The sequence below is a fragment of the Danio rerio genome, chromosome 8 (assembly GCF_052040795.2).
Source record: "Danio rerio strain M-AB ecotype USA chromosome 8, GRCz13ab, whole genome shotgun sequence".
NCBI lineage: Eukaryota > Metazoa > Chordata > Actinopteri > Cypriniformes > Danionidae > Danio > Danio rerio.
Window position 1 is genome coordinate 50,432,155 of NC_141028.1, and position 69,448 is coordinate 50,501,602.

Sequence of the window (69,448 nt, forward strand, 5' to 3'; positions counted from 1 at the left end):
CCAGCATGCTACCCAGGGGTCCACCTCTCTCCTTGGACTTGCAGTATAGGGCCCAGGGTGCTCCTTGGCCCTCCACCTAGGGGCCTCTAACCCCTGCAAGCTACCCAGGGGTCCACCTCTCTCCCTGGACTTGCAGTAGAGGCCCAAGGGTGCCCCCTTGCCCTCCACCTAGGGGCCTCTGACCCCAGCAAGGCTACCCAGGGGTCCACCTCTCTCCCTGGACTTGCAGTATAGGCACCAGGGTGCCTTCTGCCCCTCAACCTAATGGCCTGAGACCCCAGCAAGCTACCCAGAGGTCCACATCTCTCCCTGGACTTGCAGTAGAGGCCCCAGGGTGCCCACAGGCCCTCCACCTAGGGGCCTCTGACCCCTACAAGCTACCCAGGGGTCCAACTCTCTCACTGGACATGCAGTATAGGTCCCAGGGTGCCCACTGGCCCTCCACCTAGGGGCCTCTGACCCCTGCAAGTTACCCAGGGGTCCACAACTCTCCCTGGAATTGCAGTAGAGGCCCCAGGGTGCCCCCTGGCCCTCCACATAGGGGCCTCTGACCCCTGTAAGCCACCCAGGGGTCCACCTCTCACATTGGACTTGCAGTATGGGCCCCGGGGTGCCCCCTGGCCCTCTACCTAGGGGCCTCTGACCCCAGCAAGCTACTCAGGAGTCCACCTCTCTCCCTGGACTTGCAGTAGAGGCCCCAGGGTGCCCCCTGGCCCTCCAACTTGGGGCCTAAGACGCCAGCAAGCTACCCAGGGGTCGACCTCTCTCCCTGGACTTGTAGTAGATGCCCCAGGGTGCCCCCTGGCCTTCTACCTAGGGGCCTCTGACCCCAGTAAGCCACCCAGGGGTCCACCTCTCTCCCTGGACTTGCAGTAGAGGCCCCAGGGTGCCCCCTGGCCATCTACCTTAAGGCCTCTGACCCCAGCAAGCTACCCAGGGGTCTACCTCTCAATTTGGACTTGCAGTATAGGCCCCAGGGTGACCCCTGGCCCTACACCTAGGGGCCTCTGACCCCAGCAAGCTACCCAGTGGTCCACCTCTCTCCCTGGACTTGCAGTATAGGCCCTAGGGTGCCCCCTGGAGCTCCAGCTAGGGGCCTAAGACCCTAGCAAGCTACCCAGGTGTCCACCTCTTTCCCTGGACTTGCAGTAGAGGCCCAAGGGTGCCCTCTTGCCCTCCACCTAGGGGCCTCTGACCCCAGCAATGCTACCCTGGGGTCCACCTTGCTCCCTGGACTTGCATTATAGGCTCCAGGGTGCCTTCTGCCCCTCCACCTAAGGGCCTAAGGCCCCAGCAAGCTACCCAGGGGTTCAAATCTCTCCCTGGACTTGCAGGAGAGGCCCCAAGGTGCCCACAGGCCCTCCACCTAGGGGCGTCTGACCCCTACATGCTACCCAGGGGTCCACCTCTCTCCCTGGACTTGCAGCACAAGCCCCAGGGTGAGCCCTGGCCCTCCATATAGGGGCCCCTGACCCCAGCAAGGTACCCAGGGGTCCACCTCTCTCCCTGTACTTGCAGTATAGGCCCTTAGGGTGCCCCCTGGCCCTCTACCTAGGGGCCTCTGACCCCATCAAGCTAAAAAGGGGTCTACCTCTCTCTCTGGACTTGCAGTTTAGGCCCCAGGGTGCCCCCTGGAGCTCCATCTAAGGGTCTAAGTCCCCAGCAAGCTACCCAGGGGTCCACTTCTCTCCCTGGACTTGCATTTAGGCCCTAGGGTGCCCCCTTGCCCTCCACCTAGGAACCTCTGACACCAGCAAGTTACCCAGGGGTCCACCTCTCTCCCTGGACTTGCAGGATAGGCCCCAGGGTGCTCCTGGCCCTACACCTAGGGGCCTCTGACCCCTGCAAGCTACCCAGGGGTCCACCTCTCTCCCTGGACTTGCAGTAGAGGCCCCAGGGTGCCCCCTTGCCCTCCACCTAGGGACCTCTGACCCCAGCATGCTACCCAGGGGTCCACCTCTCTCCCTGGACTTGCAGCACAAGCCCCAGGGTGAGCCCTGGCCCTCCACATAGGGGCCCCTGACCCCAGCAAGCTACCCAGGGGTCCACCTGTCTCCCTGGACTTGCAGTAGAGAGCCCATGGTGCCCCCTGTCCCTCCACCTAGGGGCCTCTCACCCCAGCAAGTTACCCAGGGGTCCACCTCTCTCCCTGGACTTGCAGGATAGGCCCCAGGGTGCCCCCTGGCCCTACACCTAGGGGCCTCTTACCCCAGCATGTTACCCAGTAGTCCACCTCTCACCCTGGACTTGCAGTATAGGCCCTAGGGTGCTCCCTGGAGCTCCACCTTTGGGCCTAAGACCCCTACAAGCTACGCAGGTGTCCACCTCTCTCCCTGGACTTGCAATGGAGGCCCCAGGGTGCTCCCTTGCCCTCCACCTAGGAGCCTCTGACCCCAGCAAGCTACCCAGGGGTCCACCTCTCACCCTGGACTTGCAGTATAGGCCCTAGGGTGCCCCCTGGAGCTCCACCTAGGGGCCTAAGACCCCAGCAAGCTACCCTGTGGTCCACCTCTCACCCTGGACTTGCAGTATAGGCCTTAGGGTGCCCCCTGGAGCTTCACTTAGGGGCCTCTGACCCCAGCAAGCTACCCAGGGGTCCACCTCTCTCCCTGGACTTGCAGTAGAGGCCCCAGGGTGCCTCCTTGCCCTCCACCTAGGGGCCTCTAACCCCTGCAAGCTACCCAGGGGTCCACCTGTCTCCCTGGACTTGCAGTAGAGAGCCCAGGGTGCCCCTGTCCCTCCACCTAGGGGCCTCTGTCCCAAGCAAGCCACCCAGGGGTCAACCTCTCTCCCTGGACTTGCAGTAGAAGCCCCAGGGTGCCCCCTGGCCTTCTACCTAAGGGCATCTGATCCCAGCAAGCTACCCAGGGTTCTACCTCTCACCCTGGACTTGCAGTATAGGCCCTAGGTTGCCCCCTGGAGCTCCACCTAGGGGCCTCTGACCCCAGCAAGCTACCCAGGGGTCTACCTCTCTCCCTGGACTTGCAATATAGGCCCCAGGGTGCCCCCTTGCCCTCCACCTAGTTGCCTCTGACCCCAGCAAGCTACCCAGGGGTCTACCTCTCTCCCTGGACTTGCAGTAGAGGCCCCAGGGTGCCCCCTGGCCTTTTACCTAGGGGCCTCTGACCCCAGCAAGCAACCCAGTGGTCTACCTCTTTCCCTGGACATAAAGTATAGGCCTTAGGGTGCCCCCTGGCCCTCCACCTAGTGGCCTCTGACCCCAGCATGCTACCCAGGGGTCCTCCTGTCTCCCTGGACTTGCAGTAGAGAGCCCAGGGTGCCCCCTGTTCCTCCATCTTGGGGCCTCTGACCCCAGCAAGTTACCCAGGGGTCCACCTCTCTCCCTGGACTTGCAGTATAGGCCCCAGGGTTCCCCTTGACCCTCCACCTAGGGGCCTCTGACCCCAGCATGCTACCCAGTGGTCCACCTCTCTCCTTGGACTTGCAGTAGAGGCCCCAGGGTGCCCCCTGGCCCTCCACCTAGGGGCCTCTAACCTCAGCAAGTTACTCAGGGGTCCACCTCTCTCCCTGGACTTGCAGTATAGGCCCTAGGGTGCCCCCTGGCCCTCTACCTAGGGGCCTCTGACCCCATCAAGCTACCAAGGGGTCCACCTCTCTCCCTGGACTTGCAGTATAGGTCCCAGGGTGCCCCATGGCCCTCCACTTTAGGGCCTCTGACCCCTGCAAGCTACCCAGAGGTCCACCTCTTTCCCTGGACTTGCAGTATAGGCCCCAGGGTGCCCCCTGGCCTTCTACCTAGGGGCCTCTGACCCCAGCAAGCTACCCAGGGGTCTACCTCTCTCCCTGGACTTGCAGTATAGGCCCCAGGATGCCCCATGGCCCTCCACCTGAGGACTTCTGAACCCTGCAAGCCACCCAGGCGTCCACCTCTCTCAATGGACTTGCAGTAGAGGCCCCAGGGTGCCCCCTGCCCTTCTACCTAGGGGCATCTGACCCAAACAAGCTACCCAGGGGTCTACCTCTTTCCCTGGACATAAAGTATAGGCCCCAGTGTGCCCCATGGCCCTCCACCTAAGGGCCTCTGACCCCAGCAAGCTACACAGGGGTCTACCTCTTTCCCTGGACATAAAGTATAGGCCTTAGGGTGCCCCCTGGCCCTCCACCTAGTGGCCTCTGACCCCAGCATGCTACCCAGGGGTCCACCTCTCTCCCTGGACTTGCAGTATAGGCCCCGGGGTGCCCCCTGGCCCTCCACCTAGGTGCCTCTGACCCCAGCAAGCTACCCAGGGGTCCACCTCTCTCCATGGACTTGCAGTAGAGGCCCCAGGGTGCCCCCTTGCCCTCCACCTAGGGGCCTCTGACCCCAGCAAGCCAACCAGGGGTCAACCTCTCTCCCTGGACTTGCAGTAGAGGCCCCAGGGTGCCCCCTGGCCTTCTACCTAGGGGCCTCTGACCTTAGCAGGCTACCCATGGGTCCACCTCTCTACCTGGACTTGCAGGATAGGCCCCAGGGTGCCCCCTTGCCCTACACCTAGGGGCCTCTGACCCCAGCAAGCCACCCAGGGGTCCACCTCTCTCCCTGGACTTGCAGTAGAGGCCACAGGGTGCCCCCTGGCCTTCTACCTAGGGGCCTCTGACCCCAGCAAGCTACCCAGTGGTCTACCTCTCTCCCTGGACTTGAAGTGTAGGCCCCAGCGTGCCCCATGGCCCTCCACCTAAGGGCTTCTGACCCCAGCAAGCTACCCAGGTTTCCACCTCTCTCCCTGGACTTGCAGTAGAGGCCTCAGGGTGCCCCATTGCCCTCCACCTAGGGGCCTCTAACCCCTGCAAGCTACCAAGGGGTCCACCTCTCTCCCTGGACTTGCAGTATAGGCCCCAGGGTGCCCCCTGGCCCTCCACCTAGGGGCCTCTGACCCCAGCAAGCCAACCAGGGGTCAACCTCTCTCCCTGGACTTGCAGTAGAGGCCCCTGGGTGCCCCCTGTCTCTCCACCTAGGGGCCTAAGACCCCAGCAAGTTACCCAGGGGTCCACCTGTCTTCCTGGACTTGCAGTAGAGAGCCCAGGGTGCCCCCTGTCCCTCCACCTAGGGGCCTCTGACCCCAGCAAGTTACCCAGGGGTCAACCTCTCCCTGGACTTGCAGTATAGGCCCTAGGGTGCCCCCTGGAGCTCCATCTAAGGGCCTAAGACCCCAGCAAGCTACCCAGGGGTCCACCCCTCTCCCTGGACATGCAGTAGAGGCCCCAGGGTGCCCCCTTTCCTCCACCTAGGGGCCTCTGACCCCAGCAATCCACCCAGGGGTCCACCTCTCTCCCTGGACTTGCAGTAGAGGCCCCAGGGTGCCCCCTGGCCTTCTACCTAGGGGCCTCTGACCCCAGCAGGCTACCCATGGGTCCACCTCTCTCCCTGGACTTGCAGGATAGGCCCCAGGGTGCCCCCTTGCCCTACACCTAGGGTCCTCTGACCCCAGCAAGCCACCCAGGGGTCCACCTCTCTCTCTGGACTTGCAGTAGAGGCCACAGGGTGCCCCCTGGCCTTCTACCTAGGGGCCTCTGACCCCAGCAAGCTACCCAGGGGTCTTCCTCTCTCCCTGGACTTGCATTGTAGGCCCCAGCATGCCCTATGGCCCTCCACCTAAGGGCCTCTGACCCCTGCAAGCTACCCAGGGGTCCACCTCTCTCCCTGGACTTGCAGGATAGGCCCCAAGGTGCCCCCTTGCCCTCCACCTAGGGGCCTCTGACCCCAGCAAGCTACCCAGGGGTCTACCTCTTTTCCTGGACATAAAGTATAGGCCTTAGGGTGCCCCCTGTCCCTCCACCTAGTGACCTCTGACCCCAGCATGCTACCCATGGGTCCACCTCTCTCCCTGGACTTTCAGCACAAGCCCCAGGGTGAGCCCCGGCCCTCCACATAGGGGCCCCTGACCCCAGCAAGCTACTCAGGGGTCCACCTGTCTCCCTGGACTTGCAGTAGAGAGCCCAGGGTGCCCCCTGTCCCTCTAACTAGGGGCCTCTGACCCCAGCAAGCTACCCAGGGGTCTACCTCTTTCCCTGGACTTGCAGTATAGGCCCTAGGGTGCCCCCTGGAGCTCCACCTAGGGGCCTAAGACTCCTGCAAGCTACCCAAGTGTCCACCTCTCTCCCTGGACTTGCAATGGAGGCCCCAGGGTGCTCCCTTGCCCTCCACCTAGGGGCCTCTGACCCCAGCAAGCTACTCAGGGGTCCACCTGTCTCCCTGGACTTGCAGTAGAGAGCCCAGGGTGCCCCCTGTCCCTCCACCTAAGGGCCTCTGACCCCTGCAAGCTACCCAGGGGTCCACCTCTCTCCCTGGACTTGCAGGATAGGCCCCAGGGTGCCCCCTTGCTCTCCACCTAGGGGCCTCTGACCCCAGCAAGCTACCCAGGGGTCCACCTCTCTCCCTGGACTTGCAATGGAGGCCCCAGGGTGCTCCCTTGCCCTCCACCTAGGGGCCTCTGACCCCAGCAAGCTACTCAGGGGTCCACCTCTCACCCTGGACTTGCAGTATAGGCCCTATTGTGCCCCCTGGAGCTCCACCTAGGGGCCTAAGACCCCAGCATGCTACCCTGTGGTCCACCTCTCACCCTGGACTTGCAGTATAGGCCCTAGGGTGCCACCTGGAGCTTCACCTAGGGGCCTAAGACCCCTGCAAGCTACCCAGGGGTCCACCTCTCTCCCTGGACTTGCAATGGAGGCCCCAGGGTGCTCCCTTGCCCTCCACGTAGGGGCCTCTGACCCCAGCAAGCTACCCAGGGGTCCACCTCTCTCCCTGGACTTGCAGTATAGGCCCCAGGGTGCCCCTTGGCCTTCCACCTAGGGGCCTCTGACCCCAGCAAGCTACCCAGGGGTCCACCTCTCTCCCTGGACTTGCAGTATAGGCCCCAGGGTGCCCCTTGGCCCTCCACCTAGGGGCCTCTGACCCCAGCAAGCTACCCAGGGGTCTACCTGTCTCCCTGGACTTGCAGTAGAGAGCCCAGGGTGCCCCCTGTCCCTCCACCTAGGGGCCTCTGACCCCAGCAAGCTACCCAGTTGTCTACCTCTTTCCCTGGACTTGCAGTAGAGGCCCCAGGGTGCCCCCTTGCCCTCCACCTAGGGGCCTCTGACCCCAGCAAGCCACCCAGGGGTCCACCTCTCTCCCTGGACTTGCAGTAGAGGCCCCAGGGTGCCCCCTGGCCTTCTACCTAGAGGCCTCTGACCTCAGCAAGCTACCCAGGGGTCTACCTCTTTCCCTGGACATGAGGTATTCCTTAGGGTGCCCGCTGGCCCTCCACCTAGAGGCCTCTGACCCCAGCATGCTACCCAGGGGTCTACCTCTCTCCCTGGACTTGCAGCACAAGCCCCAGGGTGAGCCCTGGCCCTCCACATAAGGGCCCCTGACCCCAGCAAGCTACCCAGGGGTCCACCTGTCTCCCTGGACTTGCAGTAGAGTTCCCAGGGTGCCCCCTGTCCCTCCACCTAGGGGCCTCTGACCCCAGCAAGCTACCCAGGGGTCTACCTCTTTCCCTGGACTTGCAGTATAGGCCCTAGGGTGCCCCCTGGAGCTCCACCTAGGGGCCTAAGACTCCTGCAAGCTACCCAGGTGTCCACCTCTCTCCCTGGACTTGCAATGGAGGCCCCAGGGTGCCCCCTGGTCCTCCACCTAGGGGCCTCTGACCCCAGCAAGCTACCCAGGGGTCTACCTCTTTCCCTGGACATAAGGTATAGGCCTTAGGGTGCCCGCTGGCCCTCCACCTAGAGGCCTCTGACCCCAGCATGCTACCCAGGGGTCCACCTCTCTCCCTGGACTTGCAGCACAAGCCCCAGGGTGAGCCCTGGCCCTCCACATAGGGGCCCCTGACCCCAGCAAGCTACCCAGGGGTCCACCTGTCTCCCTGGACTTGCAGTAGAGAGCCCAGGGTGCCCCCTGTCCCTCCACCTAGGGGCCTCTGACCCCAGAAAGTTACCCAGGGTCAACCTCTCCCTGGACTTGCAGTAGAGGCCCCAGGGTGCCCCCTTGCCCTACACCTAGGGTCCTCTTACCCCAGCAAGCCACCCAGGGGTCCACCTCTCTCCCTGGACTTGCAGTAGAGGCCCCAGCGTGCCCCATGGCCCTCCACCTAAGGGCCTCTGACCCCTGCAAGCTACCCAGGGGTCCACCTCTCTCCCTGGACTTGCAGGATAGGCCCCAGAGTGCCCCCTTGCTCTCCACCTAGGGGCCTCTGACCCCAGCAAGCTACTCAGGGGTTCACCTCTCACCCTGGACTTGCAGTATAGGCCCTATTGTGCCCCGTGGAGCTCCACCTAGGGGCCTAAGACCCCAGCATGCTACCCTGTGGTCCACCTCTCACCCTGGACTTGCAGTATAGGCCCTAGGGTGCCACCTGGAGCTTCACCTAGGGGCCTAAGACCCCTGCAAGCTACCCAGGGGTCCACCTCTCTCCCTGGACTTGCAATGGAGGCCCCAGGGTGCTCCCTTGCCCTCCACCTAGGGGCCTCTGACCCCAGCAAGCTACCCAGGGGTCCACCTCTCTCCCTGGACTTGCAGTATAGGCCCCAGGGTGCCCCTTGGCCTTCCACCTAGGGGCCTCTGACCCCAGCAAGCTACCCAGGGGTCCACCTCTCTCCCTGGACTTGCAGTATAGGCCCCAGGGTGCCCCTTGGCCCTCCACCTAGGGGCCTCTGACCCCAGCAAGCTACCCAGGGGTCTACCTGTCTCCCTGGACTTGCAGTAGAGAGCCCAGGGTGCCCCCTGTCCCTCCACCTAGGGGCCTCTGACCCCAGCAAGCTACCCAGTTGTCTACCTCTTTCCCTGGACTTGCAGTAGAGGCCCCAGGGTGCCCCCTTGTCCTCCAGCTAGGGGCCTCTGACCCCAGCAAGCCACCCAGGGGTCCACCTCTCTCCATGGACTTGCAGTAGAGGCCCCAGGGTGCCCCCTGGCCTTCTACCTAGAGGCCTCTGACCTCAGCAAGCTACCCAGGGGTCTACCTCTTTCCCTGGACATAAGGTATAGGCCTTAGAGTGCCCGCTGGCCCTCCACCTAGAGGCCTCTGACCCCAGCATGCTACCCAGGGGTCTACCTCTCTCCCTGGACTTGCAGCACAAGCCCCAGGGTGAGCCCTGGCCCTCCACATAGGGGCCCCTGACCCCAGCAAGCTACCCAGGGGTCCACCTGTCTCCCTGGACTTGCAGTAGAGTGCCCAGGGTGCCCCCTGTCCCTCCACCTAGGGGCCTCTGACCCCAGCAAGCTACCCAGGGGTCTACCTCTTTCCCTGGACTTGCAGTATAGGCCCTAGGGTGCCCCCTGGAGCTCCACCTAGGGGCCTAAGACTCCTGCAAGCTACCCAGGTGTCCACCTCTCTCCCTGGACTTGCAATGGAGGCCCCAGGGTGCCCCCTGGTCCTCCACCTAGGGGCCTCTGACCCCAGCAAGCTACCCAGGGGTCTACCTCTTTCCCTGGACATAAGGTATAGGCCTTAGGGTGCCCGCTGGCCCTCCACATAGGGGCCCCTGACCCCAGCAAGCTACCCAGGGGTCCACCTGTCTCCCTGGACTTGCAGTAGAGAGCCCATGGTGCCCCCTGTCCCTCCAACTAGGGGCCTCTGACCCCAGCAAGTTACCCAGGGGTCCACCTCTCTCCCTGGACTTGCAGGATAGGCCCCAGGGAGCCCCCTGGCCCTACACCTAGGGGCCTCTGACCCCAGCAAGCTACCCAGGGGTCCACCTCTCACCCTGGACTTGCAGTATAGGCCCTAGGGTGCCCCCTAGAGCTCCACCTAGGGGCCTAAGACTCCTGCAAGCTACCCAGGTGTCCACCTCTCTCCCTGGACTTGCAATGGAGGCCCCAGGGTGCTCCCTTGCCCTCCACCTAGGGGCCTCTGACCCCAGGAAGGTACTCAGGGGTCCACCTCTCACCCTGGACTTGCAGTATAGGCCCCAGGGTGCCCCCTGGAGCTCCACCTAGGGGCCTAAGACCCTAGCAAGCTACCCTGTGGTCCAACTCTCACCCTGGACTTGCAGTATAGGCCCTAGGGTGCCCCCTGGAGCTCCACCTAGGGGCCTAAGACCCCAGCAAGCTACCCAGGGGTCCACCTGTCTCCCTGGACTTGAAGTAGAGAGCCCAGGGTGTAACCTGTCCCTAAACCTAGGGGCCTCTGACCCCAGCAAGCCACCCAGGGGTCAACCTCTCTCCCTGGACTTGCAGTAGAGGCCTCAGGGTGCCCCCTGGCCTTCTACCCAAGGGCCTCTGATCCCAGCAAGCTACCCAGGGTTCTATCTCTCACCCTGGACTTGCAGTATAGGCCCCAGATTACCCCGGGCCCTCCCCCTAGGGGCCTCTGACCCCAGCATGCTACCCAGGGGTCCACCTCTCTCCTTGGACTTGCAGTAGAGGCCCCAGGGTGCCCCCTTGCCCTCCACCTAGGGGCCTCTGACCCCAGCAAGCCACCCAGGGGTCCACCTCTCTCCCTGGACTTGCTGTAGAGGCCCCAGGGTGCCCCCTGGCCTTCTACCTAGGGGCCTCTGACCCCAGCAAGCTACCCAAGGGGTCTACCTCTTTCCCTGGATATAAAGTATTCCTTAGGGTGCCCCCTGGCCCTCCACCTAGTGGCCTCTGACCCCAGCATGCTACCCAGGGGTCCACCCGTCTCCCTGGACTTGCAGTAGAGATCCCAGGGTGCCCCTTGTCCCTCCACCTAGGGGCCTCTGACCCCAGCAAGTTACCCAGGGGTCCACCTCTCTCCCTGGACTTGCAGGATAGGCCCCAGGGTGCCCTCTGGAGCTCCACCTAGGGGCCTAAGACCCCTGCAAGCTACCCAGGTGTCCACATCTCTCCCTGGACTTGCAGTATAGGTCCCAAGGTGCCCCCTTGCCCTCCACCCAGGGGCCTCTGAACCCAGCAAGCTACCGAGGGGTCCATCTCTCTCCCTGGACTTGCAGTATAGGCTCCAGGGTGTCTTTTGCCCCTCCACCTAGGGGCCTCTGACCCCTGCAAGCTACCCAGGGGTCCACCTCTCTCCCTGGACTTGCAGTATAGGTCCCAGGGTGCCCCTTTGCCCTCCACCCAGGGGCCTCTGACCCCAGCAAGCTACCCTGGGGTCCACCGCTCTTCCCGGACTTGCAGTATAGGCCCAAAGGTGCCCCCTGGCCCTCCAACTAGGGGCCTCTGACCCCTGCAAGCTACCCAGGGGTCCACCTTTCTACCTGGACTTGCAGTATAGGCTCCAGGGTGGCTTCTGCCCCTCCACCTAGGGGCCTAAGACCCCAGCAAGCTACCCAGGGGTCCACATCTCTCACTGGACTTGCAGTAGAGGCCCTAGGGTGCCCACAAGCCCTCCACCTAGGGGCCTATGACCCCTGCAAGCTACCCAGGGGGCCACCTCTCTCCTTAGACTTGCAGTAGAGGCCCTAGGGTGCCCACAAGCCCTCCACCTAGGGGCCTCTGACCCCTGCAAGTTACCCAGGGCTCCACAACTGTCCCTGGACTTGCAGTAGAGGCCCCAGGGCGCCCCCTGGCCCTCCACCTAGGGGCCTCTGACCCCAACAACATACTCAGGTGTCCACCTTTCTCCCTGGACTTGCAGTATTGGCCCTAGGGTGTACCCTGGCCCTCCACCTAGGGGCCTCTGACCCCAGCAGGCTACCCACGGGTCCACCTCTCTCCCTGGACTTGCAGGATAGGCCCCAGGGTGCCCCTGGCCCTACACCTAGGGGCCTCTGACCCCAGCAAGCTACCCAGGGGTCCACCCCTCTCCCTGGACTTGCAGTATAGGCCCCAGGGTGCCCCCTGGCCCTCTAACTAGGGGCCTCTGACCCCTGCAAGCTACCCACGGGTCCACCTCTCTCCCTGGACTTGCAGTAGAGGCCCCAGGGTGCCCCCTTGCCCTCCACCTAGAGGCCTCTGACCCCAGCAAGCCACCCAGGGGTCCACCTCTCTCCCTGGACTTGCAGTAGAGACCCCACGGTGCCCCCTGGCCCTCTACCTAGGGGCCTCTGACCCCAGCAAGCTATCCAGGGGTCTACCTCTCTCCCTGGACTTGCTGTATAGGCCCCAGGGTGCCCCATGGCCCTCCACCTAAGGGCCTCTGACCCCTGCAAGCTACCCAGGGGTCCACCTCTCTCCCTGGACTTGCAGTAGAGGCCCCAGGGTGCCCCCTGGCCCTCCACTCAGGGGCCTCTGACCCCTGCAAGTTACCCAGGGCTCCACAACTCTCCCTGGACTTGCAGTAGAGGCCCCAGGGTGCCCCCTGGCCTTCTACCTAGGGGCCTCTTACCCCAGCAAGCTACCCAGGGTTCCACCTGTCTCCCTGGACTTGCAGTATTAGCCCTAGGGTGCCCCCTGGCGCTCCTCCTAGGGGCCTCTGACCCCAGCATGCTACCCAGGGTTCCACCTGTCTCCCTGGACTTGCAGTATAGGCCTTAGGGTGCCCCCTGGAGCTTCACCTAGGGGCCTCTGACCCCAGCATGCTACCCAGGGTTCCACCTGTCTCCCTGGACTTGCAGTATAGGCCTTAGGGTGCCCCCTGGAGCTTCACCTAGGGGCCTCTGACCCCAGCAAGCTACCCAGGGGTCCACCTCTCTCCCTGGACTTGCAGTAGAGGCCCCAGGGTGCCCCCTTGCCCTCCACCTAGGGGCCTCTGACCCCAGAAAGTTACTCTGGGCTCCACCTCTCTCCCTGGACTTGCAGTATTAGCCCTAGGGTGCCCCCTGGCGCTCCTCCTAGGGGCCTAAGACCCCAGCAAGCTTCCCAGGGGTCCACCTCTCTCCCTGGACGTGCAGTAGAGGCCCCAGGGTGCCCCCAGGCCTTCTACCTAGGGGCCTCTGACCCCAACAAGCTACCCAGGGGTCCACTTCTCACCCTGGACTTGCAGTATAGGCCTTAGGGTGCCCCCTGGAGCTTCACCTAGGGGCCTCTGACCCCAACAAGCTACCCAGGGGTCCACTTCTCACCCTGGACTTGCAGTATAGGCCTTAGGGTGCCCCCTGGAGCTTCACCTAGGGGCCTCTGACCCCAGCAAGCTACCCAGGGGTCCACCTCTCTCCCTGGACTTGCAGCATAGGCCCCAGGGTGAGCCCTAGCCCTCCACCTAGGGGCCTCTGACCCTAGCAAGCTACCCAGGGGTCACCCTCCCTCCCTGGACTTGCAGTATAGGCACCAGGGTGCCCCCTGCCCCTCCACCTAGGGGCCTAAGACCCCAGCAAGCTACCCAGGGGTCCACATCTCTACCTGGGCTTGTAGTAGAGGCCCCAGGGTGCCCACAGGCCCTCCACCTAGGGGCCTGTGACACCAGCAAGTTACCCAGGGGTACACCTCTAGCCCTGGACCTGCAGTATAGGCCCTAGTGTGCCCACAGGCCCTCCACCTAGGGGCCTCTGACCCCTGCAAGCTACCCAAAGGTCCACCTCTCTCCCTGGACTTGCAATAGAGGCCCCAGGGTGCCCCCTGGCCCTCCACCTAGGGGCCTCTGACCCCAGGATGCTACCGAGGGGTCCAAATATCACCCTGGACTTGCAGTATAGACCCCAGGGTGCCCCTTGGCCCTCCACCTAGGGGCCTCTGAAGCCCAGCAAGGCTACCCAGGGGTCCACCTCTCTCCCTGGACTTGCAGTATAGGCACCAGGGTGCCTTCTGCCCCTCAACCTAAGGGCCTAAGACCCCAGCAAGCTACCCAGGGGTCCACATCTCTCCCTGGACTTGCAGTAGAGGCCCCAGGGTGCCCATAGGCCCTCCACCTAGGGGCCTCTGACCCCTACAAGCTACCCAGGGGTCCACCTCTCTCACTGGACATGCAGTATAGGTCCCAGGGTGCCCCCTGGCCCTCCACCTAGGGGCCTCTGATAACTGCAAGCTACCCAGGGGTCCAACTTTCTCCCTGGACATGCAGAAAAAGGCCCCAGGGTGCCCCCTGCACCTCCACCTAGGGGCCTAAGACCCCAGCAAGCTACCCAGGGGTATACCTCTCTCACTGGACATGCAGTAGAGGACCCAGGGTGCCCACTGGCCCTCCACCTAGGGGCCTCTGACCCCTGCAAGTTACCCAGGGGTCCACAACTCTCCCTGGATTTGCAGTAGAGGCCCTAGGGTGCATCCTGGCCCTCCACATAGGGGCCTCTGACCCCTGTAAGCCACCCAGGGGTCCACCTCTCTAATTGGACTTGCAGTATAGGCCCCGGGGTGCCCCCTGGCCCTCCACTTAGGGGCCTCTGACCCCAGCAAGTTACTCAGGAGTCCGCCTCTCTCCCTGGATTTGCAGTAGAGGCCCCAGGGTGCCCCCTGGCCCTCCAACTTGGGGCCTAAGACGCCAGAAAGCTACCCAGGGGTCGACCTCTCTCCCTGGACTTGTAGTAGATGCCCCAGGGTGCCCCCTGGCCTTCTACCTAGGGGCCTCTGACCCCAGCAAGCCACCCAGGGGTCCACCTCTCTCCCTGGACTTGCAGTAGAGGCCCCAGGGTGCCCCCTGGCCATCTACCTTGGGGCCTCTGACCCCAGCAAGCTACCCAGGGGTCTACCTCTCAATTTGGACTTGCAGTATAGGCCCCAGGGTGCCCCTTGGCCCTCCACCTAGTGGCCTCTGACCCCAGCAGGCTACCCAGGGGTCCACCTCTCTCCCTGGACTTGCAGGATAGGCCCCAGGGTGCCCCCTGGCCCTCCACCTAGGGGCCTCTGACCCCAGCAAGCTACCCAGGGGTCTACCTCTTTCCCTGGACATAAAGTATAGGCCTTAGGATGCCCCCTGGCCCTCCACCTAGTGGCCTCTGACCCCAGCATGCTACCCAGGGGTCCACCTCTCTCCCTGGACTTGCAGCACAAGCCCCAGGGTGAGGCCTGGCCCTCCACATAGGGGCCCCTGACCCCAGCAAGCTACCCAGGGGTCCACCTGTCTCCCTGGACTTGCAGTAGAGAGCCCATGGTGCCCCCTGTCCCTTCACATGGGGGCCTCTGATCCCAGCAAGTTACCCAGGGGTCCACCTCTCTCCCTGGACTTGCAGGATAGGCCCCAGGGTGCCCCTGGCCCTACACCTAGGGGCCTCTGACCCCAGCAAGCTACCCAGTGGTCCACCTCTCACCCTGGACTTGCAGTATAGGCCCTAGGGTGCCCCCTGGAGCTCCACCTTCGGGCCATAGACCCCTACAAGCTACCCAGGTGTCCACCTCTCTCCCCGGACTTGCAATGGAGGCCCCAGGGTGCTCCCTTGCCCTCCACCTAGGGGCCTCTGACCCCAGCAAGCTCCCCAGGGGTCCACCTCTCACCCTGGACTTGCAGTATAGGCCCTAGGGTAACCCCTGGAGCTCCACCTAGGGGCCTCTGACCCCAGCAAGCTACCCAGGGGTCCACCTCTCTCCCTGGACTTGCAGTAGAGGCCCAAGGGTGCCCCCTTGCCCTCCACCTAGGGGCCTCAAACCCCTGCAAGCTACCCAGGGGTCCACCTCTCTCCCTGGACTTGCAGTAGAGGCCCCAAGGTGCCCCCTTGCCCTCCACCTAGGGGCCTCTGACCCCAGCATGCTACCCAGGGGTCCACCTCTCTCCTTGGACTTGCAGTATAGGGCCCAGGGTGCTCCTTGGCCCTCCACCTAGGGGCCTCTAACCCCTGCAAGCTACCCAGGGGTCCACCTCTCTCCCTGGACTTGCAGTAGAGGCCCAAGGGTGCCCCCTTGCCCTCCACCTAGGGGCCTCTGACCCCAGCAAGGCTACCCAGGGGTCCACCTCTCTCCCTGGACTTGCAGTATAGGCACCAGGGTGCCTTCTGCCCCTCAACCTAATGGCCTGAGACCCCAGCAAGCTACCCAGAGGTCCACATCTCTCCCTGGACTTGCAGTAGAGGCCCCAGGGTGCCCACAGGCCCTCCACCTAGGGGCCTCTGACCCCTACAAGCTACCCAGGGGTCCAACTCTCTCACTGGACATGCAGTATAGGTCCCAGGGTGCCCACTGGCCCTCCACCTAGGGGCCTCTGACCCCTGCAAGTTACCCAGGGGTCCACAACTCTCCCTGGAATTGCAGTAGAGGCCCCAGGGTGCCCCCTGGCCCTCCACATAGGGGCCTCTGACCCCTGTAAGCCACCCAGGGGTCCACCTCTCACATTGGACTTGCAGTATGGGCCCCGGGGTGCCCCCTGGCCCTCTACCTAGGGGCCTCTGACCCCAGCAAGCTACTCAGGAGTCCACCTCTCTCCCTGGACTTGCAGTAGAGGCCCCAGGGTGCCCCCTGGCCCTCCAACTTGGGGCCTAAGACGCCAGCAAGCTACCCAGGGGTCGACCTCTCTCCCTGGACTTGTAGTAGATGCCCCAGGGTGCCCCCTGGCCTTCTACCTAGGGGCCTCTGACCCCAGTAAGCCACCCAGGGGTCCACCTCTCTCCCTGGACTTGCAGTAGAGGCCCCAGGGTGCCCCCTGGCCATCTACCTTAAGGCCTCTGACCCCAGCAAGCTACCCAGGGGTCTACCTCTCAATTTGGACTTGCAGTATAGGCCCCAGGGTGACCCCTGGCCCTACACCTAGGGGCCTCTGACCCCAGCAAGCTACCCAGTGGTCCACCTCTCTCCCTGGACTTGCAGTATAGGCCCTAGGGTGCCCCCTGGAGCTCCAGCTAGGGGCCTAAGACCCTAGCAAGCTACCCAGGTGTCCACCTCTTTCCCTGGACTTGCAGTAGAGGCCCAAGGGTGCCCTCTTGCCCTCCACCTAGGGGCCTCTGACCCCAGCAATGCTACCCTGGGGTCCACCTTGCTCCCTGGACTTGCATTATAGGCTCCAGGGTGCCTTCTGCCCCTCCACCTAAGGGCCTAAGGCCCCAGCAAGCTACCCAGGGGTTCAAATCTCTCCCTGGACTTGCAGGAGAGGCCCCAAGGTGCCCACAGGCCCTCCACCTAGGGGCGTCTGACCCCTACATGCTACCCAGGGGTCCACCTCTCTCCCTGGACTTGCAGCACAAGCCCCAGGGTGAGCCCTGGCCCTCCATATAGGGGCCCCTGACCCCAGCAAGGTACCCAGGGGTCCACCTCTCTCCCTGTACTTGCAGTATAGGCCCTTAGGGTGCCCCCTGGCCCTCTACCTAGGGGCCTCTGACCCCATCAAGCTAAAAAGGGGTCTACCTCTCTCTCTGGACTTGCAGTTTAGGCCCCAGGGTGCCCCCTGGAGCTCCATCTAAGGGTCTAAGTCCCCAGCAAGCTACCCAGGGGTCCACTTCTCTCCCTGGACTTGCATTTAGGCCCTAGGGTGCCCCCTTGCCCTCCACCTAGGAACCTCTGACACCAGCAAGTTACCCAGGGGTCCACCTCTCTCCCTGGACTTGCAGGATAGGCCCCAGGGTGCTCCTGGCCCTACACCTAGGGGCCTCTGACCCCTGCAAGCTACCCAGGGGTCCACCTCTCTCCCTGGACTTGCAGTAGAGGCCCCAGGGTGCCCCCTTGCCCTCCACCTAGGGACCTCTGACCCCAGCATGCTACCCAGGGGTCCACCTCTCTCCCTGGACTTGCAGCACAAGCCCCAGGGTGAGCCCTGGCCCTCCACATAGGGGCCCCTGACCCCAGCAAGCTACCCAGGGGTCCACCTGTCTCCCTGGACTTGCAGTAGAGAGCCCATGGTGCCCCCTGTCCCTCCACCTAGGGGCCTCTCACCCCAGCAAGTTACCCAGGGGTCCACCTCTCTCCCTGGACTTGCAGGATAGGCCCCAGGGTGCCCCCTGGCCCTACACCTAGGGGCCTCTTACCCCAGCATGTTACCCAGTAGTCCACCTCTCACCCTGGACTTGCAGTATAGGCCCTAGGGTGCTCCCTGGAGCTCCACCTTTGGGCCTAAGACCCCTACAAGCTACGCAGGTGTCCACCTCTCTCCCTGGACTTGCAATGGAGGCCCCAGGGTGCTCCCTTGCCCTCCACCTAGGAGCCTCTGACCCCAGCAAGCTACCCAGGGGTCCACCTCTCACCCTGGACTTGCAGTATAGGCCCTAGGGTGCCCCCTGGAGCTCCACCTAGGGGCCTAAGACCCCAGCAAGCTACCCTGTGGTCCACCTCTCACCCTGGACTTGCAGTATAGGCCTTAGGGTGCCCCCTGGAGCTTCACTTAGGGGCCTCTGACCCCAGCAAGCTACCCAGGGGTCCACCTCTCTCCCTGGACTTGCAGTAGAGGCCCCAGGGTGCCTCCTTGCCCTCCACCTAGGGGCCTCTAACCCCTGCAAGCTACCCAGGGGTCCACCTGTCTCCCTGGACTTGCAGTAGAGAGCCCAGGGTGCCCCTGTCCCTCCACCTAGGGGCCTCTGTCCCAAGCAAGCCACCCAGGGGTCAACCTCTCTCCCTGGACTTGCAGTAGAAGCCCCAGGGTGCCCCCTGGCCTTCTACCTAAGGGCATCTGATCCCAGCAAGCTACCCAGGGTTCTACCTCTCACCCTGGACTTGCAGTATAGGCCCTAGGTTGCCCCCTGGAGCTCCACCTAGGGGCCTCTGACCCCAGCAAGCTACCCAGGGGTCTACCTCTCTCCCTGGACTTGCAATATAGGCCCCAGGGTGCCCCCTTGCCCTCCACCTAGTTGCCTCTGACCCCAGCAAGCTACCCAGGGGTCTACCTCTCTCCCTGGACTTGCAGTAGAGGCCCCAGGGTGCCCCCTGGCCTTTTACCTAGGGGCCTCTGACCCCAGCAAGCAACCCAGTGGTCTACCTCTTTCCCTGGACATAAAGTATAGGCCTTAGGGTGCCCCCTGGCCCTCCACCTAGTGGCCTCTGACCCCAGCATGCTACCCAGGGGTCCTCCTGTCTCCCTGGACTTGCAGTAGAGAGCCCAGGGTGCCCCCTGTTCCTCCATCTTGGGGCCTCTGACCCCAGCAAGTTACCCAGGGGTCCACCTCTCTCCCTGGACTTGCAGTATAGGCCCCAGGGTTCCCCTTGACCCTCCACCTAGGGGCCTCTGACCCCAGCATGCTACCCAGTGGTCCACCTCTCTCCTTGGACTTGCAGTAGAGGCCCCAGGGTGCCCCCTGGCCCTCCACCTAGGGGCCTCTAACCTCAGCAAGTTACTCAGGGGTCCACCTCTCTCCCTGGACTTGCAGTATAGGCCCTAGGGTGCCCCCTGGCCCTCTACCTAGGGGCCTCTGACCCCATCAAGCTACCAAGGGGTCCACCTCTCTCCCTGGACTTGCAGTATAGGTCCCAGGGTGCCCCATGGCCCTCCACTTTAGGGCCTCTGACCCCTGCAAGCTACCCAGAGGTCCACCTCTTTCCCTGGACTTGCAGTATAGGCCCCAGGGTGCCCCCTGGCCTTCTACCTAGGGGCCTCTGACCCCAGCAAGCTACCCAGGGGTCTACCTCTCTCCCTGGACTTGCAGTATAGGCCCCAGGATGCCCCATGGCCCTCCACCTGAGGACTTCTGAACCCTGCAAGCCACCCAGGCGTCCACCTCTCTCAATGGACTTGCAGTAGAGGCCCCAGGGTGCCCCCTGCCCTTCTACCTAGGGGCATCTGACCCAAACAAGCTACCCAGGGGTCTACCTCTTTCCCTGGACATAAAGTATAGGCCCCAGTGTGCCCCATGGCCCTCCACCTAAGGGCCTCTGACCCCAGCAAGCTACACAGGGGTCTACCTCTTTCCCTGGACATAAAGTATAGGCCTTAGGGTGCCCCCTGGCCCTCCACCTAGTGGCCTCTGACCCCAGCATGCTACCCAGGGGTCCACCTCTCTCCCTGGACTTGCAGTATAGGCCCCGGGGTGCCCCCTGGCCCTCCACCTAGGTGCCTCTGACCCCAGCAAGCTACCCAGGGGTCCACCTCTCTCCATGGACTTGCAGTAGAGGCCCCAGGGTGCCCCCTTGCCCTCCACCTAGGGGCCTCTGACCCCAGCAAGCCAACCAGGGGTCAACCTCTCTCCCTGGACTTGCAGTAGAGGCCCCAGGGTGCCCCCTGGCCTTCTACCTAGGGGCCTCTGACCTTAGCAGGCTACCCATGGGTCCACCTCTCTACCTGGACTTGCAGGATAGGCCCCAGGGTGCCCCCTTGCCCTACACCTAGGGGCCTCTGACCCCAGCAAGCCACCCAGGGGTCCACCTCTCTCCCTGGACTTGCAGTAGAGGCCACAGGGTGCCCCCTGGCCTTCTACCTAGGGGCCTCTGACCCCAGCAAGCTACCCAGTGGTCTACCTCTCTCCCTGGACTTGAAGTGTAGGCCCCAGCGTGCCCCATGGCCCTCCACCTAAGGGCTTCTGACCCCAGCAAGCTACCCAGGTTTCCACCTCTCTCCCTGGACTTGCAGTAGAGGCCTCAGGGTGCCCCATTGCCCTCCACCTAGGGGCCTCTAACCCCTGCAAGCTACCAAGGGGTCCACCTCTCTCCCTGGACTTGCAGTATAGGCCCCAGGGTGCCCCCTGGCCCTCCACCTAGGGGCCTCTGACCCCAGCAAGCCAACCAGGGGTCAACCTCTCTCCCTGGACTTGCAGTAGAGGCCCCTGGGTGCCCCCTGTCTCTCCACCTAGGGGCCTAAGACCCCAGCAAGTTACCCAGGGGTCCACCTGTCTTCCTGGACTTGCAGTAGAGAGCCCAGGGTGCCCCCTGTCCCTCCACCTAGGGGCCTCTGACCCCAGCAAGTTACCCAGGGGTCAACCTCTCCCTGGACTTGCAGTATAGGCCCTAGGGTGCCCCCTGGAGCTCCATCTAAGGGCCTAAGACCCCAGCAAGCTACCCAGGGGTCCACCCCTCTCCCTGGACATGCAGTAGAGGCCCCAGGGTGCCCCCTTTCCTCCACCTAGGGGCCTCTGACCCCAGCAATCCACCCAGGGGTCCACCTCTCTCCCTGGACTTGCAGTAGAGGCCCCAGGGTGCCCCCTGGCCTTCTACCTAGGGGCCTCTGACCCCAGCAGGCTACCCATGGGTCCACCTCTCTCCCTGGACTTGCAGGATAGGCCCCAGGGTGCCCCCTTGCCCTACACCTAGGGTCCTCTGACCCCAGCAAGCCACCCAGGGGTCCACCTCTCTCTCTGGACTTGCAGTAGAGGCCACAGGGTGCCCCCTGGCCTTCTACCTAGGGGCCTCTGACCCCAGCAAGCTACCCAGGGGTCTTCCTCTCTCCCTGGACTTGCATTGTAGGCCCCAGCATGCCCTATGGCCCTCCACCTAAGGGCCTCTGACCCCTGCAAGCTACCCAGGGGTCCACCTCTCTCCCTGGACTTGCAGGATAGGCCCCAAGGTGCCCCCTTGCCCTCCACCTAGGGGCCTCTGACCCCAGCAAGCTACCCAGGGGTCTACCTCTTTTCCTGGACATAAAGTATAGGCCTTAGGGTGCCCCCTGTCCCTCCACCTAGTGACCTCTGACCCCAGCATGCTACCCATGGGTCCACCTCTCTCCCTGGACTTTCAGCACAAGCCCCAGGGTGAGCCCCGGCCCTCCACATAGGGGCCCCTGACCCCAGCAAGCTACTCAGGGGTCCACCTGTCTCCCTGGACTTGCAGTAGAGAGCCCAGGGTGCCCCCTGTCCCTCTAACTAGGGGCCTCTGACCCCAGCAAGCTACCCAGGGGTCTACCTCTTTCCCTGGACTTGCAGTATAGGCCCTAGGGTGCCCCCTGGAGCTCCACCTAGGGGCCTAAGACTCCTGCAAGCTACCCAAGTGTCCACCTCTCTCCCTGGACTTGCAATGGAGGCCCCAGGGTGCTCCCTTGCCCTCCACCTAGGGGCCTCTGACCCCAGCAAGCTACTCAGGGGTCCACCTGTCTCCCTGGACTTGCAGTAGAGAGCCCAGGGTGCCCCCTGTCCCTCCACCTAAGGGCCTCTGACCCCTGCAAGCTACCCAGGGGTCCACCTCTCTCCCTGGACTTGCAGGATAGGCCCCAGGGTGCCCCCTTGCTCTCCACCTAGGGGCCTCTGACCCCAGCAAGCTACCCAGGGGTCCACCTCTCTCCCTGGACTTGCAATGGAGGCCCCAGGGTGCTCCCTTGCCCTCCACCTAGGGGCCTCTGACCCCAGCAAGCTACTCAGGGGTCCACCTCTCACCCTGGACTTGCAGTATAGGCCCTATTGTGCCCCCTGGAGCTCCACCTAGGGGCCTAAGACCCCAGCATGCTACCCTGTGGTCCACCTCTCACCCTGGACTTGCAGTATAGGCCCTAGGGTGCCACCTGGAGCTTCACCTAGGGGCCTAAGACCCCTGCAAGCTACCCAGGGGTCCACCTCTCTCCCTGGACTTGCAATGGAGGCCCCAGGGTGCTCCCTTGCCCTCCACGTAGGGGCCTCTGACCCCAGCAAGCTACCCAGGGGTCCACCTCTCTCCCTGGACTTGCAGTATAGGCCCCAGGGTGCCCCTTGGCCTTCCACCTAGGGGCCTCTGACCTCAGCAAGCTACCCAGGGGTCCACCTCTCTCCCTGGACTTGCAGTATAGGCCCCAGGGTGCCCCTTGGCCCTCCACCTAGGGGCCTCTGACCCCAGCAAGCTACCCAGGGGTCTACCTGTCTCCCTGGACTTGCAGTAGAGAGCCCAGGGTGCCCCCTGTCCCTCCACCTAGGGGCCTCTGACCCCAGCAAGCTACCCAGTTGTCTACCTCTTTCCCTGGACTTGCAGTAGAGGCCCCAGGGTGCCCCCTTGCCCTCCACCTAGGGGCCTCTGACCCCAGCAAGCCACCCAGGGGTCCACCTCTCTCCCTGGACTTGCAGTAGAGGCCCCAGGGTGCCCCCTGGCCTTCTACCTAGAGGCCTCTGACCTCAGCAAGCTACCCAGGGGTCTACCTCTTTCCCTGGACATGAGGTATTCCTTAGGGTGCCCGCTGGCCCTCCACCTAGAGGCCTCTGACCCCAGCATGCTACCCAGGGGTCTACCTCTCTCCCTGGACTTGCAGCACAAGCCCCAGGGTGAGCCCTGGCCCTCCACATAAGGGCCCCTGACCCCAGCAAGCTACCCAGGGGTCCACCTGTCTCCCTGGACTTGCAGTAGAGTTCCCAGGGTGCCCCCTGTCCCTCCACCTAGGGGCCTCTGACCCCAGCAAGCTACCCAGGGGTCTACCTCTTTCCCTGGACTTGCAGTATAGGCCCTAGGGTGCCCCCTGGAGCTCCACCTAGGGGCCTAAGACTCCTGCAAGCTACCCAGGTGTCCACCTCTCTCCCTGGACTTGCAATGGAGGCCCCAGGGTGCCCCCTGGTCCTCCACCTAGGGGCCTCTGACCCCAGCAAGCTACCCAGGGGTCTACCTCTTTCCCTGGACATAAGGTATAGGCCTTAGGGTGCCCGCTGGCCCTCCACCTAGAGGCCTCTGACCCCAGCATGCTACCCAGGGGTCCACCTCTCTCCCTGGACTTGCAGCACAAGCCCCAGGGTGAGCCCTGGCCCTCCACATAGGGGCCCCTGACCCCAGCAAGCTACCCAGGGGTCCACCTGTCTCCCTGGACTTGCAGTAGAGAGCCCAGGGTGCCCCCTGTCCCTCCACCTAGGGGCCTCTGACCCCAGAAAGTTACCCAGGGTCAACCTCTCCCTGGACTTGCAGTAGAGGCCCCAGGGTGCCCCCTTGCCCTACACCTAGGGTCCTCTTACCCCAGCAAGCCACCCAGGGGTCCACCTCTCTCCCTGGACTTGCAGTAGAGGCCCCAGCGTGCCCCATGGCCCTCCACCTAAGGGCCTCTGACCCCTGCAAGCTACCCAGGGGTCCACCTCTCTCCCTGGACTTGCAGGATAGGCCCCAGAGTGCCCCCTTGCTCTCCACCTAGGGGCCTCTGACCCCAGCAAGCTACTCAGGGGTTCACCTCTCACCCTGGACTTGCAGTATAGGCCCTATTGTGCCCCGTGGAGCTCCACCTAGGGGCCTAAGACCCCAGCATGCTACCCTGTGGTCCACCTCTCACCCTGGACTTGCAGTATAGGCCCTAGGGTGCCACCTGGAGCTTCACCTAGGGGCCTAAGACCCCTGCAAGCTACCCAGGGGTCCACCTCTCTCCCTGGACTTGCAATGGAGGCCCCAGGGTGCTCCCTTGCCCTCCACCTAGGGGCCTCTGACCCCAGCAAGCTACCCAGGGGTCCACCTCTCTCCCTGGACTTGCAGTATAGGCCCCAGGGTGCCCCTTGGCCTTCCACCTAGGGGCCTCTGACCCCAGCAAGCTACCCAGGGGTCCACCTCTCTCCCTGGACTTGCAGTATAGGCCCCAGGGTGCCCCTTGGCCCTCCACCTAGGGGCCTCTGACCCCAGCAAGCTACCCAGGGGTCTACCTGTCTCCCTGGACTTGCAGTAGAGAGCCCAGGGTGCCCCCTGTCCCTCCACCTAGGGGCCTCTGACCCCAGCAAGCTACCCAGTTGTCTACCTCTTTCCCTGGACTTGCAGTAGAGGCCCCAGGGTGCCCCCTTGTCCTCCAGCTAGGGGCCTCTGACCCCAGCAAGCCACCCAGGGGTCCACCTCTCTCCATGGACTTGCAGTAGAGGCCCCAGGGTGCCCCCTGGCCTTCTACCTAGAGGCCTCTGACCTCAGCAAGCTACCCAGGGGTCTACCTCTTTCCCTGGACATAAGGTATAGGCCTTAGAGTGCCCGCTGGCCCTCCACCTAGAGGCCTCTGACCCCAGCATGCTACCCAGGGGTCTACCTCTCTCCCTGGACTTGCAGCACAAGCCCCAGGGTGAGCCCTGGCCCTCCACATAGGGGCCCCTGACCCCAGCAAGCTACCCAGGGGTCCACCTGTCTCCCTGGACTTGCAGTAGAGTGCCCAGGGTGCCCCCTGTCCCTCCACCTAGGGGCCTCTGACCCCAGCAAGCTACCCAGGGGTCTACCTCTTTCCCTGGACTTGCAGTATAGGCCCTAGGGTGCCCCCTGGAGCTCCACCTAGGGGCCTAAGACTCCTGCAAGCTACCCAGGTGTCCACCTCTCTCCCTGGACTTGCAATGGAGGCCCCAGGGTGCCCCCTGGTCCTCCACCTAGGGGCCTCTGACCCCAGCAAGCTACCCAGGGGTCTACCTCTTTCCCTGGACATAAGGTATAGGCCTTAGGGTGCCCGCTGGCCCTCCACATAGGGGCCCCTGACCCCAGCAAGCTACCCAGGGGTCCACCTGTCTCCCTGGACTTGCAGTAGAGAGCCCATGGTGCCCCCTGTCCCTCCAACTAGGGGCCTCTGACCCCAGCAAGTTACCCAGGGGTCCACCTCTCTCCCTGGACTTGCAGGATAGGCCCCAGGGAGCCCCCTGGCCCTACACCTAGGGGCCTCTGACCCCAGCAAGCTACCCAGGGGTCCACCTCTCACCCTGGACTTGCAGTATAGGCCCTAGGGTGCCCCCTAGAGCTCCACCTAGGGGCCTAAGACTCCTGCAAGCTACCCAGGTGTCCACCTCTCTCCCTGGACTTGCAATGGAGGCCCCAGGGTGCTCCCTTGCCCTCCACCTAGGGGCCTCTGACCCCAGGAAGGTACTCAGGGGTCCACCTCTCACCCTGGACTTGCAGTATAGGCCCCAGGGTGCCCCCTGGAGCTCCACCTAGGGGCCTAAGACCCTAGCAAGCTACCCTGTGGTCCAACTCTCACCCTGGACTTGCAGTATAGGCCCTAGGGTGCCCCCTGGAGCTCCACCTAGGGGCCTAAGACCCCAGCAAGCTACCCAGGGGTCCACCTGTCTCCCTGGACTTGAAGTAGAGAGCCCAGGGTGTAACCTGTCCCTAAACCTAGGGGCCTCTGACCCCAGCAAGCCACCCAGGGGTCAACCTCTCTCCCTGGACTTGCAGTAGAGGCCTCAGGGTGCCCCCTGGCCTTCTACCCAAGGGCCTCTGATCCCAGCAAGCTACCCAGGGTTCTATCTCTCACCCTGGACTTGCAGTATAGGCCCCAGATTACCCCGGGCCCTCCCCCTAGGGGCCTCTGACCCCAGCATGCTACCCAGGGGTCCACCTCTCTCCTTGGACTTGCAGTAGAGGCCCCAGGGTGCCCCCTTGCCCTCCACCTAGGGGCCTCTGACCCCAGCAAGCCACCCAGGGGTCCACCTCTCTCCCTGGACTTGCTGTAGAGGCCCCAGGGTGCCCCCTGGCCTTCTACCTAGGGGCCTCTGACCCCAGCAAGCTACCCAAGGGGTCTACCTCTTTCCCTGGATATAAAGTATTCCTTAGGGTGCCCCCTGGCCCTCCACCTAGTGGCCTCTGACCCCAGCATGCTACCCAGGGGTCCACCCGTCTCCCTGGACTTGCAGTAGAGATCCCAGGGTGCCCCTTGTCCCTCCACCTAGGGGCCTCTGACCCCAGCAAGTTACCCAGGGGTCCACCTCTCTCCCTGGACTTGCAGGATAGGCCCCAGGGTGCCCTCTGGAGCTCCACCTAGGGGCCTAAGACCCCTGCAAGCTACCCAGGTGTCCACATCTCTCCCTGGACTTGCAGTATAGGTCCCAAGGTGCCCCCTTGCCCTCCACCCAGGGGCCTCTGAACCCAGCAAGCTACCGAGGGGTCCATCTCTCTCCCTGGACTTGCAGTATAGGCTCCAGGGTGTCTTTTGCCCCTCCACCTAGGGGCCTCTGACCCCTGCAAGCTACCCAGGGGTCCACCTCTCTCCCTGGACTTGCAGTATAGGTCCCAGGGTGCCCCTTTGCCCTCCACCCAGGGGCCTCTGACCCCAGCAAGCTACCCTGGGGTCCACCGCTCTTCCCGGACTTGCAGTATAGGCCCAAAGGTGCCCCCTGGCCCTCCAACTAGGGGCCTCTGACCCCTGCAAGCTACCCAGGGGTCCACCTTTCTACCTGGACTTGCAGTATAGGCTCCAGGGTGGCTTCTGCCCCTCCACCTAGGGGCCTAAGACCCCAGCAAGCTACCCAGGGGTCCACATCTCTCACTGGACTTGCAGTAGAGGCCCTAGGGTGCCCACAAGCCCTCCACCTAGGGGCCTATGACCCCTGCAAGCTACCCAGGGGGCCACCTCTCTCCTTAGACTTGCAGTAGAGGCCCTAGGGTGCCCACAAGCCCTCCACCTAGGGGCCTCTGACCCCTGCAAGTTACCCAGGGCTCCACAACTGTCCCTGGACTTGCAGTAGAGGCCCCAGGGCGCCCCCTGGCCCTCCACCTAGGGGCCTCTGACCCCAACAACATACTCAGGTGTCCACCTTTCTCCCTGGACTTGCAGTATTGGCCCTAGGGTGTACCCTGGCCCTCCACCTAGGGGCCTCTGACCCCAGCAGGCTACCCACGGGTCCACCTCTCTCCCTGGACTTGCAGGATAGGCCCCAGGGTGCCCCTGGCCCTACACCTAGGGGCCTCTGACCCCAGCAAGCTACCCAGGGGTCCACCCCTCTCCCTGGACTTGCAGTATAGGCCCCAGGGTGCCCCCTGGCCCTCTAACTAGGGGCCTCTGACCCCTGCAAGCTACCCACGGGTCCACCTCTCTCCCTGGACTTGCAGTAGAGGCCCCAGGGTGCCCCCTTGCCCTCCACCTAGAGGCCTCTGACCCCAGCAAGCCACCCAGGGGTCCACCTCTCTCCCTGGACTTGCAGTAGAGACCCCACGGTGCCCCCTGGCCCTCTACCTAGGGGCCTCTGACCCCAGCAAGCTATCCAGGGGTCTACCTCTCTCCCTGGACTTGCTGTATAGGCCCCAGGGTGCCCCATGGCCCTCCACCTAAGGGCCTCTGACCCCTGCAAGCTACCCAGGGGTCCACCTCTCTCCCTGGACTTGCAGTAGAGGCCCCAGGGTGCACCCTTGCCCTCCACCTAGGGGCCTCTGACCCCAGCAAGACACCCAGGTGTCCACCTCTCTCCCTGGACTTGCAGTAGAGGCCCCAGGGTACCCCCTGGCCTTCTAACTAGGGGCCTCTGACCCCAGCAAGCTACCCAGGGGTCTACCTCTTTCCCTGGACTTAAAGGACAGGCCTTAGGAAGCCCCCTGGCCCTCCACCTAGGGGCCTCTGACTCCAGCATGCTACCTAGGGGTGCACCTCTCTCCCTGGACTTGCAGCATAGGCCCCAGGGTGAGCCCTGGCCCTCCACCTAGGGGCCTCTGACACCAGCTGGCTACCCACGGTTCCACCTCTCTCCCTGGACTTGCAGGATAGGCCCCAGGGCGCACCCTGGCCCTACACCTAGGGGCCTCTGACCCCAGCAAGCTACCCAGTGGTCCACCTCTCACCCTGGACTTGCAGTGTAGGCACTAGAGTGCCCCCTGCAGCTCCACCTAGGGGCCTTAGACCCCTGCAAGCTACCCAGGTGTCCACCTCTGTCCCTGGACTTACAGTAGAGGCCACATTGTGCTCCCTTGCCCTCCACCTAGGGACCTCTGACCCCAGCAAGCTACCGAGGGGTCCACCTCTCTCCTTGCACTAGCAGTATAGGCCCCGGGGTGCCCCCTGGCCCTCCACCTAGGGGACTCTGACCCCAGCAAAATACTCAGGGATCCACCTCTCTCCCTGGACTTGCAGTATAGGCCCCAGGGTGCCCCCTGGCCCTACACCTATGGGCCTCTGACCCCTGCAAGCTACCAAGGGGTCCACCTCTCTCCCTAGACTTGCAGTATAGGCCCCAGGGTGCCCCCTGGCCCTCCACCTAAGGGCCTCTGACCCCTGCAAGCTACCCAGGGGTCCACCTCTCTCCCTGGACTTGCAGTAGAGGCCCCAGGGTGCCCCATTGTGCTCCACCTAGGGGCCTCTTACCCCAGCAAGCAACCCAGGGGTCCACCTCTCTCCCTGGACTTGCAGTAGAGGCCCGAGGGTGCCCCCTGGCCTTCTACCTAAGGGCCTCTGACCCCAGCAAGCTACCCAGGGGTCTACCTCTTTCCCTGGACTTAAAGTATAGGCCTTAGGGTACCCCTGGCCCTCCACCTAGGGGCCTCTGACACCAGCATGCTACCTAGGGGTCAACCTCTCTCCCTAGACTTGCAGCATAGGCCCCAGGGTAAGCCCTGGCTCTCCACCTAGGGCCCTCTGACCCCAGCAAGCTACCCAGGGGTCCACCTGTCTCCCTGGACTTGCAGTAGAGAGCCCAGGGTGCCCCCTGTCCCTCCACCTAGGGGCCTCTGACCCCTGCAAGCTACCCAGGGGTCCACTTCTCTCCCTGGACTTGCAGTAGAGGCCCCAAGGTGCCCCCTTGCCCTCCACTTAGGGGCCTCTGACACCAGCAACTTACCCAGGGGTCTACCTCTCTCCCTGGACTTACAGTAAAAGGCCCCAGTGTGCCCCATGGCCCTACACCTAAGGGGCTCTGACCCCTGCAAGTTACCCAGGGCTCCACAACTCTCCCTGGACTTGCAGTAGAGGCCCCAGGGTGCCCCCTGGCCCTCCACATAATGGCCTCTGACCTCAGCAAGTTACTCAGGGGTGCTAACTCTCTCCCTGGACTTGCAGTGTAGGCCCTAGGGTGCTCCCTGGCCCTCCACCTAGGGGCCTCTGACCACAGCAAGCTACCCAGAGGTCCACTTCTATCCCTGGACTTGCAGTATAGGCCCCAGGGTGCCCCCTGGCCCTCTACCTAGGGGCCTCTGACCCCATCAAGCTACCAAGGGGTCCACCTCTCTCCCTGGACTTGCAGTATAGGCCCCATTGTGCCCCCTTGCCCTCCACCTAAGGGCCTCTGACCCCTGCAAGCTACCCAGAGGTCCACCTCTCTCCCTGGACTTGCAATAGAGGCCCCAGGGTGCCCCCTGGCCTTCTACCTAGGGGCCTCTGACCCCAGCAAGCTACCCAGGGGTCTACCTCACTCCCTGGACTTGCAGTATAGGCCCCAGGGTGTCCCATGGCCCACCACCTAAGGGCCTCTGACCCCTGCAAGCCACCCAGGGGTCCACCTCTCTCCCTGGACTTGCAGTAGAGGCCCCAGGGTGCCCCCTGCCCTTCTTCCTAGGGGCATCTGACCCCAGCAAGCTACCCAGGGGACTACTTCTTTCCCTGGACATAAAGTATAGGCCTTAGGGTGCCCCCTTGCCCTCCACCTAGTAGCCTCTGACCCCAGCATGCTACCCAGGGGTCCACCTCTCTCCCTGGACTTGCAGCACAGGCCCCAGGGTGAGCCCTGGCCCTCCACCTAGGGGCCTCTGACCTCAACAAGCTACCCAGGGGTCCACCTGTCTCCCTGTACTTGCAGTAGAGGCCCCAGGGTGCCCACAGGCCCTTATCCTAGGGGCCTGTGACACCAGCAAGTTACCCAGGGGTCCACCTCTCACCCTCGACTTGCAGTATAGGCCCTAGGGTGCCCACAGGCCCTCCACCTAGGAGCCTCTGACCCCTGCAAGCTACCCAGTGGTCCACCTCTCTCCCTGGACTTGCAGTAGAGGCCCCAGGGTACCCCCTGGCCTTCTACCTAGGGGCCTCTGTCCCCAGCAAGCTACCCAGGGGTCTACCTCTTTCCCTGGACATAAAGTATAGGCCCCAGGGTGCCCCCTTGCCCTCCACCTAGAGGCCTCTGACCCCAGCAAGCCACCCAGGGGTCCACCTCTCTCCCTGGACTTGCAGTAGAGGCCCCAGGGTGCCCCCTGGCCCTCTACCTAGGGGCCTCTGACCCCAGCAAGCTACCCAGGGGTCTACCTCTTTCCCTGGACATAAAATACAGGCCTTAGGGTGCCCCCTGGCCGTCCACCTAGTGGCCTCTGACCCCAGCATGCTACCCAGGGGTCCACCTCTCTCCATGGACTTGCAGTAGAGGCCCCAGGGTGCCCCCTGGCCCTCCACCTAGGGGCCTCTGACCACTGCAAGTTACCCAGGCCTCCACAACTCTCCCTGGACTTGCAATAGAGGCCCCAGGGTGCCCCCTGGCCCTCCAGCTAGGGGCCTCTGACCTCAGCAAGTTACTCAGGGGTCCACCTCTCTCCCTGGACTTGCAGTATAGGCCCTAGGGTGCCCCCTGTTCCTCAAACTAGGGGCCTCTGACCCCAGCAGGCTACCCACGGGTCCACCTCTCTCCCTGGACTTGCAGGATAGGCCCCAGGGTGCCCCCTGGCCCTTCACCTAGGGACCTCTGACCCAAGCAAGCTATCCAGGGGTCCACTTGTATCCCTGGACTTGCAGTATAGGCCCCAGGGTGCCCCCTGGCCCTCTACCTAGGGGCCTCTGACCCCATCAAGCTACCAAGGGGTCCACGTCTCTCCCTGGACTTGCAGTAGAGGCCCCAAGGTGCCCCATGGCACTCCACCTAACGGCCTTTGACCCCTGCAAACTACCCAGGGGTCCACCTCTCTCCCTGGACTTGCAGTAGAGGCCCCAGGGTGCCCCCTGGCCCTCTACCTAGGGGCCTCTGACCCCAGCAAGCTACCCAGGGGTCTACCTCTCTCCCTGGTCTTGCAGTATAGGCCCCAGGGTGCCCCATGGCCCTCCACCTAAGGGCCTCTGACCCCTGCAAGCTACCCAGGGGTCCACCTCTCTCCCTGGACTTGCAGTAGAGGCCCCAGGTTGCACCCTTGCCCTCTACCTAGGGGCCTCTGACCCCATCAAGCTACCAAGGGGTCCACCTCTCTCCCTGGACTTGCAGCACAGGCCCCAGGGTGAGCCCTGGCCTCCACATAGGGGCCCCTGACCCCAGCAAGCTACCCAGGGGTCCACCTGTCTCCCTGGACTTGCAGTAGAGAGCCCAGGGTGCCCCCTGGAGCTCCACCTAGGGGCCTAAGACCCCTGCAAGCTACCCAGGTGTCCACCTCTCTCCCTGGACTTGCAGTGGAGGCCCCAGGGTGCTCCCTTGCCCTCCACCTAGGGGCATCTGACCCCAGCAAGCTACTCAGGGGTCCACCTCTCTCCCTGGACTTGCAGTATAGACCCTAGAGTGCCCCCTGGCCCTACATCTAGGGGCCTCTGACCCCAGCAAGCTACCCATGGGTCCACCTCTCTCCCTGGACTTGCAGTAGAGGCCCCAGGGTGCCCCATGGCCCTCCACTTAGCGGCCTCCGACCCCAGCAAGCCACCCAGGGGTCCACCTCTCTCCTTGCACTTGCAGTATAGGCCCCAGGGTGCCCCCTGGCCCTCCACCTATGGGCCTCTGACCCCTGCAAGCTACCAAGGGGTCCACCTCTCTCCCTAGACTTGCAGTATAGGCCCCAGGGTGCCCCCTGGACCTCCACCTAAGGGCCTCTGACCCTCCACCTAAGGGCCTCTGACCCCTGCAAGCTATCCAAGGGTCCACCTCTCTCCCTGGACTTGCAGTAGAGGCCCCAGGGTGCCCCCTTGCGCTCCACCTAGGGGCCTCTGACCCCAACAAGCCACCCAGGGGTCCACCTCTCTCCCTGGACTTGCAGTAGAGGCCCCAGGATGCCCCCTGGTCTTCTTCCTAAGGGCCTCTGACCCCAGCAAGCTACCCAGGGGTCTACCTCTTTCCCTGGACTTAAATATAGGCCTTAAGGTACCCCTGGCCCTCCACCTAATGGCTTCTGACACCAGCATGCTACCCAGGGGTCCACCTCTCTCCCTAGACTTGCAGCATAGGCCCCAGGGTAAGCCCTGTCCCTCCACCTAGGGGCCTCTGACCCCAGCAAGCCACCCAGGGGTTCACCTCTCTCCCTGGACTTGCAGTAGAGGCCCCAGGGTGCCCCCTGGCCTTCTACCTAGGGGCCTCTGACCCCAGCAAGCTATCCAGGGGTCTACCTCTTTCCCTGGACATAAAGTATAGGCCTTAGGGTGCCCCCTGGCCCTCCACCTAGTGGCCTCTGACCCCAGCATGCTACCCAGGGGTCCAAATCTCTCCCTGGACTTGCAGTAGAGGCCCCAGCGTGCCCACAGGCCTTCCACATAGGGGCCTCTGACCCCTACAAGCTACCCAGGGGTCCACCTCTCTCACTGGACATGCAGTATAGGTCCCAGGGTGCCCCCTGGCCCTCCACCTAGGGGCCTCTGACCCCTGCAAGCTACCCAGGGGTCCACTTTTCTCCCTGGACTTGCAATATAGGCCCCAGTGTGCCCCATGGCCCTCCACCTAAGGGCCTCTGACCCCTGCAAGCTACCCAGGGGTCCACCTCTCTCCCTGGACTTGCAGTAGAGGCCCCAGGGTGCCCTCTTTGCCCTCCACCTAGTTGCCTCTGACCCCAGCAAGCCACCCAGGGGTCCACCTCTCTCCCTGGACTTGCAGTAGAGGCCCCAGGGTGCCCCCTGGCCTTCTATCTAGGGGCCTCTGACCCCAGCAAGCTACCCAGGGGTCTACCTATTTTCCTGGACATAAAGTATAGGCCCTAGGGTTCCCCCTGGCCCTCCACCTATTGGCCTCTGACCCCAGCATGCTACCCAGGGTTCCACCTGTCTCCCTGGACTTGCAGTATAGGCCCCAGGGTGCCCCTTGACCCTCCACCTAGGGGCCTCTGACCCCAGCATGCTACCCAGGGGTCCACCTCTCTTCCTGGACTTGCAGTAGAGGCCCCAGGGTGCCCCCTGGCCCTCCACCTAGGGGTCTCTGACCCCTGCAAGTTACCCAGGGCTCCACAACTCTCCCTGGACTTGCACTAGAGGCCCCAGGGTGCCCCCTGGCCCTCCACCTTGGGGCCTCTGACCTCAGCAAGTTACTCAGGAGTCCACCTCTCTCCCTGGACTTGCAGTATAGGCCCTAGGGTGCCCCCTGGCCCTCCACCTAGGGGCCTCTGACCCCAGCAGGCTACCCACGGGTCCACCTCTCTCCCTGTACTTGCAGGATAGGCTGCAGGGTGCTACCTGGCCCTACACCTAGGGGCCTCTGACCACAGCAAGCTACCCAGGGGTCCACTTGTATCCCTGGACTTGCAGTATAGGCCCCAGGGTGCCCCCTTGCCCTCCACCTAAGGGCCTCTGACCCCTGCAAGCTACCCAGAGGTCCACCTCTCTCCCTGGACTTGCAGTAGAGGCCCCAGGGTGCCCCCTGGCCTTTTACCTAGTTGCCTCTGACCCCAGCAAGCTACCCAGGGGTCTACCTCTCTCCCTGGACTTGCAGTATAGGCCCCAGGGTGCCCCATGGCCCTCCACCTAAGGGCCTCTGACCCCTGCAAGCCACCCAGGGGTCCACCTCTCTCCCTGGACTTGCAGTAGAGGCCCCAGGGTGCCCCCTGCCCTTCTACCTAGGGGCATCTGACCCCAGCAAGCTACCCAGGGGTCTACTTCTTTCCCTGGACATAAAGTATAGGCCTTAGGGTGCCCCCTTGCCCTCCACCTAGGGGCCTCTGACCTCAACAAGCTACCCAGGGGTCCACCTGTCTACCTGGACTTGCAGTAGAGAGCCCAGGGAGCCCCCTGGCCTTCTACCTATGGGCCTCTGACCCCAGCAAGCTACCCAGAGGTCCACCTGTCTCCCTGGACTTGCAGTAGAGAGCCGAGGGTGCCCCCTGTCCCTCCACCTAGGGGCCTATGACCCTAGCAAGCTACCTAGGGGTCACCCTCCCTCCCTGGACTTGCAGTATAGGCCCAAGGGTGCCCCCTGCCCCTCCACCTAGGGGCCTAAGACCCCAGCAAGCTTCCCAGGGGTCCACATCTCTCCCTGGACTTGTAGTAGAGGCCCCAGGGTGCCCACAGGCCCTCATCCTAGGGGCCTGTGACACCAGCAAGTTACCCAGGGGTCCACCTCTCACCCTGGACTTGCAGTATTGGCCCTAGGGTGTACCCTGGCCCTCCACCTAGGGGCCTCTGACCCCAGCAGGCTACCCACGGGTCCACCTCTCTCCCTGGACTTGCAGGATAGGCCCCAGGGTGCCCCTGTCCCTCCACCTAGGGGCCTCTTACCCCAGCAAGTTACCCAGGGGTCCACCTCTCACCTTGGACTTGCAGTATTGGCCTAGGGTGCCCACTGGAGCTCCACCTAGGGGCCTCTGACCCCAGCAAGCTACCCAGGGGTCCACCTGTCTCCCTGGACTTGCAGTAGAGAGCCCAGGGTGCCCCCTGTCCCTCCACCTAGGGGCCTCTGACCCCAGCAAGCTACCCAGGGGTCCACCTCTCTCCCTGGACTTGCAGTAGAGGCCCCAGGGTGCCCCCTTGCCCTCCACCTAGGGGCCTCTGACCCCAGCAAGCTACCCAGGGGTCTACCTTTTTCCCTGGACATAAAGTATAGGCCTTAGTTTGCCCCCTGGCCCTCCACCTAGTGGCCTCTGACACCAGCATGCTACCCAGGGGTCCACCTCTCTCCCTGGACTTGCAGCACAAGCTCCAGGGTGAGCCCTGGCCCTCCACATAGGGGCCCCTGACCCCAGCAAGCTACCCAGGGGTCCACCTGTCTCCCTGGACTTGCAGTAGAGAGCCCATGGTGCCCCCTGTCCCTCCACCTAGGGGCCTCTGACCCCAGCAAGTTACCCAGGGGTCCACCTCTCTCCCTAGACTTGCAGGATAGGCCCCAGGGTGCCCCCTGGCCCTACACCTAGGGGCTTCTGACCCCAGCAAGCTACCCAGGGATCCACCTCTCACCCTGGACTTGCAGTATAGGCCCTAGGGTGCCCCTGGAGCTCCACCTAGGGGCCTAAGACCCCTACAAGCTACCCAGGTGTCCACCTCTCTCCCTGGACTTGCAATGGAGGCCCCAGGGTGCTCCCTTGCCCTCCACCTAGGGGCCTCTGACCCCAGCAAGCTACCCAGGGGTCCACCTCTCACCCTGGACTTGCAGTATAGGCCCTAGGGTGCCCCCTGGAGCTCCACTTGGGGCCTAAGACGCCAGCAAGCTACCCTGTGGTCCACCTCTCACCCTGGACTTGCAGTATAGGCCTAAGGGTGCCCCCTGGAGCTTCACCTAGGGGCCTCTGACCCCAGCAAGCTACCCAGGGGTCAACCTCTCTCCCTGGACTTGCAGTATAGGCCCCAGGGTGCCCCTTGGCCTTCCACCTAGGGGCCTCTGACCCCAGCAAGCTACCCAGCGGTCCACCTCTCTCCCTGGACTTGCAGTAGAGGCCCCAGGGTGCCCCCTGGTCTTCTACCTAGGGGCCTCTGACCCCAGCAACTTACCCAGGGGTCTACCTCTCTCCCTGGACTTACAGTATAGGCCCCAATGTGCCCCATGGCCCTACACCTAAGGGCCTCTGACCCCTGCAAGCTACCCGGGGGTCCACCTCTCTCCCTGGACTTGCAGTATAGGCCCCATTGTGCCCCCTTGCCCTCCACCTAAGGGCCTCTGACCCCTGCAAGCTACCCAGAGGTCCACCTCTCTCCCTGGACTTGCAATAGAGGCCCCAGGGTGCCCCCTGGCCCTCCACCTATGGGCCTCTGACCCCTGCAAGCTACCAAGGGGTCCACCTCTCTCCCTAGACTTGCAGTATAGGCCCCAGGGTGCCCCCTGGCCCTCCACCTAAGGGCCTCTGACCCTCCACCTAAGGGCCTCTGACCCCTGCAAGCTATCCAAGGGTCCACCTCTCTCCCTGGACTTGCAGTAGAGGCCCCAGGGTGCCCCCTTGCGCTCCACCTAGGGGCCTCTTACCCCAACAAGCCACCCAGGGGTCCACCTCTCTCCCTGGACTTGCAGTAGAGGCCCCAGGGTGCCCCCTGGTCTTCTTCCTAAGGGCCTCTGACCCCAGCAAGCTACCCAGGGGTCTACCTCTTTCCCTGGACTTAAAGTATAGGCCTTAAGGTACCCCTGGCCCTCCACCTAGGGGCTTCTGACACCAGCATGCTACCCAGGGGTCCACCTCTCTCCCTAGACTTGCAGCATAGGCCCCAGGGTAAGCCCTGTCCCTCCACCTAGGGGCCTCTGACCCCAGCAAGCCACCCAGGGGTTCACCTCTCTCCCTGGACTTGCAGTAGAGGCCCCAGGGTGCCCCCTGGCCTTCTACCTAGGGGCCTCTGACCCCAGCAAGCTATCCAGGGGTCTACCTCTTTCCCTGGACATAAAGTATAGGCCTTAGGGTGCCCCCTGGCCCTCCACCTAGTGGCCCCTGACCCCAGCAAGCTACCCAGGGGTCCACTTGTCTCCCTGGACTTGCAGTAGAGAGCACATGGTGCCCCCTGTCCCTCCACCTAGGGGCCTCTGACCCCAGCAAGTTACCCAGGGGTCCACCTCTCTCCCTGGACTTGCAGGATAGGCCCCAGGGTGCCCCCTGGCCCTACACCTAGGGGCCTCTGACCCCAGCAAGCTACCCAGTGGACCACCTCTCACCCTCTACTTGCAGTATAGGCCCTAGGGTGCCCCCTGGAGCTCCACCTAGGGGCCTAAGACCCCTACAAGCTACCCAGGTGTCCACCTCTCTCCCTGGACTTGCAATGGAGGCCCCAGGGTGCTCCCTTGCCCTCCACCTAGGGGCCTCTGACCCCAGCAAGCTACCCAGGGGTCCACCTATCACCCTAGACTTGCAGTATAGGCCCTAGAGTGCCCCCTGGAGCTTCACCTAGGGGCCTCTGACCCCAGCAAGCTACCCAGGGGTCCACCTCTCTCCCTGGACTTGCAGTAGAGGCCCCAAGGTGCCCCCTTGCCCTCCACCTAGGGACCTCTGACCCCAGCATGCTACCCACGGGTCCACCTCTCTCCCTGGACTTGCAGGATAGGCCCCCAGGGCGCCCCCTGGCCCTACACCTAGGGGCCTCTGACCCCAGCAAGCTACCCAGTGGTCCACCTCTCACCCTGGACTTGCAGTGTAGGCCCTAGGGTGCCCCCTGCAGCTCCACCTTGGGACCTTAGACCCCTGCAAGCTACCCAGGTGTCCACCTCTCTCCCTGGACTTACAGTAGAGGCCCCATTGTGCTCCCTTGCCCTCCACCTAGGGACCTCTGACCCCAGAAAGCTACCCAGGGGTCAACCTCTCTCCTTGCACTTGCAGTATAGGCCCCAGGGTGCCCCCTGGCCCTCCACCTATGGGCCTCTGACCCCTGCAAGCTAACAAGGGGTCCACCTCTCTCCCTAGACTTGCAGTATAGGCCCCAGGGTGCCCCCTTGCGCTCCACCTAGGGGCCTCTTACCCCAGCAAGCCACCCTGGGGTACACCTCTCACCCTGGACTTGCAGTAGAGGCCCCAGGGTGCCCCCTGGTCTTCTTCCTAAGGGCCTCTGACCCCAGCAAGCTACCCAGGGGTCTACCTCTTTCCCTGGACTTAAAGTATAGGCCTTACGGTACCCCTGGCCCTCCACCTAGGGGCCTCTGACACCAGCATGCTACCCAGGGGTCCACCTCTCTCCCTAGACTTGCAGCATAGGCCCCAGGGTAAGCCCTGGCTCTCCACCTAGGGGCCTCTGACCCCAGCAAGCTACCCAGGGGTCCACCTCTCACCCTGGACTTGCAGTATAGGTCTTAGGGTGCCCCCTGGAGCTTCACCTAGGGGCCTCTGACCCCAGCATGCTACCCAGGGGTCCACCTCTCTCCCTGGACTTGCAGTATAGGCCCCAGGGAGCCCCTTGGCCTTCCACCTAGGGGCTTCTGACCCCAGCAAGCTACCCAGGGGTCCACCTGTCTCCCTGGACTTGCAGTAGAGAGCCCATGGTGCCCCCTGTCCCTCCACCTAGGGGCCTCTGACCCCAGCAAGTTACCCAGGGGTCCACATCTCTCCCTGGACTTGCAGGATAGGCCCTAGGGTGCCCCATAGCCCTACACCAAGGGGCCTCTGACCCCAGCAAGCTACCCAGTGGTCCTCCTCTCACCCTGGACTTGCAGTATAGGCCCTAGGGTGCCCCCTGGAGCTCCACCTAGGGGCCTCTGACCCCAGCAAGCTACGCAGGGGTCCACCTCTCTCCCTGGACTTTCAGCATAGGCCCCAGGGTGCTCCCTGGCCGTCCACCTAGGGGCCTCTGACTCCAACAAGCTACCCAGGGGTCCACCTTTCTCCCTGGACTTGCAGTAGAGAGCCCAGGGAGCCCCCTGGCCTTCTACCTATGGGCCTCTGACCTCAGCAAGCTACCCAGGGGTCCACCTCTCTCCCTGGAATTGCAGCATAGGCCCCAGGGTGAGCCCTGGCCCTCCACCTAGGGGCCTCTGACCCCAGCAAGCTACCCAGGGGTCCACCTGTCTCAATGGACTTGCAGTAGAGAGCCAAAAGTGCCCCCTGTCCCTCCACCTAGGGGCCTCTGACCCCAGCAAGCTACCCAGGGGTCCACCTCTCTCCCTGGACTTGCAGTATAGGCCCCAGGGTGCCCCCTGCCCCTCCACCTAGGGGCCTCTGACCCCAGCAAGCTACCCAGTGGTCCACCTCTCACCCTGGACTTGCAGTTTAGGCCCAAGGGTGCCCCCTGCAGCTCCACCTAGGGGCCTTAGACCCCTGCAAGCTACCCAGGTGTCCACAACTCTCCCTGGACTTACAGTAGAGACCCCATTGTGCTCCCTTGCCCTCCACCTTGGGACCTCTGACCCCAGCAAGCTACGCAGGATTCCACCTCTCTCTTTGCACTTGCAGTATAGGCCCCGGGGTGCCCCCTGGCCCTCCACCTAGGGGCCTCTGACCCCAGCAAGTTACTCAGGGGTCCACCTGTCTCCCTGGACTTGCAGTGTAGGCCCCAGGGTGCCCCCTGGCCCTACACCTAAGGGCCTCTGACCCCTGCAAGCTACCCAGGGGTCCACCTCTCTCCCTGGACTTGCAGTAGAGGCCCCAGGGTGCCCCCTTGCGCTCCACCTAGGGGCCTCTTACCCCAGCAAGCCACCCAGGGGTCCACCTCTCTCCCTGGACTTGCAGTAGAGGCCCCAGGGTGCCCCCTGGCCTTCTACCTAAGATCCTCTGACCCCAGAAAGCTACCCAGGGGTCCACCTCTCTCCCTGGACTTGCAGTAGAGGCCCCAGGGTGCCCCCTGGCCTTCTACCTAAGGGCCTCTGACCCCAGCAAGCTACCCAGGGGTCTACCTCTTTCCCTGTACTTAAAGTATAGGCTTTAGGGTAACCCTGGCCCTCCACCTAGGGGCCTCTGACACCAGCATGCTACCTAGGGGTCCACCTCTCTCCCTAGACTTGCAAAATAGGCCCCAGGGTAAGCCCTGGCTCTCCACCTAGGGGCCTCTGACCCCAGCAAGCTACCCAGGGGTCCACCTGTCTCCCTGGACTTGCAGTAGAGAGCCCAGGGTGCCCCCTGTCCCTCCACCTAGGGGCCTCTGACCCCAGCAAGCTACCCAGTGGTCCACCTCTCACCCTGGACTTGCAGTATAGGCCCTAGGGTGCCCCCTGGAGCTCCACCTTCGGGCCTAAGACCCCTACAAGCTACCCAGGGGTCCACCTCTCTCCCTGGACTTGCAATGGAGGCCCCAGGGTGCTCCCTTGCCCTCCACCTAGGGGCCTCTGACCCCAGCAAGCTACCCAGGGATCCACCTCTCACCCTGGACTTGCAGTATAGGCCCTAGGGTAACCCCTGGAGCTTCACCTAGGGGCCTCTGACCCCAGCAAGCTACCCTGTGGTCCACCTCTCACCCTGGACTTGCAGTATAGGCCTTAGGGTGCCCCCTGGAGCTTCACCTAGGGGCCTCTGACCCCAGCATGCTACCCAGGGGTCCACCTCTCTCCCTGGACTTGCAGTATAGGCCCCAGGGTGCCCCTTGGCCTTCCACCTAGGGGCCTCTGACCCCAGCAAGCTACCCAGGGGTCCACCTCTCACCCTGGACTTGCAGTATAGGCCCTAGGGTGCCCCCTGGAGCTCCACTTGGGGCCTAAGACGCCAGCAAGCTACCCTGTGGTCCACCTCTCACCCTGGACTTGCAGTATAGGCCTTAGAGTGCCCCCTGGAGCTTCACCTAGGGGCCTCTGACCCCAGCAAGCTACCCAGGGGTCAACCTCTCTCCCTGGACTTGCAGTATAGGCCCCTAGGTGCCCCTTGGCCTTCCACCTAGGGGCCTCTGACCCCAGCAAGCTACCCAGGGGTCCACCTCTCACCCTGGACTTGCAGTATAGGCCCTAGGGTGCCCCCTGGAGCTCCACTTGGGGCCTCTGACCCCAGCAAGCTACCCAGGGGTCAACCTCTCTCCCTGGACTTGCAGTATAGGCCCCAGGGTGCCCCTTGGCCTTCCACCTAGGGGCCTCTGACCCCAGCAAGCTACCCAGGGGTCCACCTCTCTCCCTGGACTTGCAGTAGAGGCCCCAGGGTGCCCCCTGGCCTTCTACCTAGGGGCCTCTGACCCCAGCAACTTACCCAGGGGTCTACCTCTCTCCCTGGACTTACAGTATAGGCCCCAGTGTGCCCCATGGCCCTACACCTAAGGGCCTCTGACCCCTGCAAGCTACCCGGGGGTCCACCTCTCTCCCTGGACTTGCAGTAGAGGCCCCAGGGTGCCCCCTGGCCCTCCACCTAGGGGTCTCTGACCCCTGCAAGTTACCCAGGGCTCCACAACTCTCCCTGGACTTGCAGTAGAGGCCCCAGGGTGCCCCCTGGCCCTCCACATAATGGCCTCTGACCTCAGCAAGTTACTCAGGGGTCCACCTCTCTCCCTGGACTTGCAGTGTAGGCCCTAGGGTGCCCCCTGGCCCTCCACCTAGGGGCCTCTGAACCCAGCAGGCTACCCACGGGTCCAACTCTCTCCCTGGACTTGCAGGATAGGCCCAAGGGTGCTACCTGGCCCTACACCTAGGGACCTCTGACCCAAGCAAGCTATCCAGGGGTCCACTTGTATCCCTGGACTTGCAGTATAGGCCCCAGGGTGCCCCCTGGCTTTCTACCTAGGGGCCTCTGACCCCATCAAGCTACCAAGGGGTCCACCTCTCTCCCTGGACTTGCAGTATAGGCCCCAGGGTGCCCCCTGTCCCTCCACCTAAGGGCCTCTGACCCCTGCAAGCTACCCAGAGGTCCACCTCTCTCCCTGGACTTGCAATAGAGGCCCCAGGGTGCCCCCTGGCCTTCTACCTAGGGGCCTCTGACCCCAGCGAGCTACCCAGGGGTCTACCTCTCTCCCTGGACTTGCAGTATAGGCCCCAGGGTGCCCCCTTGCCCTCCACCTAAGGGCCTCTGACCCCTGCAAGCTACCCAGAGGTCCACCTCTCTCCCTGGACTTGCAATAGAGGCCCCAGGGTGCCCCCTGGCCTTCTACCTAGGGGCCTCTGACCCCAGCGAGCTACCCAGGGGTCTACCTCTCTCCCTGGACTTGCAGTATAGGCCCCAGGGTGTCCCATGGCCCACCACCTAAGGGCCTCTGACCCCTGCAAGCCACCCAGGGGTCCACCTCTCTCCCTGGACTTGCAGTAGAGGCCCCAGGGTGCCCCCTGCCCTTCTTCCTAGGGGCATCTGACCCCAGCAAGCTACCCAGAGGTCTACTTCTTTCCCTGGACATAAAGTATAGGCCTTAGGGTGCCCCCTTGCCCTCCACCTAGTAGCCTCTGACCCCAGCATGCTACCCAGGGGTCCACCTCTCTCCCTGGACTTGCAGCACAGGCCCCAGGGTGAGCCCTGGCCCTCCAACTAGGGGCCTCTGACCTCAACAAGCTACCCAGGGGTCCACCTGTCTCCCTGTACTTGCAGTAGAGGCCCCAGGGTGCCCACAGGCCCTTATCCTAGGGGCCTGTGACACCAGCAAGTTACCCAGGGGTCCACCTCTCACCCTCGACTTGCAGTATAGGCCCTAGGGTGCCCACAGGCCCTCCACCTAGGAGCCTCTGACCCCTGCAAGCTACCCAGTGGTCCACCTCTCTCCCTGGACTTGCAGTAGAGGCCCCAGGGTACCCCCTGGCCTTCTACCTAGGGGCCTCTGTCCCCAGCAAGCTACCCAGGGGTCTACCTCTTTCCCTGGACATAAAGTATAGGCCCCAGGGTGCCCCCTTGCCCTCCACCTAGAGGCCTCTGACCCCAGCAAGCCACCCAGGGGTCCACCTCTCTCCCTGGACTTGCAGTAGAGGCCCCAGGGTGCCCCCTGGCCCTCTACCTAGGGGCCTCTGACCCCAGCAAGCTACCCAGGGGTCTACCTCTCTCCCTGGTCTTGCAGTATAGGCCCCAGGGTGCCCCATGGCCCTCCACCTAAGGGCCTCTGACCCCTGCAAGCTACCCAAGGGTCCACCTCTCTCCCTGGACTTGCAGTAGAGGCCCCAGGTTGCACCCTTGCCCTCCACCTAGGGGCCTCTGACCCCAGCAAGACACCCAGGTGTCCACCTATCTCCCTGGACTTGCAGTAGAGGCCCCAGGGTACCCCCTGGCCTTCTAACTAGGGGCCTCTGACCCCAGCAAGCTACCCAGTGGTCCTCCTCTCACCCTGGACTTTCAGCATAGGCCCCAGGGTGCTCCCTGGCCGTCCACCTAGGGGCCTCTGACCCCAACAAGCTACCCAGGGGTCCACCTGTCTCCCTGGACTTGCAGTAGAGAGCCCAGGGTGCCCCCTGTCCCTCCACCTAGGGGCCTCTGTCCCCAGAAAGCTACCCAGGGGTCCACCTCTCTCCTTGGACTTGCAGTAAAGGCCCCAGGGTGCCCCCTTGCCCTCCACCTAGGGGCCTCTGACCCCAGCAAGCTACCCAGGGGTCTACCTCTTTCCCTGGACATAAAGTATAGGCCTTAGGGTGCCCCCTGGCCCTCCACCTAGTGGCCTCTGACCCCAGCATGCTACCCAGGGGTCCACCTCTCTCCCTGGACTTGCAGCACAAGCCCCAGGGTGAGCCCTGGCCCTCCACATAGGGGCCCTCGACCCCAGCAAGCTACCCAGGGGTCCACCTCTCTCCCTGGACTTGCAGTAGAGAGCCCATGGTGCCCCCTGTCCCTCCACTTGGGGGCCTCTGATCCCAGCAAGTTACCCAGGGGTCCACCTCTCTCCCTCGACTTGCAGGTTAGGCCCCAGGGTGCCCCTGTCCCTACACCTAGGGGCCTCTGACCCCAGCAAGCTACCCAGTGGTCCACTTCTCACCCTGGACTTGCAGTATAGGCCCTAGGGTGCCCCCTGGAGCTCCACCTTCGGGCCTAAGACCCCTACAAGCTACCCAAGTGTCCACCTCTCTCCCTGGACTTGCAATGGAGGCCCCAGGGTGCTCCCTTGCCCTCCACCTAGGGGCCTCTGACCCCAGCAAGCTACCCAGGGGTCCACCTCTCACCCTGGACTTGCAGTATAGGCCCTAGGGTAACCCCTGGAGCTCCACGTAGGGGCCTCTGACCCCAGCAAGCTACCCTGTGGTCCACCTCTCACCCTGGACTTGCAGTATAGGCCTTAGGGTGCCCCCTGGAGCTTCACCTAGGGGCCTCTGACCCCAGCATGCTATCCAAGGGTCCACCTCTCTCCCTGGACTTGCAGTATAGGCCCCAGGGTGCCCCTTGGCCTTCCACCTAGGGGCCTCTGACCCCAGCAAGCTACCCAGGGGTCCACCTGTCTCCCTTGACTTGCAGTAGAGAGCCCAGGGTGCTCCCTGTCCCTCCACCTAGGGGCCTCTGACCCCAGCAAGCTACCCAGGGGTCCACCTCTCACCCTGGACTTGCAGTAAAGGCCCTAGGGTGCCCCCTGGAGCTTCAACTATGGGCCTCTGACCCCAGCAAGCTACCCAGGGGTCCACCTCTCTCTGTGGACTTGCAGTAGAGGCCCCAGGGTGCCCCCTGGCCCTCCACCTAGGGGCCTCTGACCCCAGCATGCTACCCAGGGGTCCATCTCTCTTCTTGGACTTGCAGTAGAGGCCCCAGTGTGCCCCATGGCCATCCACCTAAGGGTCTCTGACCCCTGCAAGCTACCCAGGGGTTCACCTCTCTCCCTGGACTTGCAGCATAGGCCCCAGGGTAAGCCCTGGCTCTCCACCTAGGGGCCTCTGACCCCAGCAAGCTACCCAGGGGTCCACCTGTCTCCCTGGACTTGCAGTAGAGAGCCCAGGGTGCCCCCTGTCCCTCCACCTAGGGGCCTCTGACCCCAGCAAGTTACTCTGGGGTCCACCTCTCTCCCTGGACTTGCAGTATTAGCCCTAGGGTGCCCCCTGGCCTTCTACCTAGGGGCCTCTGACCCCAGCAAGCCACCCAGGGGTCCACCTCTCTTCCTGGACTTGCAGTAGAGGCCCCAGGGTGCCCCCTGGCCTTCTACCTAGGGGCCTCTAACCCCAGCAAGCTACGCAGGGGTCCACCTCTCTCCCTGGACTTTCAGCATAGGCCCCAGGGTGAGCCCTGGCCCTCCACCTAGGGGCCTCTGACCCGAACAAGTTACCCAGGGGTCCACCTGTCTCCCTGGACTTGCAGTAGAGAGCCCAGGGAGCCCCCTGGCCTTCTACCTATGGGCCTCTGACCCCAGCAAGCTACCCAGGGGTCCACCTCTCTCCCTGGAATTGCAGCATAGGCCCCAGGGTAAGCCCTGGCCCTCCACCTAGGGGCCTCTGACCCCAGCAAGCTACCCAGGGGTCCACCTGTCTCAATTGACTTGCAGTAGAGAGCCAAGGGTGCCCCCTTTCCCTCCACCTAGGGGCCTCTGACCCCAGCAAGCTACCCAGGGGTCCACCTCTCTCCCTGGACTTGCAGTATAGCCCACAGGGTGCCCCCTCCCCTCCACCTAGGGGCCTCTGACCCCAGCAAGCTACCCAGTGGTCCACCTCTCACCCTGGACTTGCAGGATAGGCCCTAGGGTGCCCCATAGACCTACACCTAGGGGCCTCTGACCCCAGCAAGCTACCCAGTGGTCCTCCTCTCACCCTGGACTTGCAGTATAGGCCCTAGGGTGCCCCCTGGAGCTCCACCTAGGGGCCTAAGACCCCTACAAGCTACCCAGGTGTCCACCTCTCTCCCTGGACTTGCAATGGAGGACCCAGGGTGCTCCCTTGCCCTCCACCTAGGGGCCTCTGACCCCAGCAAGCTGCCCAGGGGTCCACCTCTCACCCTGGACTTGCAGTATAGGCCCTAGGGTGCCCCCTGGAGCTCCACCTAGGGGCCTAAGACCCCAGCAAGCTACCCTGTGGTCCACCTCTCACCCTGGACTTGCAGTATAGGCCTTAGGGTGCCCCCTGGAGCTTCACCCAGGGGCCTCTGACCCCAGCAAGCTACCCAGGGGTCCACCTCTCTCCCTGGACTTGCAGTATAGGCCCCAGGGTGCCCCTTGGACTTCCACCTAGGGGCCTCTGACCCCAGCAAGCTACCCAGGGGTCCACTTGTCTCCCTTGACTTGCAGTAGAGAGCCCAGGGTGCTCCCTGTCCCTCCACCTAGGGGCCTCTGACCCCAGCAAGCCACCCAGGGGTCAACCTCTCTCCCTGGACTTGCAGTAGAAGCCCCAGGGTGCCCCCTGGCCTTCTACCTAAGGGCCTCTGATCCCAGCAAGCTACCCAGGGTGCTACCTCTCACCCTGGACTTGCAGGATAGGCCCTAGGGTGCCGCCTGGAGCTCCACCTAGGGGCCTAAGACCCCAGCAAGCTACCCAGGGGTCCACCTCTCTTCCTGGACTTGCAGTAGAGGCCCCAGGGTGCCCCCTGGCCCTCCACCTAGGGGCTTCTGACCCCAGCATGCTACCCAGGGGTCCACCTCTCTTTTTGGACTTGCAGTAGAGGCCCCAGGGTGCCCCCTTGCCCTCCACCTAGGGGCCTCTGACCCCAGCAAGCCACCCAGGGGTCCACCTCTCTCCCTGGACTTGCAGTAGAGGCCCCAGGGTGCCCCCTGGCCTTCTACCTAGGGGCCTCTGACCCCAGCAAGCCACCCAGGGGTCCACCTCTCTCCATGGACTTGCAGTAGAGGCCCCAGGGTGCCCCCTGGCCTTCTACCTAGGGGCCTCTGACCCCAGCAAGCTACCCAGGGGTCTACCTCTCTCCCTGGACTTGCAGTATAGGCCCCAGTGTGCCCCATGGCCCTCCACCTAAGGGCCTCTGACCCCTGCAAGCTACCCAGGGGTCCACCTCTCTCCCTGTATTTGCAGTAGAGGCCCCAGGGTGCCCCCTTGCCCTCCACCTAGTTGCCTCTGACCCCAGCAAGCCACCCAGGGGTCCACCTCTCTCCCTGGACTTGCAGTAGAGAGCCAAGGGTGCCCCCTTTCCCTACACCTAGGGGCCTCTGACCCCAGCAAGCTACCCAGGGGTCCACCTCTCTCCCTGGACTTGCAGTATAGGCCCCAGGGTGCCCCCTGCCCCTCCACCTAGGGGCCTCTGACCCCAGCAAGCTACCCAGTGGTCCACCTCTCACCCTGGACTTGCAGGATAGGCCCTAGGGTGCCCCATAGACCTACACCTAGGGGCCTCTGACCCCAGCAAGCTACCCAGTGGTCCTCCTCTCACCCTGGACTTGCAGTATAGGCCCTAGGGTGCCCCCTGGAGCTCCACCTAGGGGCCTAAGACCCCTACAAGCTACCCAGGTGTCCACCTCTCTCCCTGGACTTGCAATGGAGGACCCAGGGTGCTCCCTTGCCCTCCACCTAGGGGCCTCTGACCCCAGCAAGCTGCCCAGGGGTCCACCTCTCACCCTGGACTTGCAGTATAGGCCCTAGGGTGCCCCCTGGAGCTCCACCTAGGGGCCTAAGACCCCAGCAAGCTACCCTGTGGTCCACCTCTCACCCTGGACTTGCAGTATAGGCCTTAGGGTGCCCCCTGGAGCTTCACCCAGGGGCCTCTGACCCCAGCAAGCTACCCAGGGGTCCACCTCTCTCCCTGGACTTGCAATATAGGCCCCAGGGTGCCCCTTGGATTTCCACCTAGGGGCCTCTGACCCCAGCAAGCTACCCAGGGGTCCACTTGTCTCCCTTGACTTGCAGTAGAGAGCCCAGGGTGCTCCCTGTCTCTCCACCTAGGGGCCTCTGACCCCAGCAAGCCACCCAGGGGTCAACCTCTCTCCCTGGACTTGCAGTAGAAGCCCCAGGGTGCCCCCTGGCCTTCTACCTAAGGGCCTCTGATCCCAGCAAGCTACCCAGGGTGCTACCTCTCACCCTGGACTTGCAGGATAGGCCCTAGGGTGCCGCCTGGAGCTCCACCTAGGGGCCTAAGACCCCAGCAAGCTACCCAGGGGTCCACCTCTCTTCCTGGACTTGCAGTAGAGGCCCCAGGGTGCCCCCTGGCCCTCCACCTAGGGGCTTCTGACCCCAGCATGCTACCCAGGGGTCCACCTCTCTTTTTGGACTTGCAGTAGAGGCCCCAGGGTGCCCCCTTGCCCTCCACCTAGGGGCCTCTGACCCCAGCAAGCCACCCAGGGGTCCACCTCTCTCCCTGGACTTGCAGTAGAGGCCCCAGGGTGCCCCCTGGCCTTCTACCTAGGGGCCTCTGACCCCAGCAAGCTACCCAGGGGTCTACCTCTCTCCCTGGACTTGCAGTATAGGCCCCAGTGTGCCCCATGGCCCTCCACCTAAGGGCCTCTGACCCCTGCAAGCTACCCAGGGGTCCACCTCTCTCCCTGGACTTGCAGTAGAGGCCCCAGGGTGCCCCCTTGCCCTCCACCTAGTTGCCTCTGACCCCAGCAAGCCACCCAGGGGTCCACCTCTCTCCCTGGACTTGCAGTAGAGGCCCCAGGGTGCCCCCTGGCCTTCTACCTAAGATCCTCTGACCCCAGCAAGCTACCCAGGGGTCCACCTCTTTCCCTGGACATAAAGTATAGGCCCCAGTGTGCCCCATGGCCCTCCCCTAAGGGCCTCTGACCCCAGCAAGCTACCCAGGGGTCCACCTGTCTCCCTGGACTTGCAGAAGAGAGCCCAGGGTGCCCCCTGTCCCTCCACCTAGGGGCCTCTGACCTCAGCAAGTAACTCAGGGGTCCACCTCTCTCCCTGGACTTGCAGTATAGGCCCTAGGGTGCCCCCTGGCACTCCACCTAGGGGCCTCTGACCCCAGCAGGCTACCCACGGGTCCACCTCTCTCCCTGGACTTGCAGGATAGGCCCCAGGGAGCCCCCTGGCCCTACACCTAGGGGCCTCTGACCCCAGCAAGCTACCCAGGGGTCAACTTCTCTCCCTGGACTTGCAGTAGAGGCCCCAGGGTGCCCCTTTGCGCTCCACCTAGGGGCCTCTTACCCCAGCAAGCCAATCAGGGGTCCACCTCTCTCCCTGGACTTGCAGTAGAGGCCCCAGGGTGCCCCCTGGCCTTCTACCTAAGGGCCTCTGACCCCAGCAAGCTACCCAGAGGTCTACCTCTTTCCCTAGACTGAAAGTATAGGCCTTAGGGTACCCCTGGCCCTCCACATAGGGGCCTCTGACACCAGCATGCTACCTAGGGGTCCACCTCTCTCCCTAGACTTGCAGCATAGGCCCCAGGGTAAGCCCTGGCTCTCCACCTAGGGGCCTCTGACCCCAGCAAGCTACCCAGGGGTCCACCTGTCTCCGTGGACTTGCAGTAGAGGCCCCAGGGTGCCCCCTTGCCCTCCACCTAGGGGCCTCTGACCCCAGCAAGCTACCCAGGGGTCTACCTCTTTCCCTGGACATAAAGTATAGGCCTTAGGGTGCCCCCTGGCCCTCCACCTAGTGGCCTCTGACCCCAGCATGCTACCCAGGGGTCCACCTCTCTCCCTGGACTTGCAGCACAAGCCCCAGGGTGAGGCCTGGCCCTCCACATAGGGGCCCCTGACCCAAGCAAGCTACCCAGGGGTCCACTTGTCTCCCTGGACTTGCAGTAGAGAGCCCATGGTGCCCCCTGTCCCTCCACATGGGGGCCTCTGATCCCAGCAAGTTACCCAGGGGTCCACCTCTCTCCCTGGACTTGCAGGATAGGCCCCAGGGTGCCCCTGGCCCTACACCTAGGGGCCTCTGACCCCAGCAAGCTAGCCAGTGGTCCACCTCTCACCCTGGACTTGCAGTATAGGCCCTAGGGTGCCCCCTGGAGCTCCACCTTCGGTCCTAAGACCCCTACAAGCTAACCAGGTGTCCACCTCTCTCCCTGGACTTGCAATGGAGGCCCCAGGGTGCTCCCTTGCCCTCCACCTAGGGGCCTCTGACCCCAGCAAGCTACCCAGGGGTCCACCTCTCACCCTGGACTTGCAGTATAGGCCCTAGGGTAACCCCTGGAGCTCCACCTAGGGGCCTCTGACCCCAGCAAGCTACCCTGTGGTCCACCTCTCACCCTGGACTTGCAGTATAGGCCTTAGGTTGCCCCCTGGAGCTTCACCTAGGGGCCTCTGACCCCAGCATGCTACCCAGGGGTCCACCTCTCTCCCTGGACTTGCAGTATAGGCCCCAGGGTGCCCCTTGGCCTTCCACCTAGGGGCTTCTGACCCCAGCAAGCTACCCAGGGGTCCAGCTGTCTCCCTTGACTTGCAGTAGAGAGCCCAGGGTGCTCCCTGTCCCTCCACCTAGGGGCCTCTGACCCCAGCAAGCTACCCAGGGGTCCACCTCTCACCCTGGACTTGCAGTATAGGCCTTAGGGTTCCCCCTGGACCTCCACCTAGTGGCCTCTGACCCCAGCAAGCTACCCAGGGGTCCAGCTGTCTCCCTTGACTTGCAGTAGAGAGCCCAGGGTGCTCCCTGTCCCTCCACCTAGGGGCCTCTGACCCCAGCAAGCTACCCAGGGGTCCACCTCTCACCCTGGACTTGCAGTATAGGCCCTAGGGTGCCCCCTGGAGCTTCAACTATGGGCCTCTGACCCCAGCAAGCTACCCAGGGGTCCACCTCTCTCTCTGGACTTGCAGTAGAGGCCCCAGGGTGCCCCCTGGCCCTCCACCTAGGGGCCTCTGACCCCAGCATGCTACCCAGGGGTCCACCTCTCTTCTTGGACTTGCAGTAGAGGCCCCAGGGTGCCCCCTTGCCCTCCACCTAGTTTCCTCTGACCCCAGCAAGCCACCCAGGGGTCCACCTCTCTCCCTATACTTGCAGTAGAGGCCCCAGGGTGCCCCCTGGCCTTCTACCTAGGGGCCTCTTACCCCAGCAAGCTACCCAGGGGTCTAACTCTTTCCCTGGACATAAAGTATAGGCCTTAGGGTTCCCCCTGGACCTCCACCTAGTGGCCTCTGACCCCAGCATGCTACCCAGGGTTCCACCTGTCTCCCTGGACTTGCAGTAGAGAGCCCAGGGTGCCCCCTGTCCCTCCATCTAGGGGCCTCTGACGCCAGCAAGTTACCCAGGGGTCCACCTCTCTCCCTGGACTTGCAGTATAGGCCCCAGGGTGCCCCTTGACCCTCCACCTAGGGGCCTCTGACCCCAGCATGCTACCCAGGGGTCCACCTCTCTCCCTGGACTTGCAGTAGAGGCCCCAGGGTGCCCCCTGGCCCTCCACCTAGGGGCCACTGACCCCTGCAAGTTACCCAGGGCTCCACAACTCTCCCTGGACTTGCAGTAGAGGCCCCAGGGTGCCCCCTTGCCCTCCACCTAGGGGCCTCTGACCTCAGCAAGTTACTCAGGGGTCCACCTCTCTCCCTGGACTTGCAGTATAGGCCCTAGGGTGCCCCCTGTCCCTTCACCTAGGGGCCTCTGACCCAAGCAGGCTACCCACGGGTCCACCTCTCTCCCTGGACTTGCAGCACAAGCCCCAGGGTGAGCCCTGGCCCTCCACATAGGGGCCCTCGACCCCAGCAAGCTACCCAGGGGTCCACCTGTCTCCCTGGACTTGCAGTAGAGAGCCCATGGTGCCCCCTGTCCCTCCACCTAGGGGCCTCTGACCCCAGCAAGTTACCCAGGGGTCCACCTCTCTCCCTGGACTTGCAGGATATGCCCTAGGGTGCCCCATAGCCCTACACCTAGGGGCCTCTGACCCCAGCAAGCTACCCAGTGGTCCTCCTCTCACCCTGGACTTGCAGTATAGGCCCTATTGTGCCCCCTGGAGTTCCACCTAGGGGCCTAAGACCCCTACAAGCTACCCAGGTGTCCACCTCTCTCCCTGGACTTGCAATGGAGGACCCAGGGTGCTCCCTTGCCCTCCACCTAGGGGCCTCTGACCCCAGCAAGCTACCCAGGGGTCCACCTCTCACCCTGGACTTGCAGTAAAGGCCCTAGGGTGCCCCCTGGAGCTCCACCTAGGGGCCTCTGACCCCAGCAAGCTACGCAGGGGTCCACCTCTCTCCCTGGACTTTCAGCATAGGCCCCACGGTGCTCCCTGGCCGTCCACCTAGGGGCCTCTGACCCCAACAAGCTACCCAGGGGTCCACCTGTCTCCCTGGACTTGCAGTAGAGAGCCCAGGGAGCCCCCTGGCCTTCTACCTATGGGCCTCTGACCTCAGCAAGCTACCCAGGGGTCCACCTCTCTCCCTGGAATTGCAGCATAGGCCCCAGGGTGAGCCCTGGCCCTCCACCTAGGGGCCTCTGACCCCAGCAAGCTACCCAGGGGTCCACCTGTCTCAATGGACTTGCGGTAGAGAGCCAAAAGTGCCCCCTGTCCCTCCACCTAGGGGCCTCTGACCCCAGCAAGCTACCCAGGGGTCCACCTCTCTCCCTGGACTTGCAGTATAGGCCCCAGGGTGCCCCCTGCCCCTCCACCTAGGGGCCTCTGACCCCAGCAAGCTACCCAGTGGTCCACCTCTCACCCTGGACTTGCAGTGTAGGCCCTAGGGTGCCCCCTGCAGCTCCACCTAGGGGCCTTAGACCCCTGCAAGCTACCCAGGTGTCCACCTCTCTCCCTGGACTTACAGTAGAGGCCCCATTGTGCTCCCTTGCCCTCCACCTTGGGACCTCTGACCCCTGCAAGCTACGCAGGATTCCACCTCTCTCTTTGCACTTGCAGTATAGGCCCCGGGGTGCCCCCTGGCCCTCCACCTAGGGGCCTCTGACCCCAGCAAGTTACTCAGGGGTCCACCTGTCTCCCTGGACTTGCAGTGTAGGCCCCAGGGTGCCCCCTGGCCCTACACCTAAGGGCCTCCGACCCCTGCAAGCTACCCAGGGGTCCACCTCTCTCCCTGGACTTGCAGTAGAGGCCCCAGGGTGCCCCCTTGCGCTCCACCTATGGGCCTTTTACCCCAGCAAGCCACCCAGGGGTCCACCTCTCTCCCTGGACTTGCAGTAGAGGCCCCAGGGTGCCCCCTGGCCTTCTACCTAAGATCCTCTGACCCCAGCAAGCTACCCAGGGGTCTACCTCTTTCCCTGGACTTAAAGTATAGGCTTTAGGGTAACCCTGGCCCTCCACCTAGGGTCCTCTGACACCAGCATGCTACCTAGGGGTCCACCTCTCTCCCTAGACTTGCAGCATAGGCCCCAGGGTAAGCCCTGGCTCTCCACCTAGGGGCCTCTGACCCCAGCAAGCTACCCAGGGGTCCACCTGTCTCCCTGGACTTGCAGTAGAGAGCCCAGGGTGCCCCCTGTCCCTCCACCTAGGGGCCTCTGTCCCCAGAAAGCTACCCAGGGGTCCACCTCTCTCCCTGGACTTGCAGTAGAGGCCCCAGGGTGCCCCCTGGCCTTCTACCTAAGGGCCTCTGACCCCAGCAAGCTACCCAGGGGTCTACCTCTTTCCCTGTACTTAAAGTATAGGCTTTAGGGTAACCCTGGCCCTCCACCTAGGGGCCTCTGACACCAGCATGCTACCTAGGGGTCCACCTCTCTCCCTAGACTTGCAGCATAGGCCCCAGGGTAAGCCCTGGCTCTCCACCTAGGGGCCTCTGACCCCAGCAAGCTACCCAGTGGTCCACCTGTCTCCCTGGACTTGCAGTAGAGAGCCCAGGGTGCCCCCTGTCCCTCCACCTAGGGGCCTCTGACCCCAGCAAGCTACCCAGGGGTCCACCTCTCTCCCTGGACTTGCAGTATAGGCCCCAGGGTGCCCCCTGCCCCTCCACCTAGGGGCCTCTGACCCCAGCAAGCTACCCAGTGGTCCACCTCTCACCCTGGACTTGCAGTGTAGGCCCTAGGGTGCCCCCTGCAGCTCCACCTAGGGGCCTTAGACCCCTGCAAGCTACCCAGGTGTCCACCTCTCTCCCTGGACTTACAGTAGAGGCCCCATTGTGCTCCCTTGCCCTCCACCTTGGGACCTCTGACCCCTGCAAGCTACGCAGGATTCCACCTCTCTCTTTGCACTTGCAGTATAGGCCCCGGGGTGCCCCCTGGCCCTCCACCTAGGGGCCTCTGACCCCAGCAAGTTACTCAGGGGTCCACCTGTCTCCCTGGACTTGCAGTGTAGGCCCCAGGGTGCCCCCTGGCCCTACACCTAAGGGCCTCCGACCCCTGCAAGCTACCCAGGGGTCCACCTCTCTCCCTGGACTTGCAGTAGAGGCCCCAGGGTGCCCCCTTGCGCTCCACCTATGGGCCTCTTACCCCAGCAAGCCACCCAGGGGTCCACCTCTCTCCCTGGACTTGCAGTAGAGGCCCCAGGGTGCCCCCTGGCCTTCTACCTAAGATCCTCTGACCCCAGCAAGCTACCCAGGGGTCTACCTCTTTCCCTGGACTTAAAGTATAGGCTTTAGGGTAACCCTGGCCCTCCACCTAGGGTCCTCTGACACCAGCATGCTACCTAGGGGTCCACCTCTCTCCCTAGACTTGCAGCATAGGCCCCAGGGTAAGCCCTGGCTCTCCACCTAGGGGCCTCTGACCCCAGCAAGCTACCCAGGGGTCCACCTGTCTCCCTGGACTTGCAGTAGAGAGCCCAGGGTGCCCCCTGTCCCTCCACCTAGGGGCCTCTGTCCCCAGAAAGCTACCCAGGGGTCCACCTCTCTCCCTGGACTTGCAGTAGAGGCCCCAGGGTGCCCCCTGGCCTTCTACCTAAGGGCCTCTGACCCCAGCAAGCTACCCAGGGGTCTACCTCTTTCCCTGTACTTAAAGTATAGGCTTTAGGGTAACCCTGGCCCTCCACCTAGGGGCCTCTGACACCAGCATGCTACCTAGGGGTCCACCTCTCTCCCTAGACTTGCAGCATAGGCCCCAGGGTAAGCCCTGGCTCTCCACCTAGGGGCCTCTGACCCCAGCAAGCTACCCAGTGGTCCACCTGTCTCCCTGGACTTGCAGTAGAGAGCCCAGGGTGCCCCCTGTCCCTCCACCTAGGGGCCTCTGTACCCAGAAAGCTACCCAGGGGTCCACCTCTCTCCCTGGACTTGCAGTAGAGGCCTTAGGGTGCCCCCTGGCCCTCCACCTAGTGGCCTCTGACCCCAGCATGCTACCCAGGGGTCCACCTCTCTCCCTGGACTTGCAGCACAAGCCCCAGGGTGAGCCCTGGCCCTCCACATAGGGGCCCTCGACCCCAGCAAGCTACCCAGGGGTCCACCTCTCTCCCTGGACTTGCAGTAGAGAGACAATGGCGCCCCCTGCCAATCCACCTAGGGGCCTCTGACCCCAGCAAGCTACCCAGTGGTCCACCTCTCACCCTGGACTTGCAGTGTAGGCCCTAGTGTGCCCCCTGCAGCTCCACCTAGGGGCCTTAGACCCCTGCAAACTACCCAGGTGTCCACCTCTCTCCCTGGACTTACAGTAGAGGCCCCATTGTGCTCCCTTGCCCTCCACCTTGGGACCTCTGACCCCAGCAAGCTACGCAGGATTCCACCTCTCTCTTTGCACTTGCAGTATAGGCCCCGGGGTGCCCCCTGGCCCTCCACCTAGGGGCCTCTGACCCCAGCAAGTTACTCAGGGGTCCACCTGTCTCCCTGGACTTGCAGTGTAGGCCCCAGGGTGCCCCCTGGCCCTACACCTAAGGGCCTCTGACCCCTGCAAGCTACCCAGGGGTCCACCTCTCTCCCTGGACTTGCAGTAGAGGCCCCAGGGTGCCCCCTTGCGCTCCACCTAGGGGCCTCTTACCCCAGCAAGCCACCCAGGGGTCCACCTCTCTCCCTGGACTTGCAGTAGAGGCCCCAGGGTGCCCCCTGGCCTTCTACCTAAGGGCCTCTGACCCCAGCAAGCTACCCAGGGGTCTACCTCTTTCCCTGGACTTAAAGTATAGGCTTTAGGGTAACCCTGGCCCTCCACCTAGGGTCCTCTGACACCAGCATGCTACCTAGGGGTCCACCTCTCTCCCTAGACTTGCAGCATAGACCCCAGGGTAAGCCCTGGCTCTCCACCTAGGGGCCTCTGACCCCAGCAAGCTACCCAGGGGTCCACCTGTCTCCCTGGACTTGCAGTAGAGAGCCCAGGGTGCCCCTTGTCCCTCCACCTAGGGGCCTTTGTCCGAAGAAAGCTACCCAGGGGTCCACCTCTCTCCCTGGACTTGCAGTAGAGGCCCCAGGGTGCCCCCTTGCCCTCCACCCAGGGGCCTCTGACCCCAGCAAGCTACCCAGGGGTCTACCTTTTTCCCTGGACATAAAGTATAGGCCTTAGGGTGCCCCCTGGCCCTCCACCTAGTGGCCTCTGACCCCAGCATGCTACCCAGGGGTCCACCTCTCTCCCTGGACTTGCAGCACAAGCCCCAGGGTGAGCCCTGGCCCTCCACATAGGGGCCCTCGACCCCAGCAAGCTACCCAGGGGTCCACCTGTCTCCCTGGACTTGCAGTAGAGAGCCCATGGTGCCCCCTGTCCCTCCACCTAGGGGCCTCTGACCCCAGCAAGTTACCCAGGGGTCCACCTCTCTCCCTGGACTTGCAGGATAGGCCCTAGGGTGCCCCATAGCCCTACACCTAGGGGCCTCTGACCCCAGCAAGCTACCCAGTGGTCCTCCTCTCACCCTGGACTTGCAGTATAGGCCCTAGGGTGCCCCCTGGAGCACCACCTAGGGGCCTAAGACCCCTACAGGCTACCCAGGTGTCCACCTCTCTCCCTGGACTTGCAATGGAGGACCCAGGGTGCTCCCTTGCCCTCCACCTAGGGGCATCTGACCCCAGCAAGCTGCCCAGGGGTCCACCTCTCACCCTGGACTTGCAGTGTAGGCCCTAGTGTGCCCCCTGCAGCTCCACCTAGGGGCCTTAGACCCCTGCAAACTACCCAGGTGTCCACCTCTCTCCCTGGACTTACAGTAGAGGCCCCATTGTGCTCCCTTGCCCTCCACCTTGGGACCTCTGACCCCAGCAAGCTACGCAGGATTCCACCTCTCTCTTTGCACTTGCAGTATAGGCCCCGGGGTGCCCCCTGGCCCTCCACCTAGGGGCCTCTGACCCCAGCAAGTTACTCAGGGGTCCACCTGTCTCCCTGGACTTGCAGTGTAGGCCCCAGGGTGCCCCCTGGCCCTACACCTAAGGGCCTCTGACCCCTGCAAGCTACCCAGGGGTCCACCTCTCTCCCTGGACTTGCAGTAGAGGCCCCAGGGTGCCCCCTTGCGCTCCACCTAGGGGCCTCTTACCCCAGCAAGCCACCCAGGGGTCCACCTCTCTCCCTGGACTTGCAGTAGAGGCCCCAGGGTGCCCCCTGGCCTTCTACCTAAGGGCCTCTGACCCCAGCAAGCTACCCAGGGGTCTACCTCTTTCCCTGGACTTAAAGTATAGGCTTTAGGGTAACCCTGGCCCTCCACCTAGGGTCCTCTGACACCAGCATGCTACCTAGGGGTCCACCTCTCTCCCTAGACTTGCAGCATAGACCCCAGGGTAAGCCCTGGCTCTCCACCTAGGGGCCTCTGACCCCAGCAAGCTACCCAGGGGTCCACCTGTCTCCCTGGACTTGCAGTAGAGAGCCCAGGGTGCCCCTTGTCCCTCCACCTAGGGGCCTTTGTCCCCAGCAAGCCACCCAGGGGTCCACCTCTCTCCCTGGACTTGCAGTAGAGGCCCCAGGGTGCCCCCTTGCCCTCCACCCAGGGGCCTCTGACCCCAGCAAGCTACCCAGGGGTCTACCTTTTTCCCTGGACATAAAGTATAGGCCTTAGGGTGCCCCCTGGCCCTCCACCTAGTGGCCTCTGACCCCAGCATGCTACCCAGGGGTCCACCTCTCTCCCTGGACTTGCAGCACAAGCCCCAGGGTGAGCCCTGGCCCTCCACATAGGGGCCCTCGACCCCAGCAAGCTACCCAGGGGTCCACCTGTCTCCCTGGACTTGCAGTAGAGAGCCCATGGTGCCCCCTGTCCCTCCACCTAGGGGCCTCTGACCCCAGCAAGTTACCCAGGGGTCCACCTCTCTCCCTGGACTTGCAGGATAGGCCCTAGGGTGCCCCATAGCCCTACACCTAGGGGCCTCTGACCCCAGCAAGCTACCCAGTGGTCCTCCTCTCACCCTGGACTTGCAGTATAGGCCCTAGGGTGCCCCCTGGAGCACCACCTAGGGGCCTAAGACCCCTACAGGCTACTCAGGTGTCCACCTCTCTCCCTGGACTTGCAATGGAGGACCCAGGGTGCTCCCTTGCCCTCCACCTAGGGGCATCTGACCCCAGCAAGCTGCCCAGGGGTCCACCTCTCACCCTGGACTTGCAGTATAGGCCCTAGGGTGCCCCCTGGAGCTCCACCTAGGGGCCTAAGACCCCAGCAAGCTACCCTGTGGTCCACCTCTCACCCTGGACTTGCAGTATAGGCCTTAGGGTGCCCCCTGGAGCTTCACCCAGGGGCCTCTGACCCCAGCAAGCTACCCAGGGGTCCACCTCTCTCCCTGGACTTGCAGTATAGGCCCCAGGGTGCCCCTTGGACTTCCACCTAGGGGCCTCTGACCCCAGCAAGCTACCCAGGGGTCCACTTGTCTCCCTTGACTTGCAGTAGAGAGCCCAGGGTGCTCCCTGTCCCTCCACCTAGGGGCCTCTGACCCCAGCAAGCCACCCAGGGGTCAACCTCTCTCCCTGGACTTGCAGTAGAAGCCCCAGGGTGCCCCCTGGCCTTCTACCTAAAAGCCTCTGATCCCAGCAAGCTACCCAGGGTGCTACCTCTCACCCTGGACTTGCAGGATAGGCCGTAGGGTGCCGCCTGGAGCTCCACCTAGGGGCCTAAGACCCCAGCAAGCTACCCAGGGGTCCACCTCTCTTCCTGGACTTGCAGTAGAGGCCCCAGGGTGCCCCCTGGCCCTCCACCTAGGGGCTTCTGACCCCAGCATGCTACCCAGGGGTCCACCTCTCTTTTCGGACTTGCAGTAGAGTCCCCAGGGTGCCCCCTGGCCTTCTACCTAGGGGTCTCTGACCCCAGCAAGCTACCCAGGGGTCTACCTCTCTCCCTGGACTTGCAGTATAGGCCCCAGTGTGCCCCATGGCCCTCCACCTAAGGGCCTCTGACCCCTGCAAGCTACCCAGGGGTCCACCTCTCTCCCTGGACTTGCAGTAGAGGCCCCAGGGTGCCCCCTTGCCCTCCACCTAGTTGCCTCTGACCCCAGCAAGCCACCCAGGGGTCCACCTCTCTCCCTGGACTTGCAGTAGAGGCCCCAGGGTGCCCCCTGGCCTTCTACCTAGGGGCCTCTGACCCCAGCAAGCTACCCAGGGGTCTACCTCTTTCCCTGGACATAAAGTATAGGCCCCAGTGTGCCCCATGGCCCTCCATCTAAGAGCCTCTGACCCCAGCAAGCTACCCAGGGGTCCACCTGTCTCCCTGGACTTGCAGAAGAGAGCCCAGGGTGCCCGCTGTCCCTCCACCTAGGGGCCTCTGACCTCAGCAAGTAACTCAGGGGTCCACCTCTCTCCCTGGACTTGCAGTATAGGCCCTAGGGTGCCCCCTGGCACTCCACCTAGGGGCCTCTGACACCAGCAGGCTACCCACGGGTCTACCTCTCTCCCTGCACTTGCAGGATAGGCCCTAGGGAGCCCCCTGGCCCTACACCTAGGGGCCTCTGACCCCAGCAAGCTACCCAGGGGTCCACTTCTCTCCCTGGACTTGCAGTAGAGGCCCCAGGGTGCCCCCTTGCGCTCCACCTAGGGGCCTCTTACCCCAGCAAGCCACCCAGGGGTCCACCTCTCTCCCTGGACTTGCAGTAGAGGCCCCAGGGTGCCCTCTTGCCTTCTACCTAAGGGCCTCTGACCCCAGCAAGCTACCCAGAGGTCTACCTCTTTCCCTGGACTTAAAGTATAGGCCTTAGGGTGCCCCCTGGCCCTCCACATAGGGGCCTCTGGCACCAGCATGCTACCTAGGGGTCCACCTCTCTCCCTAGACTTGCAGCATAGGCCCCAGGGTAAGCCCTGGCTCTCCACCTAGGGGCCTCTGACCCCAGCAAGCTACCCAGGGGTCCACCTGTCTCCGTGGACTTGCAGTAGAGAGCCCAGGGTGCCCCCTGTCCCTCCATCTAGGGGCCTCTGACCCCAGCAAGCTACCCAGGGGTCTACCTCTTTCCCTGGACATAAAGTATAGGCCTTAGGGTGCCCCCTGGCCCTCCACCTAGTGGCCTCTGACCCCAGCATGCTACCCAGGGGTCCACATGTCTCCCTGGACTTGCAGTAGAGAGCCCATGGTGCCCCCTGTCCCTCCACATGGGGGCCTCTGATCCCAGCAAGTTACCCAGGGGTCCACCTCTCTCCCTGGACTTGCAGGATAGGCCCCAGGGTGCCCCTGGCCCTACACCTAGGGGCCTCTGACCCCAGCAAGCTACTCAGGTGTCCACCTCTCACTCTGGACTTGCAGTATAGGCCTTAGGGTGCCCCCTGGAGCTTCACCTAGGGGCCTCTGACCCCAGCATGCTACCCAGGGGTCCACCTCTCTCCCTGGACTTGCAGTATAGGCCCCAGGGTGCCCCTTGGCCTTCCACCTAGGGGCCTCTGACACCAGCAAGCTACCCAGGGGTCCACCTGTCTCCCTTGACTTGCAGTAGAGAGCCCAGGGTGCTCCCTGTCCCTCCACCTAGGGGCCTCTGACCCCAGCAAGCTACCCAGGGGTCCACCTCTCACCCTGGACATGCAGTATAGGCCCTAGGGTGCCCCCTGGAGCTTCAACTATGGGCCTCTGACCCCAGCAAGCTACCCAGGGGTCCACCTCTCTCTCTGGACTTGCAGAAGAGGCCCCAGGGTGCCCCCTGGCCCTCCACCTAGGGGCCTCTGACCCCAGCATGCTACCCAGGGGTCCACCTCTCTTCTTGGACTTGCAGTAGAGGCCCCAGTGTGCCCCATGGCCCTCCACCTAAGGGTCTCTGACCCCTGCAAGCTACCCAGGGGTCCACCTCTCTCCCTAGACTTGCAGCATAGGCCCCAGGGTAAGCCCTGGCTCTCCACCTAGGGGCCTCTGACCCCAGCAAGCTACCCAGGGGTCCACCTGTCTCCCTGGACTTGCAGTAGAGAGCCCAGGGTGCCCCCTGTCCCTCCACCTAGGGGCCTCTGACCCCAGCAAGTTACTCTGGGGTTCACCTCTCTCCCTGGACTTGCAGTATTAGCCCTAGGGTGCCCCCTGGCCTTCTACCTAGGGGCCTCTGACCCCAGCAAGCCACCCAGGGGTCCACCTCTCTCCCTGGACTTGCAGTAGAGGCCCCAGGGTGCCCCCTGGCCTTCTACCTAGGGGCCTCTGACCCCAGCAAGCTACGCAGGGGTCCACCTCTCTCCCTGGACTTTCAGCATAGGCCCCAGGGTGAGCCCTGGCCCTCCACCTAGGGGCCTCTGACCCCAACAAGCTACCCAGGGGTCCACCTGTCTCCCTGGACTTGCAGTAGAGAGCCCAGGGAGCCCCCTGGCCTTCTACCTATGGGCCTCTGACCCCAGCAAGCTACCCAGGGGTCCACCTCTCTCCCTTTAATTGCAGCATAGGCCCCAGGGTAAGCCCTGGCCCTCCACCTAGGGGCCTCTTACCCCAGCAAGCTACCCAGGGGTCCACCTGTCTCAATGGACTTGCAGTAGAGAGCCAAGGGTGCCCCCTGTCCCTCCACCTAGGGGCCTCTGACCCCAGCAAGCTACCCAGGGGTCCACCTCTCTCCCTGGACTTGCAGTATAGGCCCCAGGGTGCCCCCTGCCCCTCCACCTAGGGGCCTCTGACCCCAGCAAGCTACCCAGTGGTCCACCTCTCACCCTGGACTTGCAGTGTAGGCCCTAGGGTGCCCCCTGCAGCTCCACCTAGGGGCCTTAGACCCCTGCAAGCTACCCAGGTGTCCACCTCTCTCCCTGGACTTACAGTAGAGGCCCCATTGTGCTCCCTTGCCCTCCACCTTGGGACCTCTGACCCCAGCAAGCTACGCAGGATTCCACCTCTCTCTTTGCACTTGCAGTATAGGCCCCGGGGTGCCCCCTGGCCCTCCACCTAGGGGCCTCTGACCCCAGCAAGTTACTCAGGGGTCCACCTGTCTCCCTGGACTTGCAGTAGAGGCCCCAGGGTGCCCCCTTGCGCTCCACCTAGGGGCCTCTTACCCCAGCAAGCCACCCAGGTGTCCACCTCTCTCCCTGGTCTTGCAGTAAAGGCCCCAGGGTGCCCCCTGGCCTTCTACCTAAGGGCCTCTGACCCCAGCAAGCTACCCAGGGGTCTACCTCTTTCCCTGGACTTAAAGTTTAGGCTTTAGGGTAACCCTGGCCCTCCACCTAGGGGCCTCTGACACCAGCATGCTACCTAGGGGTCCACCTCTCTCCCTAGACTTGCAGCATAGGCCCCAGGGTAAGCCCTGGCTCTCCACCTAGGGGCCTCTGACCCCAGCAAGCTACCCAGGGGTCCACCTGTCTCCCTGGACTTGCAGTAGAGGCCCCAGGGTGCCCCCTTGCCCTCCACCTAGGGGCCTCTGACCCCAGCAAGCTACCCAGGGGTCTACCTCTTTCCCTGGACATAAACTATAGGCCTTAGGGTGCCCCCTGGACTTCCACCTAGTGGCCTCTGACCCCAGCATGCTACCCAGGGGTCCACCTCTCTCCCTGGACTTGCAGCACAAGCCCCAGGGTGAGCCCTGGCCCTCCACATAGGGGCCCTCGACCCCAGCAAGCTACCCAGGGGTCCACCTGTCTCCCTGGACTTGCAGTAGAGAGCCCATGGTGCCCCCTGTCCCTCCACCTAGGGGCCTCTGACCCCAGCAAGTTACCCAGGGGTCCACCTCTCTCCCTGGACTTGCAGAATAGGCCCTAGGGTGCCCCATAGCCCTACACCTAGGGTCCTCTGACCCCAGCAAGCTACCCAGTGGTCTCCTCTCACCCTGGACTTGCAGTATAGGCCCTAGGGTGCCCCCTGGAGATCCACCTAGGGACCTAAGACCCCTACAAGCTACCCAGGTGTCCACCTCTCTCCCTGGACTTGCAATGGAGGACCCAGGGTGCTCCCTTGCCCTCCACCTAGGGGCCTCTGACCCCAGCAAGCTACCCAGGGGTCCACCTCTCACCCTGGACTTGCAGTATAGGCCCTAGGGTGCCCCCTGGAGCTCCACCTAGGGGCCTCTGACCCCAACAAGCTACCCAGGGATCCACCTGTCTCAATGGACTTGCAGTAGAGAGCCAAGGGTGCCCCCTGCCCCTCCACCTAGGGGCCTCTGACCCCTGCAAGCTACCCAGTTGTCCACCTCTCACCCTGGACTCGCAGTGTAGGCCCTAGGGTGCCCCCTGCAGCTCCACCTAGGGGCCTTAGACCCCTGCAAGCTACCCAGGTGTCCACCTCTCTCCCTGGACTTACAGTAGAGGCCCCATTGTGCTCCCTTGCCCTCCACCTTGGGACCTCTGACCCCAGCAAGCTACGCAGGATTCCACCTCTCTCTTTGCACTTGCAGTATAGGCCCCGGGGTGCCCCCTGGCCCTCCACCTAGGGGCCTCTGACCCCAGCAAGTTACTCAGGGGTCCACCTGTCTCCCTGGACTTGCAATGTAGGCCCCAGGGTGCCCCCTGGCCCTACACCTAAGGGCCTCTGACCCCTGCAAGCTACCCAGGGGTCCACCTCTCTCCCTGGACTTGCAGTACAGGCCCCAGGGTGCCCCCTTGCGCTCCACCTAGGGGCCTCTTACCCCAGCAAGCCACCCAGGGGTCCACCTCTCTCCCTGGACTTGCAGTAGAGGCCCCAGGGTGCCCCCTGGAGCTCCTCCTAGGGGCCTAAGACCCTAGCAAGCTACCCAGGTGTCCACCTCTCTCCCTGGACTTGCAGTAGAGGCCCAAGGGTGCCCCCTGGCCCTCCACCTAGGGGCCTCTGACCCCTGCAAGTTACCCAGGGCTCCACAACTCTCCCTGGACTTGCAGTAGAGGCCCCAGGGTGCCCCCTTGCCCTCCACCTAGGCGCCTCTGACCTCAGCAAGTTACTCAGGGGTCCACCTCTCTCCCTGTACTTGCAGTATAGGCCCTAGTGCCCCATGTCCCTCCACCTAGGGGCCTCTGACACAAGCAGGCTACCCACGGGTCCACCTCTCTCCCTGGACTTGCAGGATAGGCCCCAGGGTGCCCCCTGGCCCTACACCTAGGGCCCTCTGACCCCAGCAAGCTACCCAGGGGTCCACTTGTATCCCTGGACTTGCAGTATAGGCCCCAGGGTGCCCCCTGGCCCTCTACCTAGTGGCCTCTGACCCCAGCTTGCTACCCAGGGGTCCACCTCTCTCCCTGGACTTGCAGCACAGGCCCCAGGGTGAGCCCTGGCCCTCCACATAGGGGCCCCTGACCCCAGCAAGCTACCCAGGGGTCCACCTGTCTACCTGGACTTGCAGTAGAGAGCCCAGGGTGCCCCCTGGAGCTCCACCTAGGGGCCTAAGACCCCTGCAAGCTACCCAGGGGTCCACCTCTCTCCCTGGACTTGCAGTATAGGCCCCAGGGTGCCCCCTGCCCCTCCACCTAGGGGCCTCTGACCCCAGCAAGCTAGCCAGTGGTCCACCTCTCACCCTGGACTTGCAGTATAGGCCCTAGGGTGCCCCCTGGAGCTCCACCTTCGGTCCTAAGACCCCTACAAGCTAACCAGGTGTCCACCTCTCTCCCTGGACTTGCAATGGAGGCCCCAGGGTGCTCCCTTGCCCTCCACCTAGGGGCCTCTGACCCCAGCAAGCTACCCAGGGGTCCACCTCTCACCCTGGACTTGCAGTATAGGCCCTAGGGTAACCCCTGGAGCTCCACCTAGGGGCCTCTGACCCCAGCAAGCTACCCTGTGGTCCACCTCTCACCCTGGACTTGCAGTATAGGCCTTAGGTTGCCCCCTGGAGCTTCACCTAGGGGCCTCTGACCCCAGCATGCTACCCAGGGGTCCACCTCTCTCCCTGGACTTGCAGTATAGGCCCCAGGGTGCCCCTTGGCCTTCCACCTAGGGGCTTCTGACCCCAGCAAGCTACCCAGGGGTCCAGCTGTCTCCCTTGACTTGCAGTAGAGAGCCCAGGGTGCTCCCTGTCCCTCCACCTAGGGGCCTCTGACCCCAGCAAGCTACCCAGGGGTCCACCTCTCACCCTGGACTTGCAGTATAGGCCTTAGGGTTCCCCCTGGACCTCCACCTAGTGGCCTCTGACCCCAGCAAGCTACCCAGGGGTCCAGCTGTCTCCCTTGACTTGCAGTAGAGAGCCCAGGGTGCTCCCTGTCCCTCCACCTAGGGGCCTCTGACCCCAGCAAGCTACCCAGGGGTCCACCTCTCACCCTGGACTTGCAGTATAGGCCCTAGGGTGCCCCCTGGAGCTTCAACTATGGGCCTCTGACCCCAGCAAGCTACCCAGGGGTCCACCTCTCTCTCTGGACTTGCAGTAGAGGCCCCAGGGTGCCCCCTGGCCCTCCACCTAGGGGCCTCTGACCCCAGCATGCTACCCAGGGGTCCACCTCTCTTCTTGGACTTGCAGTAGAGGCCCCAGGGTGCCCCCTTGCCCTCCACCTAGTTTCCTCTGACCCCAGCAAGCCACCCAGGGGTCCACCTCTCTCCCTATACTTGCAGTAGAGGCCCCAGGGTGCCCCCTGGCCTTCTACCTAGGGGCCTCTTACCCCAGCAAGCTACCCAGGGGTCTAACTCTTTCCCTGGACATAAAGTATAGGCCTTAGGGTTCCCCCTGGACCTCCACCTAGTGGCCTCTGACCCCAGCATGCTACCCAGGGTTCCACCTGTCTCCCTGGACTTGCAGTAGAGAGCCCAGGGTGCCCCCTGTCCCTCCATCTAGGGGCCTCTGACGCCAGCAAGTTACCCAGGGGTCCACCTCTCTCCCTGGACTTGCAGTATAGGCCCCAGGGTGCCCCTTGACCCTCCACCTAGGGGCCTCTGACCCCAGCATGCTACCCAGGGGTCCACCTCTCTCCCTGGACTTGCAGTAGAGGCCCCAGGGTGCCCCCTGGCCCTCCACCTAGGGGCCACTGACCCCTGCAAGTTACCCAGGGCTCCACAACTCTCCCTGGACTTGCAGTAGAGGCCCCAGGGTGCCCCCTTGCCCTCCACCTAGGGGCCTCTGACCTCAGCAAGTTACTCAGGGGTCCACCTCTCTCCCTGGACTTGCAGTATAGGCCCTAGGGTGCCCCCTGTCCCTTCACCTAGGGGCCTCTGACCCAAGCAGGCTACCCACGGGTCCACCTCTCTCCCTGGACTTGCAGCACAAGCCCCAGGGTGAGCCCTGGCCCTCCACATAGGGGCCCTCGACCCCAGCAAGCTACCCAGGGGTCCACCTGTCTCCCTGGACTTGCAGTAGAGAGCCCATGGTGCCCCCTGTCCCTCCACCTAGGGGCCTCTGACCCCAGCAAGTTACCCAGGGGTCCACCTCTCTCCCTGGACTTGCAGGATATGCCCTAGGGTGCCCCATAGCCCTACACCTAGGGGCCTCTGACCCCAGCAAGCTACCCAGTGGTCCTCCTCTCACCCTGGACTTGCAGTATAGGCCCTATTGTGCCCCCTGGAGTTCCACCTAGGGGCCTAAGACCCCTACAAGCTACCCAGGTGTCCACCTCTCTCCCTGGACTTGCAATGGAGGACCCAGGGTGCTCCCTTGCCCTCCACCTAGGGGCCTCTGACCCCAGCAAGCTACCCAGGGGTCCACCTCTCACCCTGGACTTGCAGTAAAGGCCCTAGGGTGCCCCCTGGAGCTCCACCTAGGGGCCTCTGACCCCAGCAAGCTACGCAGGGGTCCACCTCTCTCCCTGGACTTTCAGCATAGGCCCCACGGTGCTCCCTGGCCGTCCACCTAGGGGCCTCTGACCCCAACAAGCTACCCAGGGGTCCACCTGTCTCCCTGGACTTGCAGTAGAGAGCCCAGGGAGCCCCCTGGCCTTCTACCTATGGGCCTCTGACCTCAGCAAGCTACCCAGGGGTCCACCTCTCTCCCTGGAATTGCAGCATAGGCCCCAGGGTGAGCCCTGGCCCTCCACCTAGGGGCCTCTGACCCCAGCAAGCTACCCAGGGGTCCACCTGTCTCAATGGACTTGCGGTAGAGAGCCAAAAGTGCCCCCTGTCCCTCCACCTAGGGGCCTCTGACCCCAGCAAGCTACCCAGGGGTCCACCTCTCTCCCTGGACTTGCAGTATAGGCCCCAGGGTGCCCCCTGCCCCTCCACCTAGGGGCCTCTGACCCCAGCAAGCTACCCAGTGGTCCACCTCTCACCCTGGACTTGCAGTGTAGGCCCTAGGGTGCCCCCTGCAGCTCCACCTAGGGGCCTTAGACCCCTGCAAGCTACCCAGGTGTCCACCTCTCTCCCTGGACTTACAGTAGAGGCCCCATTGTGCTCCCTTGCCCTCCACCTTGGGACCTCTGACCCCTGCAAGCTACGCAGGATTCCACCTCTCTCTTTGCACTTGCAGTATAGGCCCCGGGGTGCCCCCTGGCCCTCCACCTAGGGGCCTCTGACCCCAGCAAGTTACTCAGGGGTCCACCTGTCTCCCTGGACTTGCAGTGTAGGCCCCAGGGTGCCCCCTGGCCCTACACCTAAGGGCCTCCGACCCCTGCAAGCTACCCAGGGGTCCACCTCTCTCCCTGGACTTGCAGTAGAGGCCCCAGGGTGCCCCCTTGCGCTCCACCTATGGGCCTCTTACCCCAGCAAGCCACCCAGGGGTCCACCTCTCTCCCTGGACTTGCAGTAGAGGCCCCAGGGTGCCCCCTGGCCTTCTACCTAAGATCCTCTGACCCCAGCAAGCTACCCAGGGGTCTACCTCTTTCCCTGGACTTAAAGTATAGGCTTTAGGGTAACCCTGGCCCTCCACCTAGGGTCCTCTGACACCAGCATGCTACCTAGGGGTCCACCTCTCTCCCTAGACTTGCAGCATAGGCCCCAGGGTAAGCCCTGGCTCTCCACCTAGGGGCCTCTGACCCCAGCAAGCTACCCAGGGGTCCACCTGTCTCCCTGGACTTGCAGTAGAGAGCCCAGGGTGCCCCCTGTCCCTCCACCTAGGGGCCTCTGTCCCCAGAAAGCTACCCAGGGGTCCACCTCTCTCCCTGGACTTGCAGTAGAGGCCCCAGGGTGCCCCCTGGCCTTCTACCTAATGGCCTCTGACCCCAGCAAGCTACCCAGGGGTCTACCTCTTTCCCTGTACTTAAAGTATAGGCTTTAGGTTAACCCTGGCCCTCCACCTAGGGGCCTCTGACACCAGCATGCTACCTAGGGGTCCACCTCTCTCCCTAGACTTGCAGCATAGGCCCCAGGGTAAGCCCTGGCTCTCCACCTAGGGGCCTCTGACCCCAGCAAGCTACCCAGTGGTCCACCTGTCTCCCTGGACTTGCAGTAGAGAGCCCAGGGTGCCCCCTGTCCCTCCACCTAGGGGCCTCTGACCCCAGCAAGCTACCCAGGGGTCCACCTCTCTCCCTGGACTTGCAGTATAGGCCCCAGGGTGCCCCCTGCCCCTCCACCTAGGGGCCTCTGACCCCAGCAAGCTACCCAGTGGTCCACCTCTCACCCTGGACTTGCAGTGTAGGCCCTAGGGTGCCCCCTGCAGCTCCACCTAGGGGCCTTAGACCCCTGCAAGCTACCCAGGTGTCCACCTCTCTCCCTGGACTTACAGTAGAGGCCCCATTGTGCTCCCTTGCCCTCCACCTTGGGACCTCTGACCCCTGCAAGCTACGCAGGATTCCACCTCTCTCTTTGCACTTGCAGTATAGGCCCCGGGGTGCCCCCTGGCCCTCCACCTAGGGGCCTCTGACCCCAGCAAGTTACTCAGGGGTCCACCTGTCTCCCTGGACTTGCAGTGTAGGCCCCAGGGTGCCCCCTGGCCCTACACCTAAGGGCCTCCGACCCCTGCAAGCTACCCAGGGGTCCACCTCTCTCCCTGGACTTGCAGTAGAGGCCCCAGGGTGCCCCCTTGCGCTCCACCTATGGGCCTCTTACCCCAGCAAGCCACCCAGGGGTCCACCTCTCTCCCTGGACTTGCAGTAGAGGCCCCAGGGTGCCCCCTGGCCTTCTACCTAAGATCCTCTGACCCCAGCAAGCTACCCAGGGGTCTACCTCTTTCCCTGGACTTAAAGTATAGGCTTTAGGGTAACCCTGGCCCTCCACCTAGGGTCCTCTGACACCAGCATGCTACCTAGGGGTCCACCTCTCTCCCTAGACTTGCAGCATAGGCCCCAGGGTAAGCCCTGGCTCTCCACCTAGGGGCCTCTGACCCCAGCAAGCTACCCAGGGGTCCACCTGTCTCCCTGGACTTGCAGTAGAGAGCCCAGGGTGCCCCCTGTCCCTCCACCTAGGGGCCTCTGTCCCCAGAAAGCTACCCAGGGGTCCACCTCTCTCCCTGGACTTGCAGTAGAGGCCCCAGGGTGCCCCCTGGCCTTCTACCTAAGGGCCTCTGACCCCAGCAAGCTACCCAGGGGTCTACCTCTTTCCCTGTACTTAAAGTATAGGCTTTAGGGTAACCCTGGCCCTCCACCTAGGGGCCTCTGACACCAGCATGCTACCTAGGGGTCCACCTCTCTCCCTAGACTTGCAGCATAGGCCCCAGGGTAAGCCCTGGCTCTCCACCTAGGGGCCTCTGACCCCAGCAAGCTACCCAGTGGTCCACCTGTCTCCCTGGACTTGCAGTAGAGAGCCCAGGGTGCCCCCTGTCCCTCCACCTAGGGGCCTCTGTACCCAGAAAGCTACCCAGGGGTCCACCTCTCTCCCTGGACTTGCAGTAGAGGCCTTAGGGTGCCCCCTGGCCCTCCACCTAGTGGCCTCTGACCCCAGCATGCTACCCAGGGGTCCACCTCTCTCCCTGGACTTGCAGCACAAGCCCCAGGGTGAGCCCTGGCCCTCCACATAGGGGCCCTCGACCCCAGCAAGCTACCCAGGGGTCCACCTCTCTCCCTGGACTTGCAGTAGAGAGCCCATGGCGCCCCCTGCCAATCCACCTAGGGGCCTCTGACCCCAGCAAGCTACCCAGTGGTCCACCTCTCACCCTGGACTTGCAGTGTAGGCCCTAGTGTGCCCCCTGCAGCTCCACCTAGGGGCCTTAGACCCCTGCAAACTACCCAGGTGTCCACCTCTCTCCCTGGACTTACAGTAGAGGCCCCATTGTGCTCCCTTGCCCTCCACCTTGGGACC